Source organism: Lepidothrix coronata, unplaced genomic scaffold, assembly GCF_001604755.1.
Source record: "Lepidothrix coronata isolate B3197 unplaced genomic scaffold, Lepidothrix_coronata-1.0 Scaffold65, whole genome shotgun sequence".
Taxonomy (NCBI): domain Eukaryota; kingdom Metazoa; phylum Chordata; class Aves; order Passeriformes; family Pipridae; genus Lepidothrix; species Lepidothrix coronata.
In genome coordinates, this window is record NW_016690245.1 from 3,188,120 (window position 1) to 3,256,130 (window position 68,011).

At 40.1% G+C, this 68,011-nt stretch overlaps 1 long non-coding RNA gene across 1 annotated transcript; it reads right to left on the reverse strand.

The window, feature by feature from the left end:
- Nucleotides 1-42,949: 42,949 nt before the first annotated feature.
- LOC108498855 lies at nucleotides 42,950-53,585 on the reverse strand. The gene is made up of 3 exons (XR_001875330.1): nucleotides 53,467-53,585; nucleotides 52,963-53,114; nucleotides 42,950-42,961 (listed from the first exon to the last, which is right to left on the reverse strand). It is a non-coding gene; the product is annotated as an uncharacterized LOC108498855 (long non-coding RNA).
- Nucleotides 53,586-68,011: the final 14,426 nt, after the last annotated feature.

The following is a 68,011-nucleotide window of genomic DNA, read 5'->3' on the forward strand; positions in this document are numbered from 1 at the left end:
TATTGTAACTTCATCTTTTTTGGAATCTAGCACAGTGCGCAGTTTATTTAAATAGGGTTGTATGTGTTTTAAATTTGTATACCATCATATGAAGTCCTTTGCTCATCATGTGATTATAGACTTAATTTTTGTATGAATGAATGCATGTATTGTGGTCTTTTACAGCATATTGGGCCAATTTTTTTGGCTTTTTTTGTGTGTATTCCACACTAAAATACCATAAGTCCTTGTCTTTCTGTTGGCTCAACAGTGCTTGATTACAAAACTTGTGCCAGTCAATTCAAAGAGACATCACACGTTCAAAATTAATTTCCCCAGGCACGGAAAGTGTGTTAGAGCACAATGAAAGTGTATGCTCTTGTATTTTCTGTACATGATTGAGCACCAAAAAGGTCACTGGCGGCTGCTGCTGCTTCATTGTATGAATTTGATGAGATCCTTCAAATTTGGCCCCAAAGTATTTCTGTGGCATTAGAAAGAGCTTCTTTAGGTCAAGGTCACATTTGTAGGTGTAGAGTCTGACTTGAGATCCTCTTTTGGTCTAAAGCCTTTCAATTAGACAGTTTCACATAGTGAATGATCCCTCATGGTCCTGATGATCTCAGGTTCATCTCCTGGGAAGTGAGAAGACACATTGTGGTAATCCTCTGTGACACACCACAGCATGGATAATGTTGCTCCATCCAAGGTTTGCGAACTACAAAAGGGTGGATGGATGGAGTGAAAGCTGAACAGCCCACTTCCCTTGTTATTTAATTTTTTGTGCATCTCTTCAACTCCTCATGGAGTTTCTTCTGAGGAAGCAGGTGTAGAAGAGGAGGGCTGCTGCCCTGAGGAGACTGTATGTGTCACTTCCAAGAACAAAGCAGTCTTTTAAACCCAGCACTATATTGAGCCTGTGAGTCATGAATCTTTAGATCAATAACCAAAATGTTTTTAAATGTGGGGGCAGCCCCAAACAGAGTGACTCAGCGCCGGCAGTTCCACATTCAGTGTGCTTCGGTGCAGAGTCTGGTTTCAGATCACTGGTTGCTGGAGCAGGGCCAGGTGATGTGTGGAGGCTGAGGCGCTGCTTGTGGGCACAGCAGAGTGAAGTTTTCTTTTTTATACTCAGCACACCTGCTCCTGGGTCAGCTTCAAGCAGGAGCTGTGTTCTCAGGGTGTCTGCAGTGCTGCCTGCAAGTCAGCAGCCCATCTGACTTTCTGGCATTTTTTATAAAGTGACTTGGAGTTGCTGAGGCTTAAGATGTTCTTAGGCTTGGATTCTGTTGTGGCTTTTCCCTCTTTTGTCATGCTGTATTAATAAATATATATCAGACTCTTTGTTGCAGATGCCACAGATTCCAGTGGTCTAAACTCTGAAGAGCTATCAAATACTTGTCCCTCTCACGCTTGGCAATAAGTACTCTTTCTGCTCTTGTCCCAGTCCTGTTAGCCACGTCACATCAGGCTCATAGTAACCCATAGATGCTGGAGGAACACTGAGAAAAAGTAATCATGAAGAAATGTTTCAAATGAAATTATTTTTCCTCAAGAAAGGTAGTAGAGCCACCAGACTTTTTTTCGGCTTTTTGATATTTCAAGCAGAAGTGGAAGAAGATTAATAGTGACTTATATTGAGAGAAGATGCTGCAAGGACACCATAGGAACTGGGTCCAGGAGTGCCAGGGGACTCCTTGGGCTGGGAACACAGGAGCTTTATTATGCAGGGCTTGTCCCATCACCTCCAGCAGTGATTCCTTCTAGGAAGCATATTGCCACCCTGAGGGTAGCAGATGTGGAGCCCTGACTCCTCAAAGACCATTGACTTTGGTAAGATCACACCGAGAAAGAAAACCTCTCTAGAAGAATCATCCCTCTCCTTTAACAATAAAAAATTCTGCTGGAAATTTGGCTACAAGCACAGAGTGTCCACTCAGAGCACTAGGAAAAATGAAAGTGAGTAATGTAAAAGAAAATTCTCTCGATATCTATGGAACATAACAGAGACCCCATCTATCAAACAGCTGTGGATAATTATTGATTCATTATGATGTTTCAACATTTAGTGAAAAAACTCTCTAATGACCTCCAAAGACGCCAAACTCAATTCAGTGAAAGATAAAATAACCCCCTGGCCATTTAGCCAGTAGAATTTGAAGAATTAAGATTTCATTTATTTTCTAATAAAAACCACCAGGTATAACATACAGAGAACCATGTTATACCTTCCCTTTTCTCATCTTGAGACACACCATTAGTGAATGTGGGATACCTGAGGTGTAAGAAATGGTGCTACATTAGAAATAGAAGAGGCAAAACTTTCACAGTCCTAGAAAGGGCAATTATTCTGTTGAATGTATTTATTTCAGCATATTTTCCTAAAATATCTATACTACTAAAAAAAAAAAAAGAGAAGGGATGTAATTTCAATGAATGTGTTTAGTACAAGCCATAGCTCTGCCTATGCAGCTGTTTCCCAAGCTGGAAGAAAATATAATGCTTTGGCACTCAAGAGCAAAGAGTCTTGATTAAAATGTAATGGTTTAACCTCTGACTTGCTAACCTTTGATTTTAAATGTAAGAAAAGTGAGAATACCTGTCACCAAAACAGTTTTATTGAATCAAGGAGATACAGGCAAAATAACAGTATTTTTGATGTGAATTTGTGTTGTGGTACCTTCTAACTGAGAGGTAAAAATTGAAATATTGCTTCTATCTGAGGCTGGGGGGCAGAAATCCTACTAAATCCAACCTATCCAGATTCCTCTGCTAATCTTCTTCTTTCATAGCTGATGAACTAGCCCTCAGGATATTTAGCTTTGTTCAGGCCCTAACAGTATGGAAATTTTCATGGCTTTCATAGTTCTTCTGATCTTTTCTCTATTCTTTGATTAAATGTATGTTGCTCATAACACCCAGCTTTCAAAATTTTCCTCTGTTTCCTCCATGACTAGGTTTGTCATAGTCAGACTGGAATTTCAGCCAGGTGGAAGTACTCTACCCATTGTCTACTCCAGAATGGTTCAGATTATGTAGAATTAGCTTTCCATAACCACAATCAAGTGTTAGCAGCGTCTTTCACAATCCACTTGTCTTACTTGTTGCCCTGGTAGAAAATCATCTTTCTGGATTACATACAAGGCATTCAGGTGCCACAGGGGTTAGGAACAGAATCACCAAGGAGGTAGAGGAGGCTGACAGCTTCACAGCAGCACTGTCTGATGAGGTGCAAGTCCTTACCATAGTGCAGTATGTCACATCCTGAGTGTGCTGGCATCCAGTGTATAAAAGCTAGAAATAAATAACTGTGCCTATCCCAGTCTCTTTCTTTCCACTGTGGGCTCTGTGGCTTTAGCTCACTATGCCAGCCTTTCCTGGGCTTCTAATTTGTTATTGTTTTCAGGAGAATGATTGGTGTCTGAACAGGTTAGCCCTGTAGGAGGTTTCAGCAAGCAGCTCTGTGGGATACGGGCAACATGTGGAATACAGGGCATGGGTGATGCTAAGCACCCACCTGTACAGCATTTTTCTCTTTTCTTGACTTTGGTGAGTGTCCTTCAGTGAATGAGGCTTACCTGTGGGAGTTGTAAAGTATATTGCTAAGTTTATTTTCCGTGTTTCTCTTAAAAATCTTCTGTGCCTGTTGCCAAAGATGAGAGATTTGTTTTCAGACTCTAACTTCTCAGGTAAAGCTGTCATATTTATTCTGACTCACTATAACAACATATAAACATGAGATTTTTGTTTACATTTATTGCTCTTTGTGTATCTTTATATAGATGGGAAATATTTCTTCCAAGGCTTTGTTCATTTCCAAGGTATGAAAGAATGAGGGAAAAAAGTCACTATATAACTTAATCTCAGTAGATGCATTTGGGCTCATGTGTTGTCTATGACCTAGTGGGGTGTGGTTAAACTGGAGACAGATTTGGGTTTACATCTTCTGGGGTAACTAACAGCCTAAGCTTTGGCCATCACTTGACATTAAAAATAATTTTCCACTTTTTAACATGAAAGCTATGAGTCATCCCTGAAGTGAGTGTTGCCCGTGTAGTGCATTTGAGGAATGGTTTGGGGCAGGCTGACTTGCATTCACAGGTTCTATAATCTGTCATCCACTTTGCAGTACTTTAACATACAAACATTTTCACAGGCTTCAGACAGTGACTCTCTGCTTAGATTAACCACAAGCTCTTTCTGCTTCACCACAGTTTGACCTCCTTGATGATCCACACATTGTGTTTGCAGACCGTGTATGTATATCTGGCTATATATAGACTTATCAAGACACGCGCAGCATAGAAATAATTTTTATTTTCAAATGTGTTTGGTTTTGATTGTGATCTAACTGGTCATTTATTCCTCGTAAATGATTTTTGTGGTGTTGGTCAGTATTGTGGAGGGCTGTTAAATATTGGTCCATTGTTTTCAAAAAACCAGAGAAGATAATTCATGGAGGGTGTTACAGAATCAGGTCAGAAAACACCTTGAGAGGTCACCTAGTCCTGCTGTGTTGCCTTAAGGTAGGCAGTCTGAACCAGTTAGTCCCCAGGTGGTCTGCTCCAGCTCATTCCTGGTGTCTTGTCCTGCTCTCTGATGTCTGAGTGTGGATGCTCAGCATCCTCTGACTCACCACAGTTCATTGGAATAGACCTCAGTTTATTTTACTAAGGCAAGCTACTGGCTTGTGGAAATGAGATGAATCCTCCTACTTCATCTCCTTGACTAGAAAGGTAGAGAGAGGCAGAGCAGGCAACAGAAGGTTATGACTGAGCTAGGACAGCTAATGCTCTCTGCCATGGCATGTGCATTCACATCCTTGGCTTGAGCTTGTAACTGCTGAGATTGGGCACCTGCTTCTCAGCTGCATCAGGTCCTTCATAGCTGACTTCAGCAGAGGCTGTTCTGAAGTGAGAAGCAAGCTGATCCTGTGGTCCAGGTACCTGCAAGTAGCCCCTGTGAGTGGATAAATGATCAGATTTTTGAGGGAGACTATAATATGCCACAGGAATGCATGTTCTCACCTGAGGCAACAGCTATTCTAGTGTCTTTGCCAAGGTTGGCATCTTCAGAGAATGATGGGCCTCACTGTTGGTGTGGGATGTGGTCGCTTCCAAATGCTCTTGCAATTCTCTGCACCCTTTGTAACAGCTCCATACTGAAACATGCTAGCACCTTCCCCTAGTGAAAGATGAGCAGGAGGAAAACTTGAATTCCCATCTTCTCAGCCCATCATGGAGTGCCAGCTAGGCTGCATTCAGTTGCTGTGCTCTGCAGTGCCCAGCCCCACACAGTGTCCCTCTCCTGACACGGGGGTGTGGGGTGGATGGACTGAGGCCAAGAGATACTCCTTAGTCACTGCCTTCTGATGCAGCCTGGTTTTTAATTTTAGATTGCTGTAATTCCAAAGGAGTTTGTTCAAATGGTCAAAAAACAGCCATTCCAGGAGCTCGTTAAGGAGTTTCAGCTGGTTTATTTTTAAGAGCACTTTCTCACTTGTTCTGACATGAGACACATGAGGGTAATGTGCTCCTCTGCCTTTTTTTTTTTTTTTTCAGCATGTAGAAACTTGTTATCGGTTTCATTGTGCAGATGAAAAACTACATCTTGAGCAACATCCATAAATGTCACAGAAATGGGTTTTTTCAAGTGTTTACTGAGAACATATTATGTTTTAGTGTCTCTGTCATAAATACCTTTTTGTTAATCTTTCACCCTCACTAAATCTATTACAAGCTTTAATCAACCTTTCTAAGCAGTAATAAAATGTTATCAGCAGTTGGCAGAGATTATAAGTGACAGACCCTAATGTTTTCTAATGATTGTCATTATTTCAAAGGTTGTTTGTAGTTTTATAGAAAAATAATTAGATCTATTGCATACATTTGAAGACTGGGGAGTGTACCTCTTCTGACAGTTTACTCAAGAAATCTAATTTGTAAATAATTACTTAAAATGAAAAAAAACTCCAACAAGCTATAGCTGAATGGAAATTCAAGATATATTTAGGCAAATGCAGGCATGCTTTATGCTAAAGAGAAAAGATATTCCCCATGTGAATACATACAGTTCAAGTTTTTCCCCTGTTGTCAACAAGACCTGAAGTCTGAATTTCCAAGACTACAGTTCCTTCTTTATCAACTTGTCAACTTGTGGCACACACAGAAATAGGCTTTGTGAAACTGTTACTTTATATTAAGCAAATGATTTTTCCTTTTCAGACTAAGTCAATACTCTTTCACTTACGTGCCGTGTTTCTGCAACTGGAGAAGTGAAATGTTTAAATGGGACATAAGTGAAGGTGAGAGTTTCTCAGTCCCCTTAAAGTTTAAACGTTTGGAGTTTTTAATTATTTATTTTATTTTATTTTGTTAGGTTTGACTTATAAACGAATATCCTGTAAACACTGTGTTCTGGCTGAATTTCAGTGTTGGTATACTCAAACAAGATACATTTCCCTGATTTCTCAATGGTGTGATTATATTTTAATTTTGACTGTCGTGATCCATGGTGTTGTTGAATCTGGAGAAGATTCAGTCCTAAGCTTAGCACAAGCTAAATGTTTGGTGTGTGCTCCTCGCATGGTGTTCAATCAGCACATGGTGTCCCATACCTCCTGTCTCCCATGTACCAATCCACCATGGTGCAGTAGCTCCCTAGCTCCAAGTTCTGCTGTGTCCCTGAAGCTACAGAGGTTTTTTACTGCCCCCCACCCCGGGTACAGCCCCTAGGCTTAAAGAGGACCATAGCCAGGACCTGTTCTTAGGCAGCAGCCAAATGGCATCTCCTCATCCCTGTTTGTTTTCTCTCCTGTTATATGACCCCCAGCTGTGTGTCAGTTGAGAAAGGGCACCTATGAAGCAGCACGTCAAATACTTGTGGTGAATATACCTACAGTGCTCCCAGATACTTACTTGTCCCACAAAACTGAAATCCTCACCACTACCAGGCAGGGAGCATTTTATAGTTTAATATTGTTTCATGCCCAGTGAATGCTCACTGCTGACCTGCTCTCAGAGGGTGTAAAAAATCTGTGCAGGTCTTTAGGTCTCATTGGATGTGTACCCAAAAGCAAGCACACACACATACACACACACACACAAAATCCTTTAGGCTAAGTGACCAGTTTAGGCACAAGTGTGGGCCAAATGAGATTAGTGTAACTGAAGTGGATCTTAGCTTTTTAACAGCAGACCTTATCCAGTCTGCTTTTAGGCCTTATTCCCCAAGTACGCCCTCTTCTCTGACGTCAGTTTTCCCCTTGCTGGGCATGAGGATCAGCCATGCACTCAAGATGAACTTGCAAATGATTATTAATTTCTGTGTATTTTTTGCAAAGTTTGGTTTATTTCTCGTGGTGGGTTTCTGTTGGCCAGTGTAGATGTGGACGCTCTTTATTCATGTCATCACCTCTTAGGCATTTCTAGTGTTATGCTGACTGCCTTTTTTTGTCTCTAGCGTTCTCTGTTTCTGCACATTCCAGAAACTTCCTTGTTTAATTCTGTTAACAAAAAAGGAATAATATGTTTAAAGAAAATTAAGCTGATTTGTAGCTCCTTGGTAAAAACTTTTTCTAAGCAAATTTTTTCTAAGCAAACTAGAAATTTTTAGAAATTAATTTATTTTCTCAAATTCTCTATTATGCTAGAGAAGGATGTGCATCCTAAAGATATTATAAAGTAAGCAGAAAACCCAACTTGAAAGGAGAGACAATGTTTAAAGTTAGCATTTGGAGTGTATCTGCAAGAAGCAGCAGCAGTGTTTAAATGGGGAATTCCAGACTATAAATTCTTTTTCAGCTAGATTATATGCAGTACAAGTGTTGACTTTCAATTTATACCTTTGATATGACTCATTGAATGTTCTGATTCTTAGTTTATTTGTCCTGTCTTCAGCAAAATGGATTGAATATAGGGTTATCCAACCATGATGCGTTGTCTCTGTGCCTCAGATGTTATATTGGTGAAATCTTAGAGTCTGGCACTATCTAAGAGGAGTATAAAAATTTGATTTGGTCTGCAGCCAGCTTTCCTCCCACTCTGGAACAATGATGGAACATCTGGAGAACGCTGTATTCATTAACCCAAATCCTGAACACTTCACATAATACCTGATCCTGTAAGAATCTGCTTAGTTTTCAAGCCTGTGTAATTTGTGCTGCATGCAACTAGAGCACATTTAGTCAAAGGACCTTGTCTCTTACATTTTTGAGCTTTTATGTGACATTATCTTTGTCATAATTGATGTAACAAGATTCCCATTTGTTTTCTGATTTTAAATGGCAGTTACATGCATGGTGGCTCACTCCATTCTCTCTCCTCCAGAAATTTCTTTTATTTTTAATTTGTATTTTCAGCTAGAGACCTTAGGGTTTTATTTTACCCATGGTCTCAGCTGAAGCCATATGCCAAGGGGCCTCTTAACTTTCTTGAGGATGGATCTTGGAATATCAGACTGGCATCAGTTTGCCACCTTTATTGTTTTTCCTGTTTTCATAATCTCCCCTTCTCACAGTGGCAGATGCACACCAGTATTGTGGCTGTCAGAATAGCCATTTTCCTCCTGGGGTTTCATGCTGTGCTCAGGCCAGCTGCTGTGGAGTATACAAAAGGGATGCAGTTGGTACATCCCAAGGTTTGAATATCCTCTGTGATTTTGTACTCTGTGCTTGCCTAAGAAAGGGATTGTGTTTATGTCTCCTCATGACCTCAGATCCTCGGCATGGATTTGATTCTTGATGAGACCAAATAAAGCTAAACTCCTTAACTCTCATTTAAAAATTACTATCCTAATGCAAAACATGCTCAGCTGTCTGTTGTAGGAGAGGAGGATTGAGGCAGTGGTTAGAGCAGCCTGGAACTTTTTTCTGCCTTTACAGTATAGGTATACTCTGTGCTTGACCTTGGGCGAGTCACATAGACCAAGATCCAGAAAATATTTATGCACCTAAATCCCATTGTGGGAGATGGGATAGGAGAAAGGTCTAAATTTTCAAAAATCCTGACGTTGTCAGAGCACCTCATCTGCAAAATGAATGTGGAAGCTCGTGGTTTTCTTCAGCGGGATGTCATGAGAACAGATGCACCACGTTGTAGCATATAAGCTACTCATCTTTGCGAAGCCCAAATACTGAATCAGAAGGACCTAAAAGTGTATGTTATCCCACTACGTAGCTCTTCTACTGATGTTTTGAAGTCTAACATTTCCTTGCAGGGTTTGGCAGAGACGGAAGAGGGTTTGGGACCAAAACTGAAAATTCTGTCTTTGCATTTTATCAATACAGACTCCAAAGTTTTACATAAAAATAGCTCAGAAGGGCCACTTCTCAAGGCCTTGACACCAGCATTGTTGAAGGAGTTCAGGCCATTAGCTGGATGCTGTAAAAATACTTAGTATCTCACATCTTCAGAGCAATGGACAAATACTAACTAATTAATCTTCAAAATAGCCTTACCTCCACACCCCATGGTCAACCCTGATTAAAAAGTAAATATTCCTTCTGCATATGTAATCAAGGCTCAGAGCTTTATGCTCTAAAAGGGTAATTGACTTGTGCCTTGTTTGTGATTCTGATAAACAATTCAGAGTGGTTGAAAGGATGCAGAGCCAGAGGGAAGGTCAGTAGCAGTGATGAGGTATGAAGTGAGAAGTGCTTCTTCCCTAGATGTCATCAATATATTTCTGGACGTAGCTTTCTTTCCAGATTGATATGAGAGAGATGATATTTATGGTATGAAATACTGTGTCTGCCAAGTCAGAAGAATGCATGACTATGATGGTACTTTAGTATACTCTTTAAGGTATCTAAAATTTCAGCTTGCCATTGCTCGGTATTTTTATTGATATGCAGAAGTGCACCACAAGTCAGTTCACTTGCTTCAGTTCTTTCCTGAGAATGGATCCATCACTGGATCCAGTGACAAAGTGCAATACTGAAACCAAATTGATGGTTAGTGCAAAGTAAGAGGAAATTGCTGTCCTTAAGAAAGATATGTATTAATTCATCTCAGATGAGGCTGTGTCTCTTAAATCTGACCCTAAGAACACATAGATGGGATATGCTTCATCACAATTGATTTGTCTCACGCAACTGTGACGGTGACATTTAAAATATAACCACTTAGTGATCACCAGTTGAAAACTGTTCTCATCAGACCTGAATATTCATGCTGCTGCTGCACAGGTGAGACTCGTCCAAGAGCACTCACTAATTTTAAATGTATGGCTAGAATACAGGGGTACAAAATCCCATTGCAATAACCAGGTATTTACATGTGGAAACATCTCAATAAATAAATGCTAGTAAACACCAAAGATAGCCTCCAGCAATGCCAGATGAGGTCCAAATTGGACATCAGGAAGAATTTTTTCACTGAAAGAGTGGTTCAACATTGGAACAGGCTGCCCAGGGTGGTGGTGGGGTCACCATCTCTGGAAGTGTTCAAGAAATTACTGGATGTGGCACTTGTTGCTATGGTTTAGTTGGCGTGGTGGTGTTCCGTCAAAGGTTGGATTTAATAATCTTGGAGAGCTTTTCCAACCTTAATGATTCCATGATTCTATAAGAGAATATGAATGTCAGGCCTGCAGCCAGCACCAGGCTCACAGACCCTACATGTGGCAGAAGGCAGGTCATGGCCCTGTGGGTCAGTGCAGGGAAGGGAGGGAATCAGGATCTATCAATCTGCTTGCTAGTCTGTGGGCTCAGCTGTATGGTCAAAGTATTGTGACAAGTTGCTACTGTTGTGTTTGCCATTGATTTTAGAGCATGAGTACACTGTCTATTGAACCTTACACCTTGTATGTATTTCTGCAGAATCATGGTCATATTTGTCTGTCTGGGATCTGAGACTTAAAAGATGCTTTTTTTGTTTGTTGTTGAAAACACAGTCCTCCTGAGTGACTGCAGGAGGTCACTGTTCATTCACTTGCACCATGTGTGTCATACTTCTTTTCTACTCCATGCTTTAAGGGTAAACATTTCATGTGCTGAAGTGTATTACTACTGGGAGTCAGGGGTTATTGATGTATATGAATTTAAAAAACGTCTCAAGGTAGGGAGTTGAAAATTGTGTAGCTGAGTTGGCAGGGGTGGATATTTGCATCAAGAGATGAAATGTACTTTTATATGCAGCAAGTTTAGGCAACAACATTAGTTGCATTGTGACCATGGTATTTGGTCTTCAGAGGGCTCAAGTTGGGACTGTGAATCACCATTGTAGTGCCTCTATCAATAAAATGCTGTGTACTTACCAGCCCAAGAAGTGCTGGTTGCCTGGACACATAAAGCATCATGTAAATCTTCTTGAAAGACGAGAGTTTTAAAGATCACAAAGCAGTTCTAGTAATGAATAATATTTATAAAAAAACCCATTGAATTGGAGCACTTGACAAGGTATTAAAATATGCTGTAAGAAATTCAGGCGTGATTGGTTAACGGAGTTAAGAAGAATGGATTCTTGCTGTGCCAAAATTGAGTTTAGTTTGCAAGCTATTCCTGGTCCTGCTTTTGAATACTAAAATTCAGCGTTTGTCACAAAACCACTTCTGCTCAGTTCAACACACCTGGGTGCATGCCACAGTGGGATTATCTCTGATCTAATCACTAGGGAAAGTGGTCTTTTCAGGTCAGGACTGAGGTCACAATTAGATTGTATATAGAAAATTATTCCTTCTCTCTCTGAAGCATGCTTATTTACAGTATCAGGTGGTGTTCACTCATGTCTCCTCGTTTCTTCATTGAAATGCTAATACTCATTCATCAGTGTCACTGATACTCCATATGTGTGTGTGCACAGGTTTTATACTCTCACGTAGGCATTGCAATATCATTTTCAAAAGTAGACCTTCCTTAATACATTTAGGTAGCTCTATGTATTTATTTAGGTCAGTGGCTTCAGTGGACATTAAGTTTTTATCCATAGTAATAATATTGGGCCTTTGTATTTAGCTTGTTCTTAGTAAAGCCATGAAGCACATATGCAATGCTCTGAGCAATTGTAAAACATAAATAAAACATAAATTCTTATCTTTGTGTTGAAATATTAAATGTTCAAATGTCATAAAGCTCCACATACCAAGGTTGCTCTAACAGTATGAATTAACTGCTTGTCTACTATGCTTTCTGGTTTATATCATCTCATACCTTTTCATCAAATAATTGATGAAAATGAATATATTTAACAAGGAAAGCATTCCTATTAGAAATTAGGTTAATATTTTGAGATAAAATATTGGAAACAAGGTAAAACACAGCAGAAGGTAATAGGTGTAAAATCTTTTCTTCCTCTCTCCTTGCTATCATTTTCCTGGATCTGTTTTGGTATAGAAATATCCAGAGGCTCTGTCTCTCACAGCTCCTCCACTCCTCCAGGCTATTACATCAAAAGTAGGTGTAGTTTAACTCAGCTCTTCTAAAGTCCCATAATATCATCTTGGTAATTCTCACCTCAGGTTTTAAAATCCACTGCAAATACTAGTGCCAAGCTGGATGTGATATGGAGACAGGTTTTGGTGTTTTTCTTCCATTGGCCTACACAACTGCATGTAGAAAGTAACTGATTTTCGCTGGCATTTTAAGATCTTGAGGCATGGTACACAGGTCAAGTTATATAAGATTCCAAGCTGTCATGTGAGATTAATCACTAGCAACCACCTTTGGAGAGGGGCATGTCTCAAAAAGTGAGTAATTCCAGGGATGTAAGCTGGATGTATAATTGAAGCTGGATGTGCAGGGTAATGTTAAAAGTTATTAAAACTGTGGCTAAAAATAGTTAGGATGCAAGAAGAACAGGGCCCTCTGCAACTATGTCCATGAAAATGGAAGGTAAGTTGGTGGAGGACAAGATAGAACACAGATGAGTGCAGCATGACTGCTGGAAGTCTGAGCTCATTTTCTAGACGTACTCAGCAGTCCTGGGAGAGAAATAAGCCAGGGCATGATTGGTGTCACCCTAAGGCTGACATCTGAGTTCAGATTAGTGAGGCCCCTGTTCCTCTCTATTGACTGGAAGATGGGAGTCTAGCCTGCTGTATCAGGCACAGACACCTACTTTGAAAACAATCTGAAATAGGAGAGGTGATCTGTGCCCTGATCATGCTGGAGACATGCTGCGTGATTTTCATCTATTGCACAACATCTGGCTCTAAATAGAGGGTCTGAAAGAGCTGTTTTGTGCTGGTAAATAAAAAAGGAAAGAAACCCTCCACAAAAGGCCGAGTGGGTTTTCACAATATCTGGAATACAGCAGCGTGAACTTCCCAACAAACAGTGCAGTTTATTCTCTTTCTATTGATATCAAAGAGATTTTGCTGCTGCATTTGGTGAGGGAGGGAACAGAGTTGGGACCAGCATTTCCATTTTGGAGCCCTTATTAACCTCATTTTGGAATAAGTGAAGAGCAGAATGCAGGTGTTGCTGGAGAAATAAATCCTACATTAAATATTGCACATGTATCTTTGCATTAGTCCTGCTCATGTATGGTTGAGGGACAATGTGTGTGTTGAACTCTATTTTTCTTGGGCATAAAAAGAAATGTGACTCCCATGTCCTCCTCAGGTACCATGGACACCTAATAGAAAATATTATCCAGTTTTGTCATCCAAACCAGAAGGAATATTTCTTAAAGCTGCCAGCAAAAAATATGTTCTTGGTTTGTGACTGTACAGTAGTTTGAAAGGTATTTGATAATTGGAGTCTTGTTTTTCTCCCTTCCCCAACCTCTAGTTTCTGTAATTGATTTTCTGCTCACATGTAGCTTGGACTCATCTGCACCAATGTCAGCAGTAAGCACTTAGAGCAGCATGGCTGCAGTTCCACTGAAAGCCTTCCTGGGGCTCTTTTCTGACATTGCAACAATGCAATGCACTGAGTCGGGAGCTGCTGGCATTTCAAAGGTGCTCAATTGCCTTAATTTTCATTGCCTGTGATCATTTGCTAAAAAAAAAAAAAAAAAAGGAAAGAAAGAAAAAGATCCAAACCATTCTATTTTGCAGCAGGAAAATCTCGTCCAAGTCAAGTCATATATTCCTCGGGTACTTGAATTAGTAGCTCTCCCTATCTTTGTTTATAGGCACATATACAGTTGGTATGAATAGCTTTCTATGTTTAACACTTTTGCTGCTTAAGTAGTGTTCCAAAGGGAGGCTTTGTAATCAGGCATCACAGTTTGCTTTGTGTTTAAGAATTGACATGAGCACCTGCGCTCAACTGGAATATCTCCTAAATATTGTCAAAGGTAGTCTCTTTAAACATATCCTTATTGGGTGAGGCAAAAATCAATCATCAAATTTTATAGTTAAAGAATTTTGAATTAGACTAGCATTAGTAGAATTATTATTACAATTAAAGAGAATAATTAAATATTAAATAGAGTGATTCTTCTGTACACAACAGACAGGTAGGGTGTGGAATGATTTGCTACAAGATATTTTTCAGGTTGAGTTTGGTATGATTCAAAACTATAGTAGACCCACATTCTGAGAAATGCAAACTTTATATTTCTCATTTAGGAAGCTGTAGCTAGCTGATATGTTGTAAAATGGTGCATTCTTTTTTCTGTCTTTAATACAACCACTGCATGACAAATGCTTGCGCATCGCAGAAATGAGGACCATTTAAATATTTAGCTACCTTATATTTTCTTTGGTGTTTCTCTGCATGGGACTCCTATACCTGGAGGCATATGGTTCCAGAGACAGGTCTTTTTCACCACACAGTTTGTACTTTCCTGTGCACATAGTTACTGAGCTGGAGAAAAAACTAGTGGTACAGCTGCTTGACTTTAAGCTTTTGATACCTTCAACAAAAACTACAGGCACAGTGAAATCAAATGTGGGTCTTAGGGTCACTGAATGTTTGTTTATTTTCAGGTTTGTTTGGGCCAGATATGCACTGGAGAGTATAACCACTGGTGTAAAAGTCGGAAGAAGGTAAAGTTGCCTTGCTCTCAGGCCATTCAGTTGTTTTGTGCAACTACTTCATTTGTGAACACATTGAGGCAAATGGTTTGTTATCTCTGGAGATCACTTGGATTATGTGCTTCCCACAGGGATCGGGAAGCAAAGGAGTACCTCTAGCATTCATGATGCTTAGAGATGGCCCAGGATCCCGGCCACATGGTGTGGCATAACAGGTATGTGTAGGACATGTGAACCGACACATTCTCTGCCATATCACCCCAAAGCTGTGGTTCTCTGCACTGGAAGCAGCCTTTTTAAAGCCTAGGACTTTTCATAGTTGTTTGGAAGGGAGAAGGGAGAACTAATGATATGTGTTTAAAAAACAGTAAGATGTGCTGTGCAGCTATGCAAAAGTTTTAACCTGACGTGCTTATTTCATGTAGAGGCACCATAGACTGAGCAAGAGGGTTAAAACATCAAAAACTGTAATTTCCCACTGGAAAAGAAAAAAATCAGTGAGTGAAATGTGAAACATACTTCTCAGTGTGAAGCTTTTCATTAAGAGATTGGTGTGGTGTGATATGAAAGAAGAAATCAAGGGTTACACTTTTCCTAACAAATGGGAAGATTTTTTTAATGCTAAGGCACTTGCAACTCGATTTTCCACTGTAAAAGTCAAGGTTTGATTATAGCTCCTGAATTATTATTTATAGTTTAGCAGTTATACATGCCACGTCCTTGGCTGTGGCATTGCAGTTTGCACCATCTATGTCTGCTTCCTAAATTTATTGATCTCATTAGAAGATAAAAATGACAAAGATAGCTCATAATACTTCTGAGAAATGTAAAACCATTAGCAGGTCATTGTCAAAGTTATAACATGTCCTTTTAAGCTGCTTAGCAAACTGGTGGCAGCCTATGATACAGGGATTAACCTGTGCCAGGAGTGACTGAGTGGATCGCAGTGGATGGTTAATATTCAGCCTGCCTGCAAAGCTTTGAAGCTGCCTCACAATATGATACAACAAAGCGATAAACAGAAATACATTAAAAACAAAGGGAACAGAAATTTTCTTTTCCTCTCCTTTATCTTTGTCTCTGACACATAAGAAGCAGAATGGGTGTTACAGCTTCAGTCTGAAATTAGAGTTCCTTTTTTTTAAAGTTGATTTGTGCTCCCCCAGCAAAAGGAGCCTCTTAGGCTTTGCTCTCTGAGTGCAGGCTGACCTTGTCCAAGACCCTAAGCCAGCTTTTCCTGAAGTGGGACCTTGAAGGTTCTTTCTGTCCTAGAGCCAAGTGTAGGTGTGCAGTTTTAACAATGAGTATTTCAGACACACAATGTACAGCTGTATTTTGAAATTAGCATTTGTTGCCCCAGGCAGAGCCCATTCCATACTGCCCAGTATGCCCATCAGTGCAATGGTCATAACAAGATTTGCAAATTTTTTTGCAGGAGACCTATACACCTGCATTATTCTTATTGTTATTTACATTTCTTCCCTTAGAGAAATGGCTGCAAGTGCTGGCTGATTGCTCTATTGCTTACAGAACTGTTTGGATTTACAGAAAACTTTGTTAAATTGGCAGACCACATACTGCTGTGTAAGATTTGGGCTGGAGGGCCAGGTTTTCTGCATTGGTTCTCAGGGACGGGAGCAGGATAGGTTGTTAAGCACAGCAAAATGCAGAAAGACTGGTACCTAATGGCTCTTTTCAGCATCTCACCTGACTCTTCACTCAGAGCAGGGGGCATAGCATTAGTGTGATTCAGACACAACTACTGCCAAATCTTTTTGAGGGTGGATTGTACATACACAGGTGAGCTCTGAAAAGAGGAATAGGAAGGAGAAGAGAGAAAGAATAGAAACCTAAGCCCCAGTTTGCTGTTGTTGAGCATCATGTGACCTGATTTATACCAATGCATTATTCTCTTCTAAGAGCAATTTATATGCATATTCCAGTAACAAGTAAATATGCATTAGGGAAATGATAAATTAGCCTAGACAACAGTTTACAGATTACACATGAGAGAATGAGGATAATAACATTATTAATAATTTCATTTATTCATTCCATTTTTAACCTATTAATGACTATTTGTGTATTTTATCTATCACGAAGGCAGAACTACCAGGAAGGGGACCTTTGATCACTAGTACACAAACCTCTCCCAACAAAACTTGCTTCTCTTTTTTTATGTCTATAGTAGTAATTTTAATTCAGTGCAACTGTACAATTTTGGCTAGGCCACACAACTATAAATTAGGTGTGATACCGTTCTATTGTCAACATCACCAAAGTGTTTTTCCATTAACTGGTGTTTGATTCTAATTCAGATTGGAAAAAACCCCAAACATGCAAAAATATAAATTCTCCTGTTGACGGCTAAGTTCTAGTGGTGAAGGTCTTTGATTTGTTCTCAGCCCCAGCCATTGGATAGAGAGAATTAATTCTAAGAGCATTCATTCCAAGAGCAGCCTCTGAGCTTGACTTAGCTGGGGTCATGTAAAAAGCTGTTGGCCACTGATTTTAATACTATTCCCATCATTGGTGCTCCAGAGCTATGGGTGTTTCCCATGATTTTCTATCCCAGAATCCTGGAATCCTTTTGCTGAATATCCTTACTTCTGAAGGATTAAGGCAAAGTCAAAAGGTTGCAGAAAAGAAGAGCTAGAACAATTGAAAGCCTGAAAATCCTGCCTGACATTGAGAGATTAAAGAAGATCAGTGTACTTAGATTATCTGAGAGATGTTTAAGAGGTGGCTTGATCATGGTCTCAAACTCCCAAGTTGCGAAAGAGTTTTCCAATGCATGGGGAATCTCTAATTTAGCAGACAAAAGCCATAGCAAGATCCTGTGATTGAATACTTAATCTGAACAAGTTCACACAAGGTGTAGCACATATAAGACTGTAGCAGCTAAGACTTTTTTGTTTTAAAGATACTACAGAAGTCTTAGTAATTTCAAGATTTTAAAACATATCTTTGCTAAAAGCTCTCCTAATTTGACTAGAATTATAGGGTTTATGCAGAAGTCATATATACTATGGGTAGATGTTGTGCCCAAGGGCAATCTACACAATTATAATTTCAGAGTTTATTAATTCTTTGGTAATGACTGTTCCCTTCTACTGCATAAAATAGACCCATATAACATACTATCATTTGCAGTTTTCTAGCCTTAATGTCATTATTCAGAAGCTCTCAAAACTGTTTTTGTGCCTCTATGTGCTCAGCCCAAAGAAAGGGAAAGCTAGTAAATATAAAAAGGTATTTTTAGCCTTTTTGAAAGCTTCTTATGCCAATCCCTAAAAAGAAACAAGAATTTTCTCCAAAAATGCAAATGCTCTGTCTAGAAGAAAGAGTATCATTTTAACTGCTTCATCATTATGTGCCACTCTCTGTGTATAGTAAGTGCAGTGTGACAGTTTCTAAGAGACAATCGGGGACTTTTCCAATAACTACATAATTATATTTTATAATATATATATTTGTGAGGTATAAGACTTCATGTGTTCAAAGCACTTAGCACTCATTAACTAATGCTCACAGCACCTCTATGGAATAGGTAAGAGTGCTATTATAAAGGCAGAGGGTCCTCAAGACCACATAAAACATTGCTAGCAGAGAAAGGAAGAGAGGTTGGTACCTTCCAATTTCCAAATCGTACATTCAAGTCTCCGTATCAAAACATTGTATTAGCTGTATAAATATAGTAACACTGTTATTAGTATTATGTCCTAAAAGTCCATCTATTGCAGTAGTTTTATTTGCCTCCTAAACTAATACAAGGAGTAGTGCTGTGACACTCTACCTAATTTGTCAAGATCAGCAGCGTTATCCTCCATAGTTATTACAAGGGCTTGACCTTATGAGCTAGTCCTACTGAAATTAAACTGCTGTATGAAAAGTATGTTTCATTAAAAATAACTGTGAAGGGCAAGTGGTACTACTTATTTTCAAAGTTTGCCTTTATTTTACAGATCAATAGCATTATGATATGGCAGTAAAGTCCATAGAGCAGCAGGGGCTAAGTGCTTGTTCTGCCGACTACTGTCCTTACTGTTAAAAGAATGCTTTATAAAAGGGACCACTTAAGAAACCAATAACAGGACAGCATAAATAAAATTTATGAAAGGCCCTCCAGACTATTTATAGTCCATTCTGTCCATTTTATGTGCAGAAGGAAGGAATATGTGTCTGCCACAGAGGAATAACCTTTCACAAGGGATTCCTTTTGCTATGGGGCCCAACACCTACCCTTTTCTCCCCTCTCCTTGACTACACGTCTGGCAAAAGCATCTTGAAGGCACATGTAGCTGCTGTGATAGCAATGCAAAGTCCAACCAATTAAGTCTTATTCATGAATAAATCTCATGCATGACACACTTGAAGGACGAACCGATAGTCACCTATCTAATCCAGAAGCTTTCCAGTGACGTTATGCTTTTTTATTATGTTTTCCATTAATTTATGAAAATGATTGGCAAGGAAAATATAAAGAAGATAGTTAAGATAGAAATGTGGTGGAAGGAAACCATATGTTCAAAACTTGACCTCCTGTCTGGACTAATTTTGCCCTGAGTTTTGGGCACCATCAGGCATAGCTTCTGGACCTCCTTGCTCCTAGGGATTGTCACTGTACCTTGATGATTAGTTGAAAACTGCTGAGCAATGGACATAGGGGGAAATGGGAGGATTGCTGGATTGTCACTTCACAGCCTATCACAAATATATACTAGTATATTTAAGAGGTGGATGACGAGATGCATAACCTCATACCAGACCTTCTGAATTTTCATTTTGACAACTTCTGCTGGAGACTAATCGAAAAAACCTAAGAAAATATAAATTCTGCTGGGCTGCCAATATATATGTTTTGAGTTACAAAAGGAAAAACCTTACCCCAAAAAAGACCAAGTTTCCTTTCCTCTTTTGTTTTTTGTTTCTGGCACAAGACGTGCAAATGTGGGAGGGAGAAAATATCCTGTTTAAAAGAAGAGAGTCTTGGGAAGTTAGCAATATGAGACAGGAAAGTTTCTTGAAAAAAACCATCAACCCACCAACACAAACTCAGTGTTTCACTACAAAATTAAAAGAAAGGTACAGAGAAGGTAGCAATCACAGATCTGTTTCTTTCATGTTTTTAACTTTCAAAAGTTATTCCAGATAACTGTTGAACAGCTATTGCTGCCTAGACTCATCTCAGAGACCAAAGACATGAGGAGAAGCACCACTAGCTCCGTAGAATATGATCCTGAACTTCTGGTTCTCTGCTACTCTGTAAGGACTAGTTAAAAGCATAAGAATAAACAGTCAGCTTTTCCAGTAGAAATTAATCAATGAAGTCCCTCTAAGATATAAGCAAGGGCCAGTTAACAGAAGATCTGGCAAAAGAAATATTAAAATAACATAGTTTTCAAATAAAACAAAGCTATTAGAAAAAAATATAGGCTGGGAAGAATTGCACAGGAATATGAGGATACTGACTGACTGTGTGACAAAATGCCAAATACAATTCAGTGATTAGAAGTTTAAAGTGGTGTTAACCTTAGATATACAGTAATGGCTTTTGGACTGGCTCTTAGCACTCAGAAGAAATATTTGAGTTCTCTGAAAACATCGATCAGAACTCAATAGAGATGAAGTAAGAAAGGTGGTCAAGTGTGTGGAACAGCTTCTGCAGACAGAGTGATAAAATAGGCTGTGGGTCTTTGGTGTGAAAGGAGGAAGTGATGGGAATGACTGAGATCACGAGAGATGGGGAGGAGGCGAATACAGAATGATTGTTTAACACTTCTCATAACACTGGACTTAGTAAGCATCAAATATACACAACTGGATGGCAGGTTTGAAACAAATACCAGGTGTGTAGTTGAAAAGTGCAACTCATTTCTTCATGAGTGCAAAAAAAGTTTAGACATGCATAGAAAGCTATTAGAGATGTCTGTGGAATAAAAGCCATTGAGAACTATTAAAATATCTTCTTATCAGGAAGTCCTTGACAACACGTCATGAAGAGATGAGTGAGCCAACCAAGAAACTATGAGTATATATTTGTCCTGTTCTTTCGCTCTTCCTTGACTCTATTGCTGGAAATGAGATAAAAAGCTGTAAGGGCTCTTACAGCAAAGAGCTGTGGTCTCACACAGCAAAACTGTTCTCATGTTGAAGAGTACTTTCTGATATTCTGTTTTGTAATCTCTGTGATATGCAAAGCCCACATGTGAATGTGTGTGATAGCTGATGGCAGTTGCTCTGACCACAGTGGGGAGATGCTCAGAGCAGGGCCCTTCGTCCCAGTCACAGCTTCCTCATTGTGCCTTTTGGTGCTATGAACCTGAGAAGAGAGAGGGGAATTCAGACTGTCTGTGTTTCTTACTCAATTCCAGTAAATTTGCACCAAGAAATGCTAAAACTTATTTCTATGAAATGATGAGGCCAAGATTTTGTGGTTCGGCTACAATTTTTTTTCCCTGTCCTGATTTAATTTAACCAGGCGATCAAATTTCAATAATCTACATCACTTCTTAGCACACTGTTTTATGTTGATGTTTATTCATGTTCTCCTGCTTGTGCAGTTCGCCACTTCCCTCTCCTTCATGTGCTGATACCAGCATTTCAGGGATGATAAAAAAACTAGAGGGAAACACGGTCATTTACTCCTTCTTGTCTTGTTTGTTTGCTTCAGAAATACTAGCACTGACACAAATAGACTTGCCTTGTGCATGGCAAGAGATAAGGTTGGGGTTTTCTGCTTTATTTGTTCTGTACCACACATATTTTCCCCACCCACTCCCTCACTTGCTTTTATACAAGCTCACACACAGATGTACTTGTATACTATCAGGTTTCAGAGAATTTCACTCAGCTTAGGAGAATGTGACCAATATATGGGATAAAATGTTTATATTTTCAGCAAGTAATTTCTACCAATCTTACCATCACAGGTGGGTGTTTCTGGGAAGGCTGCTAAAGCACCTATCACTCAGCATTTAGGACACTGAAATAGCGTTAGTGAAAGTAGTGCTATGAAGAGTTGGGATGTGCCATGTTGTCACAAACTATTTGCTGCCTGCTCAGTTTAGCTCCATTTTCAGGAGTGGAGAAGTGATTTAGCTAATAGGTGATGCAGTTGTCTGCATTTTTCTGCCTATTCCTTTCTTGAAAATGTCAGCATGGCTCATAGCTCTGCCTCATTGCTGTATCTTTGACTACTATTTCTCGTATGGGATGCTGCACACAGATAATTCAAGTGATTTTATGAATAGAGGGATTTTTCTGAACCTGCTGCATTTTGCTCAAGTGTTCTCCCAAATCTATATATCTCTGAAGATAGATGAGTGCATCTGCAAGTTTCAAGATGTGCGGTTTCTGTGGGTGGAGTGGGATGAGTGTGATGGGGTGAAAGAAGAGAAGAAGAAACGGTCTCTAGCATCACTAAAGTTTCTAGTGCTGCATCAATATCTGTTCTCTTACAGGTTCTGCTTTTTAAACACTGATTTCAGAAGAAGCTCTGCAGGATGAAAGGGTTGTTATGCAACTGGACACCTTGAGACACTTGGGGTAAATTACTACAGTCTCTTAGTTATCAGTTAAGTCCTTGTGTTCTGGTGAAATCAGTGGAGCTTTTTTTCGCTAGTGTAGTATCAAAGCTATTAAGTTTAATGAATCATTGCAAATAGTTTAATCTGCACTTGCAGGTGCTATTAAAACTTTTTTTTTTTTTTAACCAGGAGAAATTTTTTACCTATGAAGAGAAATCTTTCTCAATCACAATGGTTTAAATATGGAGTAGCGGGATAGGCTTTGCTCATTAGAAAGCCTGATCCTGAATTCAATATTCCTTTCTGCTAAATTTACCTCCTCCAGGATTTAAGACTCTAAGTTGAAGGGGATAAAACATAAGGCCCTGGTTAATTGCAAACAAATAATGCCAGAAATACATACAGATGGTACCTGAAGTTCACTTCTGAAGACTATCCAGTAAACTATACATAATTTACACAAGTATGTAGAGTAAGCAGAAGAACTTTTTTTTGTGGTTTCTCACATTTGTAAAACAACAAACCAGCAAAAAAAGAAATAATAAATAAACACTCTCAGTCTGTGAAACTTCTTGTTTGGGAAAATAGCAACCTGTATTTCTATTTGTTTACCATAATTAAATTAATTAATTTAACAAGTCTGAGGATTTCAGCATTTTACAGGATACAGGTATAAATATCTGGCAAGTAGAATGTGTATATTAAACTACATCTACTTAGCTAGTAAATATTTTGCTGCATTACTTTGCTCATTCCCAAGCAATCAGTTGTGAACTCCAGTGTTGTAACGGGTCCGCAGGGAACATTTGTGCTTTGGTTGGCACTTGGATTAAATTCATCAAATTATTTTCTCCCCCTTCAAGGCTGACATTTCAGAATGTTTTTTTTAAAAGGTTGTGTGCCAACTGCCAAAGTCAATTAATTAAATGGTAAATTTGAAATTTGTAGGAGAGGACTATCATTCCCTTTTGCTGTGTGACTTTGGAAATGTGAACATTTAATCCACAAAACACATGACTTTCGAGAGGGTCCTGATCTACTTGCACTGAAAGTAAAAGCAAAACTCCCTGAGATATTTTGTGAGATTAGGGATTACCTCAAGGATAGATTTTTACCCTGCATTTTCCTTCTGCTTTTGATACTTGGTAGAAATGAGAATATCCTTTGAAGTTCTGTTATGCCTGAGAAGTTAAAGGATTCAGCACTTATTAGGAGAAAGTAGTGCGAATTTGTGGCCTCGTTTTCCATATACTTGAGATACCCCAGATGAAGGCATTATGTGCAGTCCCAGAATTTCCTGGCCAAAGAACTACATCTCAGATCTGTAAAGGAAGTCATAGAGGCAAAATTCAATAGATATGAGCAGATGGTAATCACATTCCTACACAGCATAAGTAATACAAATCTGTCCCCAAAGCACACACCTCCAAAGAAGTGTATATGCCCTCAATGGTAGCAAAGGCAGCCTGGTTTCAGAGATTAGTCTGGCCCTTGCTCTTCTGCCTCCTACTCCATATGTCTCTTTTTGTACATCTTAGTGAACTCTTGGTACTGTATTTAAAGCTTTATCATCATAAGGTGCTTGGAAATGAGTGCAGTGCACTGACTGTTCTTCAGCTGTGAGTTTTCTGTCATCATTTTTATATTTGTTTCGTATTTATTTATATTTTCCCTGCCTGGAAACTGTGGTGCAGATCAGATGCCTGTATTTTGGGCCCTATGACCATGGAATAGAAACACAGCCCAAGGACAGTGTAAAAGACAGTAGAAACAGTGAATAGGACAGATGGATTAAGGCAGACAAGACACATGACCTAGTACTCTTCTCCCTTTGCCATTTGAAAATCTTTCATTCTGTATTTTGCTATAATTTGAAGTTCAGAACTTGTACTTAGTTTTTGGCCTTCCTGTTTCCTGTTTGTTTCATGAAAGTAGGGGCTTTTTCTTTAGGAAGATAAAAGCTGCCTAAAAGCTTCCTGCACATCCAGAAATTCATTACAATTTGGTCCCTAATTTGACAACTCCATGTAAGGGGGGCTACAGTTCAAGAAAAGGCATTGATTAGCCCTCTGTAGTAGGAGAAATGGTGAAAACTTCTAGTGCCAAAGGTGTTCCTTAAATACCAGCCTTGTAGGAATGTGGATGCTGTATATATTAAGATATATATGTATATATAGTGTATATATATATAAGCTAATACATATATCTCTGAGAAGAAGTTAATTCTTCTCAGGATTCGTAGTCTTGTGCCTTCTCCTACGCCTTGGTAGTGAATATATATAGTGAATATGTATATAGTGAATAGAGCACCAGTTCTTTCTTTTAGAGCCCTATAGTAAATTTCTTGGAATTGTCCTGTCCGTTCAGATATAGGATATTTTGCAGTAAGGACATCTGATATTTTTCTGTTGAAATCGTTCCTCCTCGTGAAAGAGACTTACAGATGCGATGGGCCAGATAGACCAAGTCACCTAGGTATGAGCAGAAGTGGGAGATCTTCAGCTCTGCTTTTCTGAGATACTACATTAAATCTTGGGGATATTTGATGTAAAACATTAGCAAGAATGCCTTCAGGAAGAAGATAAATTAAGGATGCCAAGCTGTTGATGCTGCTTGGAGTCAAAACTACTTTGGACCTCCAGGTTCTTCATACTGTAAAATTGAAATGGTTCTGTGTCTAGAAGGAGAATCACTGAGGGGACTTGGGAAACTTTAGTCTAAACACTTAAAGGACATCAGATGGGGCAAAGGTTAAGCAATAGATGTGTGGAAGTTTAGAATATTGAATTAAATACTATCTGAAGCTTCTAAAGTGTTGGGTGAGTCTTCTAAAACTCAGCTGATATGTGTTTAAACTTCCTTCCTGTAGGATGGGTTTGTTGATATTTATTTGTCTCAGGGCAACATTGGGCAGTAAAATGTGTCAAGCGCTCACTTATTACAATAATAACTGTACTATATATGGACTTAAATGGATAGAAAAGGTGTTTTAAATGCCTTTTAAAATTTGGCAGGGAACAAATCTCATGAGTATTTTTAGGTGATCACTAGATTACCAGGTTACCCTTAATCAATATTGGGTAATTATTTATATTGTATCTGTGCAAAATGCCTGTATCTCCCTGTGATATGTGAATCCAGTTTTCCAAGAGGTAATTAAACATGAAAGAACTAAACATCCTATTTTTTTCCCCTAAAATTGTATCTCAGCATTGTCTCCATCAGTAGCCTTGTCCGCAGGAAGTGTAAAGTTTCCTGCTATGATTGTTTGACTGCTGCCAATTATCAGATCTGCTTTTGGCAGCTTTCCCCCCAACCTGCTGATTAGCTAATGTGTGGTTACTAATACAATATGGGAAACTGGTGTAAACGAGGAAGCGAAAGATTTATTAATTTCATGTTGTTATTGCTGTTCAAAATATAATTATCAATACTGCAAAAAGAAATCCTGGATTAAGAAATAGCCAGGTTTCTATGTCTTGTGAAATCAGGCACAAGAATTTTTTGCAGTAAACAGGTATCGTTTCCCCTTGATACACACACTAAATTTTCATTATATTCATTAATTTCAAAGGCAGAAGAGAGATTGTTAGCACATGTAGTCTAACTACCTGTAAAACACAGGTTACAGAATTTTATCCAGTTACCCTGTATCAGAGTTAATAGAAAACAGGAGCCAGATCCTGAGCTGAATGTACAGCAGTTTTAGTCTGCCTAGCTGGAATAATGGTGATTTATACCAGCTGAGAAATTGGCAGTAGACTGAAATGACAATGGATTCTTTTTGCATAAACCTAAATGAAAATGGTCACTTATATTTTAATAGCCATGTTGAAAGAGCCTTGCTGAGAGTGAGTTTTTGAAAAGTATTTTAAGCTTTAGAAGAAAATTAGGTTTTTTTCCAAACATTTATGCGATGATTATGTTCCCAGTTGTAATTTAAACTTGTCCTTTCACTGAAGAAAAGGCACAAATTTAGCAGAAAAAAATTTTTCTCTTTAAATTGAAACATGCCAAGATTCTTATTTGTAATTAATTCATGCCATAGGATTTTAGTGGGAAAAGGAAGAACAAAATAATGTAATAAAAACCTGAAATAAAAACCTGAATATTCACAGAGCCAAGAGGAATTTGAACTCAAAGGTTCAAAGATATAAAAGTCTCAAGAGCTAAAAAGTAGAGTCAGTGATTTCTTTCATTAGGTTCTATATTTGGCAAAACAAAATGTCTCAACACTCTTTTGTAGCCATCTGTATGTGTGTGTGTATGATGTTATTATATTTATAGCAGATACAGTCTTATCATTTAGCTACAGACAGAATTCTACCTGCTCAGAGCTACAGGGTTTAAGAATGCACTCCGACAATATTGACGTAGCCAACGCCATAACATCCTGCAATCTACACAGAAACTGAGACTTTGTGCACACCAAAGCTGAACAAAAAAACTTCCTTCATGCTCCCCTAAACCAGGAGAGAGTGTTTAAAGAAAAATACTGGTATGGGAGAATATCCTTTAGATTCCCAATACATATCCGTCAGTTCTATCTCAGGAGAAGATGGTGAATGCTTTTGTGTCTAGTGATACAGAAATCTGTGACTATCACATCAGCATGTAGAATATACAGAAAGGAAGACAACTTCTTATTAGAACAGCTGCTTATGTAGATAGTAAGCAGAGAGAATCTTGTCTCATATTATTCCCATTCTCAGTGATAATAAACTAACTGCTGGTTTGGCTGATGAACAGTTTAAGGTACTTCATATTTGCTGAAGAAAACCTAAACAGAATACACATTCTATTACGTTTCCCATCCTTTTTACCTTAGTGCTTTTCTCCTTCACAAATGGAAGTCTGTTTCCACATATCACAGCACATTTTGATGGCACATGAAGAAAAAAAAAAGACAATTTACTGCACAGGTAAACATCAGAATACATGGTCTGAAGCTCACAAACCAATTTCATCTCTCTCTCTTTAAGCAGGACTAGAAAAGCCAAGCCCTTCTTGAAAAGCAAGGCTTGTTTTTGTCCCTTATCCAGAAGGATTTAAGTGTTCCCCATCCTCATTTGACTCCATCATACCACCAAATATTCGATAACATCACACTTGCCTACATCACATGCTTCAGCCTGTTGCAAACATCTGTCTCATGAGAAACATCCAGCTGCTGAACTGGTTCCCACAATGTCTAAAGCTAAAGTTCAGCACTCTGTAAGAAAATTGAGAAAAAAAATAACATCTGTTTTATGCAGCCAGGCAAGACCAAACACCTATCAATGGTATCTTAAATACTCTCCCTTTATGAACATCAGATTGTTAGGTTATGTTAGATACTACTGTATAATGGATCCTCAGATGATCCTAAGTGCAATCACATAGCACCTACAGGATGGACAAGGGATCAGACCCAGCCAGCACAGGTTTAGGAAGGGCAGGTCCTGTCTGACCAACCTGATCTCCTTTTATGATCAGGTGACCTGCTCGATGGATGAGGGGACAGCTGTGGATGTGATCTATCCGGACTTCAGCAAAGCCTTTGACACCATGTCCCACAGCATACTCCTGAAAAAGCTGGCAGCCCATGGCTTGGACAGGGGCACTCTCTGCAGGGTTAGGAACTGGCTGGAGGGCCAAGCCCAGAGAGTGGTGGTGAACAGTGCTGCATCCAGTTGGGATCCGGTCACTAGTGGTGTCCCCCAGGGATCAGTGTTGGGCCCAGTTCTGTTTAATATCTTTATCGACGATTTAGATGAGGAGGTTGAGTAAATTTGCAGTAAATTTGCAGATGACACTAAGTTGAGGGGGAGTGTTGATCTAAGGCAGAAGGGCTCTGCAGAGGGACCTGGACAGACTGGAGAGTTGGGCTGATTCCAATGGGATGAGGTTCAAGAATGCCAAGTGCTGGGTCCTCCGCTTTGGCCACAACAACTCCATGCAGTGCTACAGGCTGGGAACAAAGTGGTTGGAGAGCAGCCAGGCAGAAAGGGACCTGGGAGTTTGGATTGACAGGAAGCTGGTCAGCAGTGTGCCCAGGTGGCCAAGAAGGCCAATGGCATCCTGGCCTGTATCAGGAACAGTGTGGCCANGGACCTGGGAAACTACAGGCCTGTCAGCCTGACTTCAGTGCCTGGCAAGGTTATGGAGCAGATCATCCTCAGTGCAATCACATAGCACCTACAGGATGGACAAGGGATCAGACCCAGCCAGCACAGGTTTAGGAAGGGCAGGTCCTGTCTGACCAACCTGATCTCCTTTTATGATCAGGTGACCTGCTCGATGGATGAGGGGACAGCTGTGGATGTGATCTATCCGGACTTCAGCAAAGCCTTTGACACCATGTCCCACAGCATACTCCTGAAAAAGCTGGCAGCCCATGGCTTGGACAGGGGCACTCTCTGCAGGGTTAGGAACTGGCTGGAGGGCCAAGCCCAGAGAGTGGTGGTGAACAGTGCTGCATCCAGTTGGGATCCGGTCACTAGTGGTGTCCCCCAGGGATCAGTGTTGGGCCCAGTTCTGTTTAATATCTTTATCGACGATTTAGATGAGGAGGTTGAGTAAATTTGCAGTAAATTTGCAGATGACACTAAGTTGAGGGGGAGTGTTGATCTAAGGCAGAAGGGCTCTGCAGAGGGACCTGGACAGACTGGAGAGTTGGGCTGATTCCAATGGGATGAGGTTCAAGAATGCCAAGTGCTGGGTCCTCCGCTTTGGCCACAACAACTCCATGCAGTGCTACAGGCTGGGAACAAAGTGGTTGGAGAGCAGCCAGGCAGAAAGGGACCTGGGAGTTTGGATTGACAGGAAGCTGGTCAGCAGTGTGCCCAGGTGGCCAAGAAGGCCAATGGCATCCTGGCCTGTATCAGGAACAGTGTGGCCAACAGGACCAGGGCAGTGATTCTTCCCCTGTACTCAGCGCTGGTGAGGCCACACCTTGAGTACTGTGTCCAGTTCTGGACCCCTCAGTTCAGGAAGGATATTGAGGTGCTGGAGCAGGTCCAGAGAAGAGCAACAAGGCTGGTGAAGGGACTTGAGCACAAGTCCTGTGAGGAGAGGCTGAGGGAGCTGGGGTTGTTCAGCCTGGAGAAGAGGAGGCTCAGGGGAGACCTCCTCACTCTCTACAACTCCCTGAAAGGAGGTTGTAGCCAGGTGGGGGTTGGTCTCTTCTCCCAGCCAGCTATCAGTAAGACAAGAGGGCATGGTCTTAAGCTCTGCCAGGGGAGGTTTAGGTTAGATATTAGGAAGAAATTCTTTACAGAAAGGGTAATCAGGCATTGGAATGGGCTGCCCAGGGAAGTGGTGGATTCTCTGTCCCTGGAGGTTTTTAACATGAGACTGGATGTGGCACTTAGTGCCATGGTCTTGTAACCATGGCGGTAGTAGACCAAGGGTTGGACTTGATGATCTCAGAGGTCCCTTCCAACCTAGTTGATTCTATGATTCTATGAAACACTGGGAACAGTGGCCTGTGAAGAAGAACAGCCCTTTACAGCACTGTACCAAGTTTGGTGATGTATTGCAGCATGTAGAGGCCACTGCTCCTTCTCATCCTGCCTCATTATGGCATCTTCTGCCCAAAGATGTGTGTGGTGTGTGCCAGCATATTTGCACTATGATAAAAGGAAAGTCAGGACAAAAAAATGAGTGCCCTGGAGAAGCCAGATGAGAAGCTCTGACCGAGGTCTGAACTGTATATTGTGGGTAACTTGTTATGATCCTGTGTTTATTGCTTGCTTCAGTCCTACAGCTCTCAGGCCACTAGGCTGACCTCCATAACACTTTAAAAATACTGTTTTCCAAAGGCTGAATTTAGGTTATTGTCATAGAAAAAATGGCTGTGGTTTATAGTCTTGTCAAATTAATTTCAGGTTCACTAAACATGACATGAAATCTGTATAGTACAGCCTCAGCAGTGAATAAAAACGCTCATTCAGGCCAGTCATATATAAATATTGGTAATATAAAATTCTGGCAATTGTAAGAGTATTGCATTCACAGAAGCTTTGCACTTTCTGTCTAGTGATAAAACATCAGTCTGTATATAGTTCCATTTTGTCATTTGCTTGTGGAGTACTTTCTTCCCACAATAAAATTAAAATTTAAAAGACTTTCACTTTTGGGGAAAAGAGCATCATTGAAGAGAAATTCTCCCTGGCAAATTAATAGATAAGGTCTGCCATGCTAACTCAAAAGCAAGCAAAAGGTAAAAATTGAATCTCTTTATCACAGTTGAGTCATTTTTCTAAACTGGGGAAGTAATATAGGATGGAATATATAGGACAGATTCTCTTACAGAAAGTGATTTTAAACTTTAAAAGATCCATAGCTAATATTGGGAATGGTTATAAATGACAGTCTTCTCTTTTAGATTATGTTGCATTTATTACATTCTACTGGGACTTTATGGAGACTCTCAAAGAATTAAAGTTATATTTATGATAAAAACATGGAGCTGCTTCTAAATAGCATTTTCATCATATTAACTGTTGCCTAGATAACAGGCGTATCTCCTCGAGCACCTCTATTCTGGTTTAGTACTACAGCTTGCAAATTAATACAGTCATTATAAGATGGCAAAGCTATATCACTTACCATTTCATTATTGTTCAAGTCAAAATCCATATTTTTTCAGTTTTCCCTAGGGTTAAAAACTGGATAGGGAAATGTTATCATCTTGCAGAATAATCTCTCAAGACTCACTCTCTTTGGTGTTAAGAGGAGCCGTTAATCATATTACAATAATTTTCATATTAATAGGTCCTGTGTAAAGACAGAGTTAATACACTCCTTCTACATTCAATCCTCCAACAGTTTTTTATATATACATGTGTTTATATATATATGTATATATATATATTTAAATCTGCTCAGAACTAGATTAGCACAAAAGATATCACGTCCTACTCAGTATATGAATCAGGGTCAAATCAACAGCAAAGCCTTAAATTTTTAATCAAATGGCAATCTGTCATCCCTAAGAGAGTTAGGTAATGTTTAAGTGAATAACATGAATACATACCATTTTTTAATGGAAAATAGATGGGAAAACTTACTGCAGCAAAGGAAAACACTCCATAGAATATCTAGCAGATACTTTAGTTCTTACATGAGAAGCTGCGATACTATAGCATGCGTATCACTCTAAACCAAAAATCATCTTTAGACCTGAATTTTATTTTCTGAGGGATTAATACACCCTTTTTTTTTGTGATCTTCTCACATACTGTCATTTTCTGAAAGCTTCTCATATAACATTGTCCATTTAATAATGTAATGTTATTTAAACTCAGAGCATTTTCTGATATTTTTCCTTTTTTTCCAATTTGCTCACCTGAGTAATGTGGTCTGTTCAGAAGAATTTGAATGTGAGTTTAAGGAGCTGGCCAAGGCGTGAGATATTTGCCTAATTTTCAGCAGCCTGAATGTGAGAGAAAGGTGGGTCAGGTCTGCAGAGACATGTAGGAGACCCGGCTCTGCTCTGCCCCTGCTCTGCCCCTGCCCTGCCGTGGCTCGGTGGGAAGCCGCTCCGCGTGGGAGCTCCAGCGCTGTGCTGGTGTCGCGGTTAATAAGCCCCACGGAGAACAGACTTGAGACCTGGAGTGCAATGCTGACTTAATGTGGCAGTTTGTCTCCTGGAGCTGGTCGGCTTAGCCTATGGAGGAGCCCCCTGCCACTTCTTCAGCAGTGTGGGAAGATGCTCCCTTGGTAAACCTTCACTTTCTGTCAGCATCGGCTCTCCTTTTGCTAAGCCCTGTTACCTTAATGATGCCATCTCTCTCAACATCCTTCATTATTCTCCCCTCTGTCATTCCCAGGGGGTCTGATTAAAATCAGTGGAAAGCTGTCTTGGATTTTACTGGCTTTAGTAGTCTGGCTCTGCTCCTTAATTTGCCTTTCTCGTCTGTTTTTAACTGCTTTCTGTTTAGACTCACTTCTGCTGTGTTCTAAACATCACTCCTCTTCTTCCACTTTTGTGTACTTTTATTCCTATTCCTGACCTGCTCGACAACTGTTAAATGACTTAGGCAGTGAGTAAAATGCAGATTAAAGAAATGCTTTCAGCTTTGAGCTAAAATGTGTTGACAGGACTCACAAGAGGCCTAGAGGAGACATGGGAGAGTGGCATCATTTTGGGAGAAGAAAGGCTGAAAAAAATGATTCTCATCAGATCTGAGGTCTCACCATGATTTTTTGGCAGTACTCCTGGCTGCCTTAATGAGGTCATGAGTCCACTAGCAGTGTGTAGAAACAGTTTTAATTGGTGATAATTTTAACACTTGTTTAACAAAATGTAAGGCAGCTGGAATTGGGTTCCATCCGCACTATACTGGTGTAAATCAAAAGTAATGTTATTCAAACTTATGTTCTTGAATAGCAGCACTTTAACAGAAATCAGATAATAACGCGCTCCTGAATTTCAGATGTTATACTGTATTTCCATTTATAACCTGACATAATTCCCACACAGCATATGGTATTAATCTGGTGTAAACACCATGTTATGATGATACTCAAACACATACAGCTGACATTAAAATGTCTTCAAGTACAATATTTCCAAAAGCAATTATGTCTATATGATTGGTAGTTAGCTTGTTGTGTGAATTTTTATTTCTTATTCATATGTACATGAAGGTACACAGGATGAAACTTTATGTATAAAAAAGGTGGTATTTTCACTGTTTGCAAAAAAGTAAGAAAAAAATCAAGATGGTCTACTTATTTTGGCCTGTCAGGCTTTCATAAGGAAATCTCATCTTCATGTGAACACAGTATTTTTACAGTGTTGGAATTTCCTTTTTTTTTTGCATTAGAGGGTGGATGTGTAGATTAATGCAAGGAATATAGTGACACAAATGTAACACTGATGACATTTTTGAAAGAGAAAATTAGCTCCAAAGTAAGTATTTAGGGAAATTTTGCAATTCTCAGCAAAGGTAATACCCTCTTGATGTGTGTATGCCCCAGACATCAATCTCTGCTGATAACCAAACATTTTTCAATGTTCTCTGATGAGAGGGGTGAGACACCAGCACCCCTTGTCCAGGTAGATGAATGTGTGAAATCCTTAAAAGAAATGCCTAACATTGGAGTTGAGCCAATCATTTTGTTAAAAGGAGATAAATAAAAGAATGTCTTTTGGAAAGTAAATGCTTATGGATAGTAATATTTTTGCTTGAACACTTGCCAGTAGGACCAGATTCACCACTAGCATCAACTTTTCTAGTGCCATTGAGTTAACACCAGTTTGAGATAAATTCATTTATTAGGATGAAGTGTAGCTTTTTCATAGATTGCTTCTGGGTTCACCTGCTACCCACACTTTCAAAATTTTTAGCCTTTCCTAGCCCCTTTTTTTCTTCCTGAGGATCCTTTCTTTAGACAAACAAAATAAGGGAAGCTCAGTTTCACATTCTCATAACAGAAAGGAACTGCTTAACAACCAACTCTGCATTTGTTAGCTTCAGTATAAATGACTTTATTTTTATTATTTTATATTTGCACTACAGTGAATAACAGTAGGTTAGGCTTATGATGGCATTGTAAAGTGAGCATTTGCAGCCCATCCCTATTATCTAATACAATATCTTAGTTTTTAAAAAAGAGACAAATAAAAACAATGCAATGGGGCAAGTGTAAATTCAGAATAACTCAGCTGAAAATTTACACCAATGTGACTAAGAATTGAATTTAGCCCAGTTGGTTGAATTCCTTTTAATGGTTTGTGCACGTTCAAGCATCCACCAGAGATTAGATGGAAACCAGCAGACTTGCCGTTATCTGCGATCCAAGCAGGACGCGAGGGGTGAAAGGGTAACACATTATCACGCTGTGCCACCTGGCCCATCCAACACAATTTGAGCAACCATAATTGTATTGATTACTTCTTGTGCTCATGACTAATGACCTCTAGCTGCAACCTTGCATTTTCTAAATCTTTTATAGTCTGATTTAATAATAAGATTTGATTAAAAATTGCCATTAGCCAATGCCAATGATTAGTCAGCAAGACTCAATGCCGCCAAGTTTCCAATGAGTTTCATTATTCTGGAATTAAAAAGCACAGAGAACTTCTCTGGGTTAATAATACAATGATTCTGTCTCAATCAGGAATGAAAGAAAACAACTCTAATATACAAATGCAGCAAAATGTATGGCTATTACTAGTAGCCATATTTTACAGGGACGTGTTTGAAGAATTAAAGGGACTTTGTCACAGATGGTGGGGACAGTTTGCTTTTACTTTTTACATTTGATTGGAAAGCCAGTGTCAGATGGTGTGTGAGGGGGCATTTTCCTAAAGACAGCCATTTCCTTTTGTGCAACAAGAACATGGGGTTTATTCAGATTCTTCATGAGCATCCCTGCCACAACAAAACAATGCAAAGTGTATGTCAGCAAAAATAAATTGTGATGCCTTTAGGAAATGACAAGGATTTTGTCCAGGTTATTTACCTGCTGAAAATATATTAACCTATAGTTGTTTTTTTTTTTTTTTAATTAGGACTTAATATTTAAACAGAAGGACATATTGTCACATCTTCCAGAAAACAAAAAAGTATGCTATCTTCTTTCAAGAAGGTAAAATATTTAAACATACTAATTTTTAGACATGTAGCTAAAGCCTGCTGAAAAGTGTTTGGCTAAGGATAGACTTATATCCTTATGCACATATCTAAGCACATATCTGCTGAATCCGAATGGAGGGCTTGGTGTTTCTGAACTTGGGGTGCACTAGAGGAGATACTTTATGGGGTAAACATCTGCTGCAGGATGTGATGTTCCCTCAGATCCCATTGAAGCTGACTGAAGGACTGGGTGATATTGAAGTCAATGAGAGCTAAGAGCACTCAGCACCTTTCACGTTCAGATCTCTAAATAATAAAAGACCCTTGAGACACAGTAAAAGCATTTCCTCCATGTCACGCAGAAGCAGGAAAGCTGTCCTGCCTCACTGCAGAAAACAAACTATGTCCCAAATGTGAGTCCTGTAAGATTTTTAGGGTATTTGAAGAAATGCCTCTTTTAAATACTGCGTACATAAAATCTTGTATTGGGTTTGCATGGCAAGGTTTTGGTAGTGTGGGATACTACTGGGGTGGCTTCTGTGAGAAGCTGCCAGAAGCTTCCCTCCTGTCCAACAGAGCCAGTGCCAGAGGGCTTCAAGACTGACCCACTGCTGGCCAAGTCTGAGCCCTTTTGTGATGGTGGTGGAGCCTCAGGGATGACATAGTGAAGAAGTGGGAAAAAAAATCTCACCAAACTGGGATGCAGCAGCTGCTGGAGAGAGGAGTGAGAATCTGTGAGAGAAACAACCTAGCATATGCCAAGGTCAGTGCACAAGGAGGGGAAGGACGTGCTTCAGGTGCCAGAGCTGAGTGAGGCAGGGTGTGCCCCTGGAGCCTATGGAGGATTCATGGTGGAGTGGAGATCCATCTGCAGCCCAGAGAACAAGGGGGGTGTCCAAAGAAGGGTGTGACCCCATGGGAAGTCTGCGCTGGAGCAGACTCCTCTCAGGACCTGTGTCCCTATAAAGAGAGCAGCCCACACTGAAGCAGGTTTGTTGGCAGGACTTGTGACCCTGAGGGGGACCTACACTGGAGCAGCCTGTTCCTGAAGGACTGCACCCCATGGGAGGCACCCACACTGGAGCAGTTCATAAAGAACTGTACCCCATGGGAAGGACTCACGTTGGAGGAGTTTGTGGGGACTGACTCCTGTGGGAGCAGACCACATGCTGGAGCAGGTGAAGAGTATGAGGAGTCCTGACCCTGAGGAGGAAGGAGCGGCAGAGGCAGCGTGTGATGAACTGACTGTAGCCCCCATTCCCTGTCCCCTTACACTGCTGGGACAGAGCAGGGAAAGAAATCAAGAGAGAAGCTGATCCTGGGATTGAGAGATGGTTGGGGGGAGGGGTTTTAAGATATGGCTTTATTTGTCCCTGGTTTGATTTGTAATAAATTAAATTTATTACTCCAAGTGGAGTCTGTTTTGCCCATGATGGTAACTGGCGAGTGATCTTGCCATGCACTTATCTTGACCCATGAGCCATTCATATTCATTATACTTTCTCTCCCCTGCCCAGCTGAGGAGGGCAGTGATAAAGCATTTTTGGTGGGCACCTGGCATCAAGCCAGGGTCAACCCACCACAAATCCTTTGTCACCTTCAGGAATATAATTTTTAAATCTTCTTTGTTAATAAAGTTTGCTTTTGGCAAGTGTTGTTTTCCCGGCTTATTATAAGTGTCTTTAAAATGTTTCCATTAATTAAGGCTGCTTTTATGGGCTACATCCATTTAGTAAAATTACAGAAAGAAGTGCTGCCGACACATCTGCCATTGACTTCTGTTTGCCTGAACATTTTATATGCCTGAACATTTTATACCCCTGTGAATAGCACAGTGGGGAGAGAAAGCCTGCAAAAGAGAATGATAGAAAATGGTGAATTCTGTCCAGCAAAATATGGAGGTTAGGAGAGACTCAGGTGATTACGTACTCACGTTTTCCAGGATTTCATGAGGAGAGCGGAAAGTTGGTTAAACTCCAGTTACAATAGAATAGCTCTCTTAAAACATACTAATTGAAATACTCAGAAAATAAGAATGTATAAAATGTGAGTTTGAATATACGAGGTTGTGTTTTGTTGGAGTCGGCACAGAGGTTGATCTGATCATCTCAGTATTAACTTACGGAGGTTTTTATACACCCTCAGCTGAAAGCATTACTAGCCAGATTATAATTATAATTACCTTGGCTTCATCTCAGTGTTTATCTGCCATGACACCCACCCAGCCACCTGCCTGCTATTAATTCATTCAACACTAACTTCATCTTTTTTCCTTTTATCTTGTTTTTTTCCTGTTATCCTTACTTTAAAAAATGTGTCTGTTATTAGAAACAAACTAACACAATATTTGTTTGCCCATGACATCATGTGTTCCTTTGTTTAAAAAAAAGAGAAAAGAACCAACCCAGAATTCTTCAGATTATAAAAATAACCTGTTTGTATTTTACAGTGAAAACTGGAAAGATCTGGCATTTGACTCAAAAACTCAGAACAGCTGATAATCTTCTTTAAATTCAATCTTTTTTATTTTTCATCCTTAATACTGCCAGATATTCAAATAAGAGGAAATTCATGACATGGGGCAATAAGCACGATACACAGCTGGTTTGTAGGATTCCACTGTGGGTGCAATTCTGTACAAGTCCTGGATATTTGTTGCTGTTGTTGCTCTTGAGGTGCTGAAGTTTTTTATTTGCTCTGACAGAACATTGAACATTAAACTCTCCTGTAAAATGATGCTTTAAAAAATGGCAAAACAGGAAAAACTTGAAAGAACAGCCATTTCCAGAGTGCTTAAAGCCTCAGAAAGGCTTAACACTGCATTCTGATATGCTGTTTATGGGACAGAAAGCACTTCTTCCCAGTATGCCAGAGACTGTGAACTGGTGCTGTTAAGTGGATGTCCTTTTAGATGTTTGGTGCGTGGTAGATTGAAGAACACACTGTAATGTGTCAGAGGAAGCTAATTATAATAATGGCTTGGGGTCAGGTAAGTGCTTCACTATTTATCTGACCCAACCACTCTTATTATACTCCTTATGTCAACACATTTTTACAGAGTGAAAATTAGCAACTAATTAATTTAATTTCAGGAGTTAATGCCGTCATAAAGGAAAAAAAGCAAGGTTTATATTGAATAGTGATGTTTCTAGAAGAAAGCATTATAAACATGGAAGTGAAGAGTCTTTAAAAGCAGCTTTGAACTGAATGATGTAAAGGTCTGATTCTGCAATCATTCATCAAGCCTCGGTTTATCAAACTGTGTTTAAGTATCTGGTCAAGTCTTGTTCAAATTGAAAGCATGTGTTTAAATGCTTTCTGCACTGGGGTCTTAAACCCTTCTCAAGCAACATTTCTGACTTTGCTGAGCCTGCTTCCCTGGGGAAATGTGTCAGGGTGAAGGCCTAATTGCCTGTATTCGCCTCTCTTCTTATGATGTTGATGTTCCTTTTTCCAGTGGCTCTCTGTCAGTTAAAAGTTTGGAAATGTAAGGATGTTAAGACATGTTACCCAGACCTCTGCAGAGGTTTTGGGTGCACAGTTCAAGCAAGCAAATGAATAAAGGGGAATTTCTGAGGTGTATTATTGCTTGTTATATTTTTCAGCTCCCCAAAGTATGCAAGCTGCTGTGTAGCATTGGTTCCTGACCTGTTTCAGCCAATGGATTCGTCCTTTAGCATAATTCACAGATACAACAGCACCTTGTGTATACAGAGATGATAATTCTTTGCATTTTTACAGTCCTTTTAATGTGAACAATTTAAGTACTTTAGGACTTACCGGGGCTGGAGAATTTCCCATCTTTTCTACTTTCTATCTTTTTTTTTTTCTGCTATTGCCTTTCCCATCTTTCCTCCCCTCTGTCCTTTTATTCTTAAGGGAGGTCAGTACTAGAGAAGCTAAGGCAACTTTGCCCATGTTCTGGATGATTTCTTTGCATTCATGCCAAGCTCTGTGAGTGGATGAAACCTTCTCTTCCCCCGAAGGCCAGACGAGAGCCCCAGTGTGTCCCAGCTGGATCCCCAATCTGAGTGACTGAAGGTCCAGGGCTCCAAAGCATGCTGTAGGCTGCAGCTGCTGAACAGTTTTATACAGTTTAAGTAGCTAGCCCCAGGAGATGCAAAAAATCTGTGGCAGAGCTTAGGAAACAACCCAGATGTCTTAGCTGTTCTTCCTCAGAGTTAGACATTAAACAGCTTTCACTGTCAATGTACAATCAATGATTGCTGGGATTTTTATGTCACCTTTTAAAATTATGGACCACTGCATGCAGGAATCTTTATTTTTAGACTTATTTTTTCTAATGATAAATTCAGGAAATATTTTAATAGTGTGTAATTATCAGAACACAGCTATCGGTCTAAAACTTTTATCCAGCCCTGTACTGATTTGGCACCGTGTGGCTAGCCTGGCTCTGTCTTCAAAGTCATCTTTTGTGTCAGATAGATAACAACTGCTGCAAGGGAAGTGTGTACAGCTACAGCTTTCACCAAGTCTTTGACAGCTCTGAGGCTGGGGACTGAGGGGGCAGTGCATAGGTCTTATGATCTTCCTCATCTTGTTGAAAAAGGTCAGAGAAGTCATCAAATTGACTGCAGAACATTCCCTAAGAGCAATGCACCTTTTGTACTGTGGAGCTGCTACTATTTTTGAAGTTCTGGTCCACGCGGAAGACAAATCTTTCTTTAGCATCAGAAATCAATGCATCAGAAATGCCCTCAGGGGACAGGAAGAGGTTTCCTCTTCAGTGCAGTATTTCAACAAAATATTCTAAATTAGAGTAATGTAAAACAGGCAAGAAAATCCATTGCTTGATTTTGTTTCTTCTTTCCAAAAGCAAGTCAAGGACAAACTAAGGCATGGAGATCCTTGACTGTAGTCAACAAATTTATTTTTTCTTATGAAGAGGTAATCATAAGAAAAAGATTGTTGTACTGGGTGCTTGTGGGTTCTTTCTACATTACAAAACTCATTAGGTTATAATGGGCTGGGAAAGATGGTGGTGTAGGGACAGGAGAGAATACCATGGACCATGTGTTTTAGCAGAGAGTTTTGAATGTGCCCCATGTCCTCTGCTTCTACCCCGTGAGCCTTGCACAAAATCTGTGCCTGTAAAATGATCAACCTGTGCAAAGTATAAAGGATTTTATAGAGTATAAAATACCCTTGTTCAAGTAGTTAGTATCTGCAAAACAGTCACCTGCCTAACAGACAAATATCCCATTATACACTTGATAGGGATAGAAAATGGCCCTTCATTTCACATACGGGAGTTACAAATGGAAAAGCTTCTAAAAAACGTACAGTCACATGTGTCCACAGAGTATTTTCTTCTGCACTCTCAGAAAATGTTTTTGAATCACAAACATTTTCCTGTTCACTTGTGCCCTATCGAAACATCGGCCCTCATCTGCTATGGCTCCAAATGTTATTATGGGTAGGTCACCTTATCAGTCAACTGTTTTTTTAATAAAATAACTTTTATTTACCCTTTTTTTCGGTTTCTTGTATTGTGAGCTTCTGGGAAGCATGGACTTTTTCTTGTCATGGTATTGGAAGACATACCAGATGCACAGTCTAGTATGAACTTTCAGGCATGACCAGAATAGAAATGAATAATAGTGCATAATTGTTAGCCATTGTTTTAGCTGTGGGAAAATGTACAGGAAAAAATCATGCTAAACTGACATGTTAAAGCACTGGAAATTGACCCAGACTAAGTTCTCAAAAATCAAGATAAGCCAAGGCTGTTGCTAGTTACTTCTTAATTAACTAAATGAAGCATATACAGCTGATAAAATCTAACTTTTTGCAAGGTAAATAAGTCCAGACTTTTATGGATGACATAAAGTGAATGTTGTCTGGAAGATATTAATTAACCAAGGGAAGCTAACTGTAGAGGCTATGGTCCAGAAAGTTGGTGGATTTAATGGCACAGAGGATTGTGTAATAAAGTGAGTGGAGCTGATAAAAGAAAAGTAACATTTCTTCAATGTGAATATGTTTTATCAAACCAGCAGCAAATTGTATGGACTTTTATTGTTTCTGGTCTACATTTGCCAAGGTCTGTCTAATGCTAGTAGGTTTACCGATTCATTTTCAGAACAGTAGAACTGGTTTACTGTTCCTCACGAGCTGAAGGATAGATAAGTAAAATGTAGTTGGATGCCTACTGTGCATGTGGGAAGGTGAAGAAAAGCATTTGTGGAACAACAAAATCCCTGGCATGTCTAATACATGTCTTTTCTCCTATTTGTGATTATATGGTTAAACAAGAAAAATGGAAACCCTTACCTTTGCAGCCGTGGTTCATTCCCACCGACAGTTCTCCTTGCAGTTTTGAAACATCTTCCTACTGTGGCATGTTGAGGAGAAGGGAAGGAGGAAGGGTGGAAGGAGGGAAGGAGGGATGGAGGGAAGGAAGGAAGGAGGGAAGGAAGGAGTTCTTGGAGATTGAAAAGGAGAAAACTGGTAATGTGGTCAAGAGCAAAGTTACATGCATACGCTCTGTTGTCACTTCAGAGCCATGTGTGCTCTTTGGTCAGACTGTGAGGGGGTTGGTGGCTTCCCCTGTACTGGCTGTCTTTTAGAAACCCCCATGGTATCCAGGAGCAATATGAGACAAGCTGTTTCTCCAGGGTATAGATGCTATAGTAATTATTTCTAGCTCTTTTTGCTTCCTTCATGGTCACAGAACTCCTGGTTCTGTGCAGAGGGTGCAACATTTTAACTTCCTTTTCTGGTTTTGTTGACTGTAAGGTAAGCCAGTAGGAGAGCCAGGACCAGAAACAACATCCCATGAATTTCATCACCACGACCTTCAGTGTCTCTAATTCTTCCCAGGCTGAGGTGCTGGTCCATGCTTCCTCATATGGACCAGGTCATGTTTCAGATCAAGAAGGGTCTGGACCCTGGAGTCTTCAGTACTTCCAGTTATCTAGTGCCTCATGTCTCATGGAAAAAAAGATAGTTTGGCATATCGTCATGTAACAACCCATTTTGTCTCCAAATACAATGAAAAAGGACTGGAAAAAGCTCAAGAAGATCAAGCAAACTCAGAATATGGGCTAATGATCACCAATAGATGTGGTGTGCTTAGTGTTTGGGATACATCTTTGTATCTTTAGATACAAAGGTTTTACAATAAATATTCCCTTAAACAGGCATATAGGTACTGAGATAGTAGAGAAAACAATGAAAATTAATTAATTAATTTTCTAATCAACTAATTTAATTAAAATTATCTTTTTAAAATCTCCCTCCCCTATTATACCTTCCCCTGTAAATGGACAGTACCTGACTGAATTTGAGGATTATGAAGAAGCTTAAAAGTACATTCTGCATTGAATGACAAAAGGTTTGTATGATTTTCTAGCTGAAATATGCAGAGCTGTGGAACGGTTAAGTGAATGTTGAAATATTTCCCCAGTTCTTACCTGGGAAGTTTTGTACCTAGGCTGTCAAACAATCATTTAAAATCATATGTTATCCTTTTGGTGGCAAAGTGGGAGCTAATTTAGCTTAAGTTTTGCATCACACAAATAGGAGTGTTATGCGTTCAAAAAAATAAAAGGAGAAAATGGTAACACTTCAGCATTTGAAAACTGTGTATGGCTGTTTGTCTTTTGCAACTCCATAGCTGTTCTACTACCTGTAATTGGGGTGCTAAGATGAATACTTGTTTTAAATGGGGTGGATAAACATTGATGACAATTTTATAATATTTTGAAAAAGTAGAGAGACTGTTTTAGTCACTATAGCAGGGCAGATTTAGGATTTGCTACTGAAGTTTTACCATGCACATGAATAACTGCTCTTTTGGTGTGATTTTGTTAGTGTTTAGGTCTGATAACCCTAATATTTACAGTTTCAGAGCCTGTCTGGGATACATTATTTTTACACTGGAACATACACAACTTCTTGAATAAATCTTGACCACAGGCATAAGAGGTGCTCTTCAGACTGTCAACAGCTAGTGTCCAGTTTAGCAGCTGTGGTTCCTGTTTCCCACTGAGTGAACATCCCAGGATGCCACAGCAGTAAGTAATGACGCCTCACCAAATCCTTTAAAGGTAGATGTTCTAGATACTGTGACATCTGAAGTTCTGCTACAGGCTACCTGAATATGGTCATATTTCCCTCCTCAATACAAATGGAAGTGAGCCTACATCAGAACTGTGGTATTGGAACTGTCATATTTAAAAGAATTTTTTGAAAAGACTCTACAAATATGACTAACTATATTTTGACATGAAGAACTAAAACCATAGAAATTTCTTATTCAGTTTTCATCAGTTATTTCTCCAAACTACTGATTTAAGAAGAAAATGTTATCCTTCTTTGCTCTCCTTAGCCTCTGAGGAATTCATATTAAATTTTACTTAATAGCTGAAGCACCAGTGCAAATGTGAATTTTGTCCCTGCATCTATTAGGATATAAATACCTGTCCTTTCTTCCTACTAGAGGTCACTCTATTTTAAAAGAGGCAATGGTAAATGGTATCCAAGGTACCATGAGTGGAAGACTCAACCTAAGTGTAGAAAAGTCTTATAGTCCTGCTTTCAATAAAGGATAATTTTCTGATATTTTTGTAGTGAAGCTGAAAATGAAAGAATTGTGCCTCTGCTGTTGGAACAGAAGCTACACTCAGAGCAGAATACAGCTCACAGACAGGTGCTGACTACACAAACAAGTCTATTTCTTCTTGCTTCAGCCTCTTCTTATCGTCTTAGCTGGAGGTAAAAAAGGAACTGTAAAATACTTGCAGAAAATTAGAAGAGCTTCCAAATTCATGTATCTCAAGGTATCTTGACCAGATAAATGGACTATCACTGTAGCCCAAATTTTGTTTGGGTGAAAGATCAAATTACAGGTCATAGGTGAGTTTTCCAATGGGATTTCTTCGTGAGCCCACTTTACGTTCTTTGAAAGGTGAGATGTTTTGGGTGACGATGTTATTTCTCCTTTAAGCAAAATAATCCTATTCTGTACTTTTAAATCTCTGTTTCTTAGTGAAATTCTTGAATGCGTATTAATTCTCTTGCTTCTCTCAGAGACGAAGGTGATCTTGTTCGTTGAACCTGAAACAATACTTCTAGTAACTGTGAGTGTCTGAGGAATATCAACTGAGATAGGTATATAAGGACAGGTATATGTCTCTTATTAGGACAGCTGACTTAGCAAAAGACGATTGGGCTTTTAGCAACAAATCAGATCATCGTGTCTTAGGCCATGACTGGAACTTCTGGCTGTTGTAACTCTGCATCCCAGTTCATGATGCAATTGGATTATTTGGGTACTGCCGTGATTTCATTGTGGTACAGAGAGGGCCTCCCCTTCAGAGATTGAAGAGCTCTTGACATTAACCACTTTATTCTAAGGCCAAGGGCTCTGTAAGCTCCGTGGGGCTGTCCTGCCAACTGGCTTTGCCTTTTTTCCCCCTAAGCACTTCTATAAAGCACAGATCATCTCCTCAGACTCCGGTGCTGACACCGTTGACTTCTTGGTGGTGTTTGTAGACACTTTCTTATTCTTTATTACAAGGCATGTAACCATTATCTCTATTGTTTTCCAAACTCCTTTAAGAGTTACTATAAGCGTTGTGTGAATTCAGCATTATTTTTTGATCCAGGACTGACTACATTTATGTCTACAATTTTATACAAGAAACTCAGGTCACTATTACATTTCACATTGACCTCCATGTTGCTTTCTGATGATCCACAATTAGTTTGACTAAGATACCTGCCCATGACTAATAAATATCATTAATCTGTCAGCCCTTAGGAGTTTTGTCTCCTTAACCGATCAATTATTTCCTTGTTAAGAAAATCTAAATGCTTTAAAATTTTTTAAAAATGTAAATAAAATAAAAACTTTTTGTCCTTTCAGATGGTGTAGCCATCAACTATTAGCAAACACATTATCCCTCAAAAACACAAGAGTTATGCTTTAATTATCAACACACATTTAAAAATAATTGGGACTGAAATGTCCTCCTTAGTTCATACCTTGAGGGATACAACTGCAGCTTGACCTCACCACGTCTTTTTCTATATTGAGATAGTTTTGATGTTTTAATAGGCACAATATTACAACTTCACACTGTGGCATAATATTTTGCCTTCAAACTCATACACATAGGCAACACAAGGTACTGTTTGTTATCTTCCACATGTAAGAACAAGTGCAATGTAAGATAAAACTGGAAGCAAAAGGCTTAGGTAGTAAAACATGTTTTCTTCCTTCTGTTTTTTTCTTGATGAAGTTACAGAAAAAATATACAAGTTGTTTGTTTGTTAGGTTTCCAAGCTTCCAATATGTACAGTAGAGAAAAAATAAATAAATCAAATTTCTGACAGGTGCAGAAAGAGAGAGCTCTGAGGCAAACTCTGGCTCCCCAGGGTATTTCAAGAATTTTCCTCTTTCCAGACCCAAAAGAAAGTTCAGTCTCTATGTCCAAGAAAATAAAACAGTTCTGGTGACTTGCCAGATATCAGGGCTCATCTTAGAGATTTTGTGTGATTCATGTAGCTGAAATTCAGATTTTTTTTTTACCATAGATAATGGATTGAAAATAACTGCCTGAAAAAATTCCAGTTCAGCCAAGCTGCTTAAATATGTGTGAGTCATGTGAATGTATGTGGGATGTGATGCAGTAATGGAGACGAGGTGAATCTGATATTCACCTGCATGAGAAATAGTCACAGCAGTACCATAATGGATGGCTTGGCCATCTCTTGCCCACCTGTACCCATACAAGAAATGCTAGGTTTGGTGATGGCAAGTTGTGTTAACATGTCCCTTGTTGGTAGTTTGTGCTGGGAAGGGATGTGCTGTTGACTTGGAGTGGTAGTAGAATCTTCACTACAGTTTGATGGAGCCCACTCAACTCCAGTTGTCTGCCCCTGTACGTGCAGCATGATTCACGGACCTTCCAGGTGCCCATCCTAATCCCATTTGCCTCAACCAATATCCTAGTAAGGCCATAATTGTGCTCACTGTGTTTTAAAACTCAGTTTTTAGGAGGCATTCCTGGTTCTATCACAAAGTCTTATAAATTAAATTGAAATCAGTCACATTTATGACTGGTTGTTAAAAAGCTGTAAGTGTTATGAATTTATGACACTGTGCTCATGTTCAGCTGTTCACTGCTTCTGCTTCTAGGTCTTTTTGTCCTATGTGGGATAAAATTTATATTTTTGGTGAGATCATTATAAATCTTTTATGTACCACAAGTGCAATTTTAAATGTTTGCAGGCATGGAGAAATGTGCCTGTGAGATATCAACTATATTTCATGGGTTATTGCTTCATAGAGTTGAAAAAAAAAGTGCTTTGCAACTAGTATACACTCACACACCTTCTTAAGTTTACATGTTTGACCTTTAAAAGCTGGTAGGCAGCATGAAACGTGCAACTTAGGAAATAAAATGCTACATGGTTCATATTGTATTTGGATGTCAGTTTGCCATGTTAATTTTCTTTCTTTAGCAAAAACTACATTCTCAGACTTGCCCTTGCCTAGTCCTTTAAGGCTTCTTGCTGATTCCAATGACAATTGGACAAGTTCCTCAGGAGTGAGTGTAGCTTATGTACACCTCTGCATAAGTCAGTGATGAAACAGGGGCCAGCAACAATGAATGCGTGGCTCATGACTTATGCAAGTCTATTGCTGAGTTCTGTAGCCTTCAAACTGGGCTTCCCTATCAGAGTTGTTAGAGATTATGTATTCAAAGGCACAGAGAAATATAGTTTTTAAAAAAAGATTTTATTTTCCTGATGGAAAGGTGGATGGGATGGAAAGATACTACTAGAACTGTGTGACCCTTTAATAGATGACAATAAGTTTTTGGTGTGGCATTAACTTAAGAGAGCACTTGGAAAAAATATACTCTAATGGAAAGCACAGTATTTTGAGAGCTGTGAAGCCTGGAGTTTCCTGGCTTTGTAGTGGGACTACCAGGACAAATAGCTTAGTTTCTCTGTGGCTTACCTAGGCATTGATTTACCACAGGAAGAGAGGCTGGAGAAGCTTTCTATCCCGGCTCTGTTTGCCCCTAATTGTCAATTACCCATGGCATACTATGCCAGGTGTGAGCGCTTTCCACTTCCTGGCCTGTGACCATTTACAACATCAAACAGAGCTGGGAAGAGTCATCCTGTAGAACACATCTCCACAGTCTTGGGGACATGTCTCTGAGACATGATTGATTGTGAGCATCTACCGAATGCATCTACATTGGCTCCATCCTGTTATTCACCTCACTTGCCCATTTTGGACAAAAAATCTGCTTAAGACTGAGACTGATCCTCACTGTATGTTACTGCTTTTGGTATCCATTGCAAACAGAAAGAGTGAAGATATATTTCCAAGGTCTTATGACCATGATGAACTGGGAATGCTAAAGTATCAACTAGCTCCAGGGAATATTTTTTCATATTTGACCAATGAATATTTGGTAATTCTCTTATTGCTTTCCTTTGTTTAACAATGTATGTAATATCTTTAGCTTTTGTGATCTTTTTACCTCAGGCTTTATGTTTTGTATTTGAGTGATTAAGAAGCACATATACCATTGTCTCTGTCCCCCGATTTGGGTAAATGAAATTTTGATGAAGAGATGTCAAGATGGCAGTGAGAATGTTACCTCCATCAACACTAGCACAAATGTTTTAATGCACGTGTGTCCTTTGAACATTTTAACAAGCACAACATAACTACTGAATATTCACAAAGCACAAAGTAAATGCATTCATGATTTCTATTTTAACAAATAGGCACAACGTTTTTAATGGAACATTCATCCAACTTCGAAGTATGCATCAAAACACATTTGGATTGTTTATGATTGATGTGGTCATCCTCTTATGGTTCCCGTGGGCTAGATAGAAATAGAAATGTAGGGCAGGAGTCTCCATTATTGTGCAGCTGCTTTTCTCTGCACTGTCAGCACAAACTCACATGAAAGCTGGAGGATCTGGCTCAGCATAAATGTAATTCTGAAATGATGAGCTGCTGTGAGGCACCTACATTCTTCTTCCTTGGTGTTGTTGAGATAACATCAAAGGGGTGCTTGTCCAAAGGGAGAAGGCAATAGGCAAGGCAATGTAGTGTCTCAGTCACTCATTCATGTTGACTGTTGGTTGTGATTTTGGTTCACAGTGTGTTACGGCCAAGCAGTAACTGGAGCAGCTTCTGAGCATTTCTGATAGAATGGAAAGCAAATGGCTCTCTCACAAAGCAGCACCAACTTAACTCAGATATAGCCTACCAGTAGGTGAGGTTTAAATATTTTGAGGCCATAGGTCTCTATTCTAAAAAGCAGGAAGGTGTCTGAAGGCTCATAATAAGCACCCAGTATTACTTTCCAATAGGGTTTGTGACTGCAGGCACACATTTCTGAAAAATGACAAAGCTTAAGCAATTCATTCAACTATACCTGATTTCTAGTAGTGACACAGGAGCCTAATTCTCCCTTTTTGGTGAAGCTCAGATTCTTATTACTTGCTTTTCAAAGTGGAGCTTTTCTATGGGACTTAGACTGCTAATGAGCTTAGAAGGGTCTGAAACTGTTGACCTCTAGACTGAAGGCTGTTTATATCTTTCTGTAGCTGTGATAGGTGCTGTCTGCAAATGTCCAGATCCCAGGATCTGTTCACTTTCTATTTTGTGAATAGTTATATGCAGGTCAAAATTAAAAACTGGATCTATTTTTGAAGTTAAGGAAGAATGGAAGAAAGAAGCAGTGTTGCAATACTTGAGCAGAAGACATCAGTCTGATATTACTGGATGTACGTCTCACTAACTTAAATGTGTCTAAGGGAAATGGATATTGAAGAGGTTTTTGTGCTCCGGGACTCTGAATATCTTGCATTAATTAATTTTGTCTCTTCATAGTTCTCATTCTCAGTAGAATCTGAGTCCTTAACTAAAAAGTAATTAGGCTTTTAATGTGCCTCTGAAAATTTAAACAAACACACAGGCAACTGCTGCTTTCCTTAATCAGAGTAACTCCATTTATTTATTCTTTTTTTTTGTTTTGTTTTTGATATAGTCTTTTAATCCTTCTGGCATTCTCCAAGACAAGCTAGCTACTGTCTGTGTACCTGAGGGATTGTGCAATGCAGACAGAGTTTGCTTCAGCTTTCTTTCACTTCTGAAAAAAATCACCATACACTTAATCTAACAAGTGAAACATTTGATTACATGTTACCTACACAGTACTGGTTTTTTTCTTATTAAGGCTGAGAAGGAAATAAATGCAGAAATGTGTCTGCTAAATTTCCAAGTTAGCAATCTGTTGAAGGAAACTCTGATCCTGAGAGGTGCAAGTGCTGGACTCTTGGGCTTAGGGTCTCATGTGCCTTTCAAAGGTTTCTCAGCCTCACCTCACTGATCCAAAATATATTTCAGTACTTAGGAAAAATCAAAACAAGCAAAATGTTTTATGTCACACAGTGTGATACAGAGCAAAGAGAAGAAAGAGAGAAAGAGAAAAACCCATGTTATTTCTGTACTTTGGTCGTTAATTGCAATTCTCCTGTGACTTGCCTTTTAGAGTTAACCTTTCCCTGGGTGTCTCCAGCACTTAATGTAGCAATAGAAATGTTACTGTTTAAATAATAGCCATGTAACTAGTAGTTAACATAGCAATTGCCTCTCTAGACCGTCATTTAACAATCTGCGCACTGATCCTCATGGACACTAAGTCCCTCACTGTTGTCTTGCTTTACTTGAAGGACAATTGCAGGTTTTGTTTCTCAACTAGCTTGTGAGGACTGTGCCACTATACATCTCATATAGTTAAAAAAAGTGTCAGGAAAAAATATACTGCAAAATGGAGAGATTTATCAGTTATATCAGCTGAGGTGCAGCCTCTCTGCCTGGAAGACAAATCACTCTGTGCACTTCTCTTGTCTTCAGGCACTGCTGGAGAGATTTTAGCTAACTGGACTAAAAAGGAAAGAAAAAACCCAACTCAACCCTGTTTTGCTGTTTACCTTTAAACTACAAATCAGCATCTTTTGCCTAAAAAACAGTGCCAAATGCCTTCAGCACAATCCTCAGCCTAAGCCATCAGGTTAAAGCCACAGTACCACAGAGCAGAAATAGACTGCTCCTCTGAAAGGGCTTCTGAGACATTAGTTCAGCCCTGAGCATATCTAAAATTAATTGCGAGAGAGATATATAATTGTCTGTGCCACATGTATTTGTGTATACACATATGCATGTAAAAATTGCTGTAGTTTATCTCATTCACACACACACAAATATATATATGTATGTATGTGAGTTTGTTTCAGGAATTGAAAAAACCAATGGCGCCAACATGCAAGACAGAAATAGACCATCTTCCTGTCTCAAGTAGAATAAATTAGTGCTGAATGCTGAGGTTAATGTTCACTCTGAATTGGGGCCTGCACAGCTGGGATTCTCAGTGCTGTTTGATCTGCCCTTTCAAGCTCTGATGATCCCACTAAATTGCATTTAATGGACACAGGGCTAAAGTACAAAAAAATGAGAGGGCTTGTTATAAAACAATAGAGACAACTTAGCTCACATGCACACCTGTTCTTTGTACTTCATGAATGACTTTGTCCTGATGTGGAGGGAAAGATTTCATGAAGCACTCCCCTGGCATTGTTTGCTTGAATTTCAGAAGTGCAACTGCCATTTTTCTGTAATCAGATTTACAGTCACTACAGCCATGGATGAATTTCATGGCAAGTGTTTGTACTCGGCTAGTCACATCAGAACAGGATGTGACACATCTGCACACTCCATTGGTAGAAAGAAAACTACTCTGAACAATTATTAGCAAGACATATTTAAGGGAGCCAGCTTAGAAAGATACCCTCCTTGATCTGCTGCTTGTCAACAGAGTGGTTTTCACGAGTGAAGTGGAGATTGGTGCCTGTCTTGGCCACAGCAATCACGAAGTTTAAAATCTCTGTTGACAGGAGAAAAAGTGCCAGCAAAACCTTAGCTCTGGACATGAGGAGAGCAGACTTCAGGCTGCTCAGGGAGTTAATAAGTAAGGTCCCTTGGAAAAATGTTTTTGCAGGTGTTGAGGTCCATCAGTGCTGGTCACTTGTCAAATATCGCCTCCTAAGGGCACAGGAGCAGGCAGTTCCCAAGTGATGGAGGTCAAGAAGGGGAGGCAGAAGGCCAACTTGGCTTAGCAGGGATCTTCTCCTGGATATAAGGAGAAAAAGGAAGGTATATGCCCAGTGGAAGCAAGGTCAAGTGATGTGGGAAGAATACAGAGATTCTGCTTGCTGTTGTAGGAAGAAAATTCATGTGGCCAAAACTCAATTGGAGTTGAAGATGGCCAGAGATGTGGGGGATAATAAAAAGAATTTCTTCAAATATATTAATGGCAATAGGTGGTATAGAAATACCATTGGCCCATTACAGGATGAGATGGTCACTTCACAAAGAGGGACAGAGACAAGGCAGAGGTGTTTAATGCTTTCTTTGCTTCTGTCTTCAACACACATGATGGACCAAGGGGATCTCAGTGCCCTGAGTTGGAGGACCATGACTGCAAGAATGATCAGCTCCCAGTCAACCCTGAAATTGTGTGGAATCTGCTGCTCCAGCTGGATCCCTACAAATCTATTGAGTCTGATGGGATTCATCCCAGAATCTTCAAAGAGCTAACTGATGCCATCACACAACCCCTCGTGATGATTTTTGAGCGGTTTTGGGAATCCAGAGAGGTCCCTGCTGACTGGAAGCTGGTGAATGTTGTCCCAATTTTCAAGAAGGGCAAGAAGAAGGACCCCAGAAACCGCAGACCTGTCAGTCTCAATGCCCGGTAAAGTTATGGAGATTATTCTGGGAGGTACTGGAAAACATCTGAACAACAACACAGTCATTGGTCACAGCCAAGGCGGCTTCATGAGAGGAAAGTTCTACTTATCAAACCTGATTTTCTTTTATGACACGGTAACCCACCTAGCTCATCAAGGGAAGCCAGTTGATGTCATCTTTTTTGATTTCAGTAAAGCTTTTGATACTGTCTCTCACAGGATCCTTCTGGACACATCATGTGGTGGGTGAGCAACTGAGGGTAACAGTGAAGGGGGTGACATCAGACCGGAGACCTGTCACTAGTGGGGTTCCACAGGGCTCCATCTTAGGCCCTGTGCTCTTCAGCATCTTAATAAGTGAATGCAGGACTGGAAGGGATACTAAGCAAGTTTGCAGATGACCCTAAACTGGGAGGAGCTGTTGACTCCCTTGAAGACAGGGAGGCCCTGCAGAGAGACCTCGACAAATTAGAGGACTGGACAATCACCAACCATAGGACATTCAACAAGGGAAAGTGCCAGATTCTGCACCTGGGATGGGGCAACTCTGGATGTACGTACAGACTAGGGAATGAGATGCTGGAAAGCAGTGCTGGGAAAAGGGACCTGGGGGTCCTGATCAATGATGCGTTAAATATGAGTCAGCAGTGCCCTGGCAGCCAGGAGGGCCAACCATGTCCTGGGGGGCATCAGGTAAAGCATCACCAGCTGGTCGAGGGAGGGAGTTGTCCCTCCCTGCTCTGCACTGGGGCAGCCTCACCTTGAATATTGTGTGCAGTTTTGGGCACTACAATGTAAGAAAGATATCGAGCTATTAGAGAGCATTCTGTGGCAGTTTGAGCCACATTAGAAATCTAAAATCCAATTTCCAGGCTTCCCCCACCCCTTTCCACAATTTATCTCAACCCCGAAGAGAAAACTTTCAGGCCAGAGGCTTCTATAGGGGAAGGGGGAAGTATTTACATTTATTTACACAAATAAATATACTGTACAAACTAAAAGCAACTATATATATATATATATATATATATTACACTTCTATCAGTCCCTTCAAAGCTTCTCCTTTTAACTTTAGTCCAGGAAAAGCCTTTCAAGGCTGATAGGTAACCAGTCTCTCTCTCATGGGAGTGTTCGGGGACCCGAACGCTCCCCCCTCACCAAGCTCCAGCTGTTTGTGGAAGTCCTTCCTTCCTCACGAAGTCCAAGAAGGTAGCTCTGAGTCCTTTCTCCTCGGTCCTGTGTCATTTCTGCTTTGTGATCTCTCACTCTTGGTCTCATATCTCAGTTCTGTAGGCTGCTGTAGTGTAGCTTATCAACGTACGCGTCCTCCAAGTCAGTTTTCGGCTGCCCCCGGTCAAACTTCAGCAGGGCAACTCCCAAGCCTCTCTCTCTCTGGCTCTTCTCCAATTTCACCTGGGATTCTTTTCCCTAGCACCGAGCTGCTTCGTTATCAGCACGTCCACTTGGCTCTGCTTCAATGTTGAGCCTTGCACCACTCCCACTAAACAGTGAGAGGGAAAAACAGCCCCCTTCTGCAGCCTGGCTGCAAAGGGTGGGGGAGAAGAAGAAGGCCTGGCCGCAAGGCCTGCCTCTCTCTCTCTCTCCCGCTTACCAGTTGTTTGTGAGTCGCGTCCCTCACAAATACTCACTCCAATGCTGTCTCTAACTCTGGCCTTGGCAGAGTTGGGGGCCGCAGGGCTCCCCTCTCCCCCCGGAGGGGGGGGAAGAAGGAGCCCAGCCACCCCCTGGCCTTCTACACCTACAGGCAGCAGACACCAACAGAAACTGCCCACAGCTTCTGGTGGCTGTGTATATATGATTTTTAGCAGAAGTGAACAAGACGAGTGGTGATTGGCTCTCCAGGGAACACTGCCCTGGCACCCAATTACCTCTGAGCCCCCCCGACTCTCAGGGGGGGCCAGTCTTAACCCATGACACATCCAAAGGAGGGCAACAAAGATGGTGAAGAGCCTTGAGAGGAAGCTGTATGAGGAGCAGCTGAGGTCACTTGATCTGTTCAGCCTGGAAAAGAGGAGACTGAAGGGAAGCCTCATTACAGTCTACAGCTCCCTTGTGAGGGGAAGAGGAGAGACAGACACTGATATCTTCTCTGTGGTGACCAGTGACAGGACCCGAGAGAATGGCCTGAAGTTGTGTCAAGGGAGGTTTTGGTTGGATATTATAGAGAGTGGTTGGGTTCTGGAAGAGGCTCCCCAGGGAAGGGGTCACAGCATCAAGCCTGGCAGAGTTCAAGAAGCATCTGAATGATACTCCTGGGCACATAGTGCAGCTCTTGGAGTTGATCCTGTGCAGGGCCAGCAGTTAGACTTGACGATCCTTGTGAGTCCCTTTCAAGTTGGCATATTCTGTGATTATGTGATTCTGTGAATTAGATTGACCGATTTCACCCATGCAGGCTACTGAAGGCTTACACAACTGCTGTAACTCTATGGAAACACTCTCCAAACATTTCGTGTCCTGCAAGATAGCACTCAAAATTTATCCCAGCTGAAAACCAGCAATTTTTTATCGGTGCTCTTTTTGACGGGGATATTCATGATAGGGGGAGGTGCAAACTGAAAAATATATCCTTTAATTTCTTTGAAGAATCTAGTAGATTTTACTAGACGTTTGTTTCCAAATAAACATGACAAATTTTTATTTTTTTTTCTGAAATGATTGATGCAATTTCCATCTTCTAAATCTTAGATTTATATATGTATTAATCTATTCTTTGCTAAATTTTTCTGTGTGCCCAAGATTGTTCTTGAGAACCAGTTGCTGGGCCTGGTCTTTAAATTCTGATAACAGAAGTGGTCCTTGACAAATCACTATGATCCTAAAGTCAGTATGGTGCTATATAAATCTGGAAAGACAAAAGGAATTTAGTTACTAGAAAACAGTCATCATCTGACTCATCTATATTGAGTTAGAATATAGAAACAAAATGGATTGTCTCTTCCTTTTTGAACATAATCCAAACAACAACATTTAGTCAGAAAATAATAATCTTGAAACTTTAGACATAAACTAGATGTGTATTTTCTCTGTATATAAAAGGCCAGGAAACTGTGTGGTGGAAGTATAGATTAATTCATACTGATGTACTGATTGCTTTCAATCCTAGCCTCTAATGTGTACATGAAAGGGGAATAGTAATGCTGGTTCTCTGTGAGGTCCATGTATATCCCTATGTCACATGTATTGAGTTCACTATAACTGTGTGTGGAATTGTAGAAAAAACTGATGAAGAATGTTTCCCATCCTTGTGTGCTTGATATTACAGATAGAATCGTAGAATCATAGAATGGTTTGGGTTGGAAGGGACCTTAAAGATCATCTAGTCCAACCCCTCTGCCATGGGCAGGGAACCTTTCACTAGATTGGATTAGTCAGAACCCCAGCCAGCCTGGTCCTGAACACTTCTGAGGATGGAGACTCCACAACCTCTCTGGGCAACCTGTTCCAGTGTCTCACCACCTTCACAGTAAATAATTTCTTCATAAAATCTAGTCTGAACCTACCCTCCTTCAGTTTAAGGGAATTCCCACTTAAGTTAGTGAAGGAAAATTTTGCAGATTGGTTAATAAAGAGGGCTTTTTTTTCCCCTTCTCTGTATTAATTTCCATGTGGTAATAATAATTTTGGGGTACTTGAAAAATACTGATGGTCTCTGCAGCTAGATAGTGTATGGCACTGTATAAAGACTACTGCAGGACACAGTCTACATTTACATATTTGAAGCCTACAATGGACCATCATGATAATCCAATTTGACCTTTGGTATATTTCCCCTCTTTTCCTGACCTTGCTCCTGAATTTACCTGAATTAGTTCCTGCTTCAAATCTGTGACTTACCTGAGTTTGGGATATTAGATAAATGGCTGTGTCCAAAAAAGCCCGAGAGGTGGCTGTAATGAGATGTCTCCCAGAGAGTCTGGAAGTGGAGTTTTCTAGCTATTTGTCATAATTATTCACCTGACTCCTGGAGGGGACAAGAATAGGATAGTTTCCTTTGAGAATAAGGAATAGTGCTATTGAATTTTGCATTTCTGATCCTTAAAACTCACTCTGGAGAAGCTCCAAGGTACTTTGCCTCTCCTTCAAGGAAAGAGTACATTAAGTGGCGGAGTGTTTCTTCAGGGAAACTGATAGGAAACGTGCTTAGAAGATAGTCTGCAAAAGTGAAATGACAATATGGAATTGTAGGGTAAGAGCAATTAGCTCAGCTACTGTAAGGAGGCAATTTAATTAGATGATTCAGGGAAAAGCAATTTAGCTTCCCCTTCCCCTTCCCCTTCTCCTTCTCCTTTTCCTTTCCATTTCCCTTCCCCTTCCTCTTCTCCTTTCTCTTCCCCTTTCCGTGCTTCATAGCTGGCTTCAGGCCACTGCAAGCAATAGCATGTTCTCTATTGAAAATTTTCTCATAAATGTGAAGAATGATGTGAGAGAAATGTTGCATTTTGTTAATGGGCCACTCAGCCAAAATCTTTGCAAAACATTGAAACTGATGGATTCTTTTTCCCTAGGAAATTTCTTTGATTCCACCTGCCATTTCTGTTTTGTTGGTCATGTTTAGTGGCATAATATGGAAATGGCTTTTGATGCTAAGAATGGTAAGTGACTTAATGGAGCTCTATTTTTTGCCTTAAGTATCTTGTCTCCCTATTTACTATAATGAACACTCTGGGATGGAGTTTCCTCTAAATTAGAACAGCAAGTGTGTGTAGCGGCTGTTGTAGGGCTGGCTTGAGAACTTGCTTGGAGTGCCAATCAACAGGGCTTTGGGAGGGTGCCTTCGTAGAAAACACTGGACATTTACAGAGGGCTGGAAGTTGGAAATGAAGTGGTGCAGCTGCAGAGACATGGGTCTTCTTTTGTGCTTGCAGAGGTTCCCTGAGAGCTACAGGTGGTGGTAGATTCCTGGTCTACTCTGCTCTTACACTGTAAATAACCACTTAATAATACAATGGTTTATCAGATACATATAAAAGAATAGCAACTGGATAACTTAATAAAGAACAGTGGTATAATAGTGTAATAATTGTATCATAACAGTACTTTTACTATGAATACATATAACTCTATGTAAAAAAATCATGGTATTTATAGGGAGTTCATTTTTAGCATTATCTAATTATAAGAGATGTACAAGTACTAATCTGGGTAGGGACCGAAGTACTTTATATTATTTTTAATAAAAGGGGAGGCATAGTCTCCTCATGGGGCATCATGATGATCTTGGTGTCATTCAGATTTATTTTTTGACCTTCCCCAGTCATTGAGGTGAAGATTTTCAAATACAGATGAAGTGCTTGTGTCCATGTTTTACCATTTAATAAAAGTGGCTTGATTTTCAGAGTGTTTGTGTCTCCCCATCTCCTAATTCCAGTGCAAATCATGATTACTTGCAACAGAGGTGAATTTGGCAGCTGGGACTGTAATTACCCTTCATCCTTCCCACTCAACTATGTTCAACTGATGTTAGCGGTGTTCTCTGGATTTACTGAGCAAAATTTTGCTCTTGGCTGAGCTCTTCAGGCTAATATTTTCAAAGACATCTATAGGAAGTTAATGTCCAGAGCCTACTGAAAATCAGTAGGATATTGGTGGTTTATTCACATAGATTCCTTTGGAAAAGGAAGTCTTCATTTGCTGACTTTGATCATTAAAATAGACAGTGAAATTTGTTTACACCCTGCAAGAAATCTTTATCAGGTCTTACACAGAACCCAGAGCTGAAATATTGAGAGAGTGATGCTGTGTTAATAATGATAATATAACTATCATAGATTCATAGAATGGTTTGGGTTGGAAGATCATCTAGCTCCAACCTCCCCGCCTTAGTGGTCTGATGTGATTTACTTCTAATCAAGAAAAGAAACATAGTTTTTTAGCCTAACTACAGAATCCTGTATTATGCATCCATCAGTGGGAGAATATTTTTTCCATTTCTTACATTTCTGTTCCAAAGGAATGAAATTTCATATTTCTCCAGCGCTGAATGAACCTCTATTTTCCAAAGTGCTCATTCGTATTTAGGACTGATTTAGGAAAAAAGGATTGGCAGGGGAAGAACTGCAAGCCCCATCTCTGTTTTCATTTGCACAGGGCTAGTGTGGTGCATAATGTGAGACATCTGATGATGACTCCAGTAAAGGTTGCTGCTGCTCGGTCAACTTCATGAGGAAGGATAACAACTCCTTGCTGTCTATGCGTAGTTTCCTTCTCAATCTTCACCTGAATAGAAGACAACTGTTTCCCCATCCCAGAGGGATCTCTAACTTGAGGGTTGAATTTGATGGCCAATAGGGATCAGCTAAATGAGACTGTCATGCATTTACAGCATGTGGAAGTGTACGTTCAAGCTGTTATCACAGAACAGTTCATGCTGGATATACCTTGCCACCCAACTCCCTGTTTGTGTGCTCGTGCACCATGGTAATGTGAAGTGATTCAAGTTAGCTGACTTTCAAGGAGACAAGACAATCCTTGTAAAAGATCTGTAAAAGAAGAAAATATTTTTTTTTGCATTGCTTCAAATATGACGTGACTTTTACACTGTGAATAACATTGTTTAATATCTATAAATCTGGAACATAAGCCTAGAGAGGGTCTGTTTCTTTTTATTGGAAGCACTAACCATGATAGTTCTGTTTCTTTCATAGGATGTTTCTCAACTTTCTTTGCAAAACTTTTCGTTGCCTATAAAGGGTTTTGTCTGTGTTTGCATCTATCACTGAAGCTTGTACAAACTTGGAAGTACTTTCACAATATGCCAGCAGTCATTTTCCTTTCAGTCCTGTCCATTTCTAGAAGAAAGAAAGAAAGTTGGCATGCTGTGGAGCTTGAATACAGTGTGTTTCCTCTGTCATACTGTTCCAGCAGTCAGGCAAAGATGAGAGGTTTTTTTTTTCCCCTCAGATGGCCATAAACCATTTTACATTAAAAGCTTTCAGGTAACTATCTGTCACTAAACCAACACACAAGCAGTATGATTTATCATAGTGAACAGAGCTGGCTCAAAAATATTCATGAGTCGGTGAACATTTAGAGCTTGATCTAAAAATGTTGAATGCAAGAAAAAAAGGAGAGCATTTAATAGAAGCTTCAGGCTTTAATCTCTCTCAGCTTTACAGACATGCTAGCATATGGATTCACATGTGTCTGCCATGTGGTAGAGTTTGTACTTCTCAGAATCCAAAGCAAATAACATTTTAAGCTTTCTTTCTTAGGGGAAGAAAGGAACAAAACATTCACATACTAATAGCTCGTATAGCTGAAGAGGAAAAAGCTCAGACTACTTGATCCATGTATATGGAGAGTGATATCAAAAGCTCCGACTGAGGGTGTTTAGATGGATTCCAATGTACCAATATTGAAGAAAGAGAGGTGAGACTAGCTAATAATGCTTGCCTGTGAAACCTCCGGAGCAGGAGATCTGTAAAGGGAAGGTGAAAGCTGAAAGTCAGAGGGCTGTTCCACCAAGGAGAAGACAAGTGCCTGAAAGGGCCCATTGTTCTGAAGGGGAGCTGGGCAAGGGAAGGCATGCTGCATCAGCTGGAGAGGACGGCCACAGCTCCATGTGAAGTTATCCTAAGCATCCTCTCTGAGACCATGCATGGCTGAGCTCTGTTCACTGGCAGAGAGTAACTGGCAAATCCCAGTCTGATGCATATATAAATATAGCAGGCAGCTCAGAGCAGGTGGACTCTTTGGCTTTCAGGCAGAATGGGCCTGGTGGGTCTGATTGCGGGACTGGTTGTCCTTTATTAAGGATTTATTTAGATCTGTTTTTTGTAATGCTTTATTATTTAACTGTTGCTTGTGTATATCTGAAGAAGAAAACAACCCCTGCCACATACTTTAGTAGGGTCTTACAAGACATCAGATAAAGAAAATGCACCTCATTTGATTGCTGTTCACTATTCAAAAAATCCCAGACAGTATATTTGTTCTAAAACAAATTACCCTTAGGGTTTTTTTTAGATTATAATGTCCAGGGTGTTCCTATATATACAGCAGAAGTGTTATTAAAAATAAATCAGATTCTTAATAACAGAATCATTCCCTTGAGTACAAGAGCCAAATGGCATTTGCCAGTTGAAGGACAAAACTTTCTGTGAAAGTGGAGATTCATAAACTTCTAAACAAACCCAGTGAGACTCCTTCCTCCTTCTCTCTTGCTGCAGAGAAACACCAGTTAGCTGCCAACAGGTCTATTTAAACCCACAATAACAACATCGAGTGCAATGGTTTGATAGGTGACAACCCCAGCAGACCACTCTGATTGCATGACAGCTGCCTGGGGTCAGCCCCATGCTCGTAGGTATAGATAGATGCATTCTCCCGGCGGGACCCTGCAGACAGCCACATTCTTCCAGTCTTGTGCTATAGTCAGCTCACTTTCAGTGGCTTATATTGTAATCAACTACATTCTTATATTAATATGTTATAGCCCTTCCTCCTCAGGCCTGTATGCTGCCCTGCCAAAGTCACTTGCTGTAGTCAATCAGACAGGCACAGCCTGATAGGTGTGTGAAGGAGACAGAAGTTTTACTGGGAGAGAAGCTATGGGCTGCTGTAGCAATATAACCTCATGCTGTTACCAGACCTCTGTCCTTTAAAATATAATAAGGAGTCAGATGGCATAACCATATGCTGGCATCCATACGTTTGCACTGAAGTCACTTTACTATCAAGGACTATGCTGCCAGTTCCCAGGGGCCTCTTCTCCATCTGAGAGCTAGAGATTGTCACACTTTATTTGTTGTTTGTCCCTAAGATATAACTCCCTTATTCACCTGCATACTGGTGACTGTGTAGATGTTGCCTAATGAGCAGCTGAGGCATCCTAAAGTTTCTCAGGAGTTTTATATTAACATTCTTCCTCTCTATCCAGCACCCTGTTCCCCAGGTCTTATTTTAATTACAGGAACTGTCAATGAAAGAAAGAAGAAAATGGACAATTGCATTTTCTAGGTAAAACCAAGTGAAAGGCTGGAATGGAGAAGATCTACAAACTTTTCTGGCCTCCAGATTTTAATGAGGCTATTAGTGTGAGGAAATGCATACCTCAGAGTGCAGAGTGCCAACAAGAAGGTATCTTTCATTAGGTTATCTTGCTTTATATAGCAAGACAGTGCCTACCAAAAGCTGAATTTTGGAATAAAGCAGTTTCTTTTTTTCCATTATGGGTTTATAAATTAGCTTTGCACAGACTCATGTCTTCCTGAATGATACTTCACACACTCTAGAAGAACCCCAAAAAGCCAATTAGGGAACAGCAATTGTAATCTCGAGAAACATCAGATATTGCCAGCCCTTTCAGTGGTCTAATATAAAGGCTGTAGGAATATGAGAGATTTTCTGAGAGTAATAGTTTCATTTGTCTGTTCCTAATTGACTGCCCAAAATATAGTCTTCTATTACTATTTTGTCCACTATCATTATTTTCATGTGTGTGTTGCATCACTTGTGTCCTTTGAGATGTCGGTAGCAGTAAATTGTGTGACCTCGGCCATTCCCTTTGGTAGGCAGTGCTGTGTACCCCAATGAACTAATTGTATTTACCCTTTTTTAAAGACAGGAACCTAGTCTATATTTTATTACTGTTTTAGCAGCAGGTATATTTTTTATACCATATAAATTCTAATATCTTGAAATTGCTATATATAACATAATTCCCATACATAAGAATTACTGCAGCTAATGATAGTTCTTTGAATCAGTAGTACACCTTTAGGACCATCATTTGGTCTTCTGAGTGACTGTCATTTTTGGGACATTATGCCAGAGAAGCTGTCTTGTCTATATGGTAACATGACAAGACCATTATTATCTATGATCACTAAGGGCTCCAAAGGCATTTCTTACAGTAGAGATGAAGTTTTTGCATACTGTCCAAATTCCTGATCTGCTTCCCCAAAATTTCTGTGGATTTAATAGCAAGTTTTATTGTTGTATGAGCTTTGTGAAGCTGTTGGTTAAGAATTGTTAAACAGTAGATTTGTGTATATAAAGCAGAACTTTGTGTAGCACATCACTTTTAAGATAACCTAGAGATTCCATGGAGGTGTTATCTAATTGTAAGCTCACTGTCTATTGTACACCAAGACTCCCCTTATTTACACACACTGTAGTTTCCTTTTTTAAAATGTAGATGCAGGTTGTGCAAATCAGAGTAGAATCTGGTTCATTACTAATTCTGTTCTGGCTGGACAAACAGACAATACACCCAGACAGAATTGTCATCGCATATAAAAGAAGTGCTTTACATATTTTCAAAGTATCATTAAGATGCTTATTTGGGCTGCAGTCTAGGAGCATCTCAGAACACAACCCCAGTGACATTGCAGCTGTTGTGCTTGGGCATTAAAAAGGCAGTCTTTCCTTTCATTGTAATAATTTAAAAATTACCAGTCATGTGCAGACTCTTAGAGCCTGACCCTCAGCCCATGTGAGCCAAGATGGAAGTCAGGGCATGTCTTGCCATTTAAGTGTGAATGCTTTGAACTGTTCTGTGGATTTTGAGTCCCTGGCCATGCACACCAGGTAGTGGACTGCTAATTGAAATAATCCAAAATGGTTAATATCTGAGGTCTGTGTTCATGATAGCAAGAACAGCATGCATGGGAAAAGAGGTTTTTCAATTAATTCTGTTAGTGTAATGTTGGAATGCCTTCTCTCAAGTGAAATAAGGCAACTCTTTGGCACTGTTAGCAGTAGGACAACTACTCCCACAGCCTTCTACTCTACAACAGCCCTTTGAATCTGCTAGAGTAAGGTAGCAGTTAATCTGTGATTCATTACAATGTGTGAGTGTGTCTGTGTTGGGGGGGAGGCAGGAATAACATCTTTCTTCCTGCAAACAGCAATGCTGTATGAGTGTTATGTTATGCTACAAGCAGCATTCTCTTTTGCCATGTGCTGTATCTATTGTTAAGTGTTGTCTCTTTCCACGACTTTGTCAGCCCTATTTTTGTCATAAAGGGGGGTCCCATTCTGATGTTGCTGCAAATCAGTGTTGCACTACTGTTGAACACAGCTGAGAACTGTGCTGTTTCTGGCAGTAAAATTTTTTAGGTTGTCATATATATAAGGTTTATTTAGCATCAAAGAACAATGCTTTAAATCCACAGATATTTCATAAGTCACTATGAACACACTGCTGTGCTAACTGATTCCAAGAATTTCCATTCTTGCCCATTACATGCACAGAATTTTTTTTGTTTCTTCTTTTTCATCAGTTTACAATTGAGGCAACCCCCTATAGTATCTCCCTCAGATCACTCAAGAGCACTGGAAAATAGGTCAGTCATGGGTACAGAGGTCTACAACCAGACTGGTTGCTTTAATTTCCTGACAGCTGGTGAGCAAGACATCTGGGGAAGGCACCTTGCTGGACCTGTTTTTTGTGAACAGAGGAGGACTAAAAGGTGATATGATGGTTGGAGGCCATCTTGGGTACAGCGATCACAAAATGATAGGATTGTTAAAAAAGTAAGGAGAGTGGTTAGCAGAACTGCCACCTTGGACTTCTGTAGGTCAGACTCTGACCTGTTTAGGAGCCTGGTTGACAGAGTCCGTTCAAAGGCAATCCTGAAGGGTAAAGGAGTCCAGGAAGGCTGGACATTCTTCAAGAAGAAAATCCTGTGGGTACAGGAGCAGGCCATCCCCATGTGCCAAAAGATAAGTCAGTGGAAGGAAGACTGACCTGACTGAACAGAGAGCTTTTACTGAAACTCAGGTAAAACAGAGTTTATGACCATTGGAAGTAGAGGCAGGCAACTCAGGATGACTACAAGGATGTAATGAGGTTATGCAGGGAGAAAATTAGAAGGGCCAAAGCCCAACAGAACTTAATCTGGTTACTGACATAAAATATAATAAAAAATGTTTCTAGAAATACATGCAACAAACATATGGCAAAGAACAATCTCCATCCTTTATTGGATGTAGGGGAAAACACAGTAACAAAGAATAAGGAAAAGGCTGAAGTAATAATGTCTTCTTTGCCTCATTTTTTAACATAAAACCAATTGTTCTCAGAGTTACGCAGCCCTCTGAGCTGGAAAATAGGGGGACCAGAGTAAAGCACCGTAATCCGAGTGGAAATGGTCAATGACCTGCTATACCACTTAGACACACATAAGTTTGGGGGGTCCTGTCACATGAAAATGGGGAGATTTCCTCAACCCTTAATGATTTATTTGTCTGTCAGTGCTACAGGAAAGCTGAAACCCTTGTGCCCAACAGTCTGTGAGTGTTTCCATTATGGGGACCCTTCACTGAACAGTCCCACTGGATCGGAGGGAGATTTGACTGCCCTTTTCAGGAGGGCTAAGCCAACAATGTAAGGGAGACCTCCTCATTGGGTCTTCCTACTGTATTTGAATGTGTTATCCGCTGCCAACAGCTGCTAGCACCTGTAAAGGACTCACGGTAACAGTTTACGGAATGATACTCCTTGTTGATACAAAATTGTGATAGGTTAGTAAGGTTCAAAGATTACCAGTAATAGTATCTGACTGCAAAAATGTATTTAGAGCAATATACTATACCATAAAGCAAGCTAGAATCCTAATAGCAAAATTCAGCGCACACAGATGCGTCCCTATAGAGGGAGAAGACGGGTTCAACCTGTCAACTGATCCCAGCACTTTTGATGGAGTCTTCCCTCATTTACTCCCCTTTCTCAACTTACTCTTATACTATTTCTTTATGTTTAGGTGGAGCTTGAGTGACTTTACTCATAAATACCCTTGTTTCTGATTGGTGTAAAATTCTCTCACTTCACTTTTAAAGATACAATCAAAAGAAATATAGAGCGCATAACCAGTGGGGGGTGGTCACACTTTGGAGGCAGGAAACTTTGGGATGGAGGTGTGTGTTAGTATTACTATTAGGCTTTAATGAACGAAGTTCATCCGAGGAGAGAGGTTTTGACATAGTTGTTGGCTCTGCAGCAGGACATCTTCACCTATCTCCCTTGGTTGACAGGTGCTATGTGGTTTTATGAATGACAAAGTATCTATAAAGAACATAGTATCACTAAGTTCCCCTCCTTGCAAGGATTTCTATGAAGGGAGGATGCAGTGTCTCCACTCTGCTCCACCCTCCGTTCCATCCCCCCTAACAGGTACTCGTTGTAAGGGGAGTCCTCATGGAACATGTCAACTGTGTTCCATCCAGGGAATATCAGCTGCATTTTACCCTATAATTCTTAGTCTCCTCTAATTTTTATGCCCAGCCATCTTGCCACAGGCCCAATGGGATCTGCCCATGGGTACAATGGGAGCTGGTGGAAGTGGTCTCTGAGCCGCCTTCAATCATTTACCAGCAGTCCTGGTCAAACTGGGAGGTCACAGTTAACTGGAGCTTAGCAAATGTGATACCTATCTACAAGAAGTGACAGAAGGAGGATATGGAAAACTACAGACCTCTCAGCCTGACCTTGGAACTGAAGAATGTCTTGGAGCAGATCATCCTGGGTGCCATCACATGACATGTGCAGGACACCCAGGGTATCAGGCCCAGCCTGCACGGGTTTAGGAAAGGCAGCTCTTGCTTGACTAACCTGATCTCTTTTTATGACAAAGTGACCAGCTTAATCATGAGCTTAAGATGAGGAAGAGGCTGTGGATGTTGTTTACCTGGACTTTAGTCAAACCTTTGACACTGTTTCCCATAGCATTCTCCTGGAGAAATGGGCTGCTCAAGGCTTGGATGAGTGCACTGTTCACTGGGTAAAAAACTGGCTGGACAGCTGGACCTGGTGAGTGGTGGTGAATGGAATCAAACCCAGCTGGTGACCAGGCACAAGTGGTGATCCCCACGGCTCAGTATTGGGGCCAGCCCTGTTTAATATCTTCATTGACGACCTGAACAAGGTGATTGAGTGCACCCTCGCTCAGTTCGCAGATAACACCAAGTTGGGTGCGTGTGTGGGTCTGCTGGAGGGTAGGAAGGCTCTGCAGAGGGATCTGGACAGGTTGGATTGATAGGCCAAGGCCAATTGTATGAGGATCAACAAGGAGAAGTGCTGGGTCACAGCACTTCCTTTGGGTCACAACAACCCCATGTAGCACTACAGGCTGCGGGAAGAGTGGCTGGAAAGCTGCCTGGGGGAAAATGACCTGGCGATTCTGGTTGACAGCCAGCTGAGCATGAACCAGCGGTGTGCCCAGGTGGACAAGAAGGCCATTGGCATCTTGGCTTGTATCAGCAGTAATGTGGCCAGCAGGACCAGGGCAGTGATCATACCCCTGTAGTCAGCACTGGTGAGGCTGCACCTGTAATTCTGTTTTCAGTTTTGGGCCCCTCACCACAAGAAAGACACTGAGGTGCTGGAGCATGTCCATAGAAGGGCAACGGAGCTGGTGAAGGGTCTGGAGCACAAGTCTGATGAGGAGTAGCTGAGGAACCTGGGATTGTTTAGGCTGGAGAAAAAGAGGCTCAAACGGGACCTTACTGCTCTCTAAAACTACCTGAAGGGAGGTTGTAGCCACATGGGGGGGTGATCTCTTCTCCCAAATAACAAGGAATAGGACAAAAGGAAATGGCCTGAAGTTCATCCATTCTGTCTTGTCTTATCACTACATGCCCTTGTAAAACGCCTCTCTCCATCTTTCTTGTAGGCTCCCTTCAGGTACTGGAAGGCCACTTATTATTAAATAGTAAGAAATACAAGTTTTTAATTATGATTCAAAGCACTTACAATTTAGTACGTTTGAATCTGGTAGTGTTCAGCTTCAATCAGTTCTTCGGTATTGAGGACACAGCACATAAGATTAAAAAAACTGTGAAAGAAGAATATAAGTTTCCCAGAGAATGACCGGCATGGGCAAACACAATGTATCTAGTGCTAACAGTTTCTCAGCTCTCTTGTGCCTCACCTGTAATAGTAGTAATTTGTCCCAGACAACCAACCACTTTTTCTTTTTTTGTTTTTCTTCCTACAGATAATAGTATCATGTTCTGCACACAGTTGGAATCTGAAGCATACTGAAAAGAGGAGAGTCATTATATTATAGCCACACTGTACTTGAAGGAATTGCCCTTTTTTCACTTTCAAGGATCCTACTGCTTTGTACAAATTTGATCTTCTCTCACCATATCATTGAAAGTGATATTCATTACAGAAATATGAGCTTGAGGCAATAGTGTTTTATATCAAAGAAAAAATCCTATAGCGGCCTGTTTATTAAATGAATAAGACTTTGGTGGTTTGTCCTTTTGGACTTTTATAATTGGAAAATGTTATCTGAAGCAAGCTGAAATGTACAGAATCATAGAAGCATAGAATATTTCGAATTGGAAGGGAGCCATAAGGATCATTGAGTCCAATCCCTGAAGCAGAGATCTGTATAATTAGTTATTGTGGCTGCATGCAGGTATGATGGTGTTGGTGCCACATGTCTATTGCTTCTTCCAGGGAGCTGTTTAGTGTTTGGCCGCCTAGACATAGTATTGGTCTTTCTGGAGACAACCAAAGGTTTTCTTCTGTAACTAAAAATGAATTCCATGTGCAAGTAATATCTGATCAAGGACATGTGTCTGCAGAGGCCTGTTGTTTTTTGTCTGGTGTGCCTGCTTACTTATTTAAAGTCAAATTCTGCAACTTTATATCAACACAAGCCCATTGTCTCCGGAGATTGAGAACAGAGTTTGGCTCTGGCACCAGAGAGGTCTACCACAAACCATGTAATTCCAGTGTATGTATGATGTGTGACTTGTAACCTTGTTCTCTGCAGAGTAAGTGGTTTGTACATTTCTTATGGAGACACGGTAAAGAATTCCAACACTGCATCTGAAATTCATTCTGTTTTAACTTGCCCTCCTGCATTTGCAAACATCTGAGTTTCACTTGTCCGCTTCCGTATAAATAATGTTTGTGGTACAAATAACCTTGAATACTTTGTAGACTGAATGTGGTGGTACGAGTGAAAGGTCAGAATGAGTCTGAGAGAAAACAGTAGCCAAATAGGATAAAGGTAAAATCCCATTCTGCATTGGAGTCAACTACTCTTCCTTAAAGAAGGGAATGACGTGAATTCCAAACTTGGGCTGCAGATTTAGAGGCTTTCCAGTTAGGAACTATTTTTTGAAATGTCAGTCCATTATGCTTTTTTCAATCAAAGTGGTTTCAAAGAGTTAAACTCCTAAATTCTAAGTAGTGTTTTCTCTGTATTT